Source organism: Talpa europaea, assembly GCF_964194135.1.
Source record: "Talpa europaea genome assembly, chromosome: 7".
In the NCBI taxonomy this organism is placed as follows: Eukaryota; Metazoa; Chordata; class Mammalia; order Eulipotyphla; family Talpidae; genus Talpa; species Talpa europaea.
The window spans coordinates 116,368,923-116,438,631 of record NC_140074.1 but is presented as its reverse complement, the minus strand read 5'-3'; the positions used below and the strand labels follow the sequence as shown (position 1 = coordinate 116,438,631).

The 69,709-nt window shown below is 52.6% G+C and overlaps 3 protein-coding genes across 4 annotated transcripts; 1 reads left to right on the top strand and 2 right to left on the bottom strand.

The window, feature by feature from the left end:
* Positions 1–13,896: 13,896 nt before the first annotated feature.
* On the bottom strand, positions 13,897–19,450 carry GNGT2 (G protein subunit gamma transducin 2). The gene is made up of 3 exons (XM_084239107.1): positions 19,352–19,450; positions 15,522–15,611; positions 13,897–15,126 (listed from the first exon to the last, which is right to left on the bottom strand). Exons 2-3 carry the CDS (start codon positions 15,603–15,605, stop codon positions 15,001–15,003), a joined length of 210 nt encoding a protein of 69 aa, XP_084095233.1. The 5' UTR covers positions 15,606–15,611; positions 19,352–19,450; the 3' UTR covers positions 13,897–15,000.
* Positions 19,451–20,165: 715 nt separating this feature from the next.
* On the top strand, positions 20,166–30,880 carry ABI3 (ABI family member 3; the record flags this gene model as incomplete). Of its 2 annotated transcripts, none has more annotated exons than XM_084239106.1 (8): positions 20,166–20,282; positions 26,167–26,316; positions 27,278–27,454; positions 28,832–28,917; positions 29,056–29,151; positions 29,298–29,470; positions 29,971–30,108; positions 30,436–30,880. In XM_084239106.1, 8 exons carry the CDS (start codon positions 20,166–20,168, stop codon positions 30,597–30,599), a joined length of 1,101 nt encoding a protein of 366 aa, XP_084095232.1. In that variant the 3' UTR covers positions 30,600–30,880. The 2 variants fall into 2 exon arrangements, with proteins under 2 accessions (XP_084095232.1, XP_084095231.1); XM_084239105.1 differs by having other exon boundaries at positions 26,167–26,334.
* Positions 30,881–32,043: 1,163 nt separating this feature from the next.
* On the bottom strand, positions 32,044–34,614 carry PHOSPHO1 (phosphoethanolamine/phosphocholine phosphatase 1; the record flags this gene model as incomplete). Its single annotated transcript, XM_084237721.1, has 2 exons — positions 34,531–34,614; positions 32,044–32,802 (listed from the first exon to the last, which is right to left on the bottom strand). Exons 1-2 carry the CDS (start codon positions 34,573–34,575, stop codon positions 32,044–32,046), a joined length of 804 nt encoding a protein of 267 aa, XP_084093847.1. The 5' UTR covers positions 34,576–34,614.
* Positions 34,615–69,709: the final 35,095 nt, after the last annotated feature.

The window sequence follows — 69,709 nt, the reverse complement described above, 5'->3', positions numbered from 1 at the left end:
TGTTCACTCCCGGGCGCACAGCGCAGGAGCCCCAGGGAGTGCTCGGGTCCCCTTCGCCCGTGGAACAACCGCGTTTTCGGGACTAGGCGACCTCCCCTCCCCGAAAGCCGTCGGGGGTCCTTCCACCCCCTGGCTGTGTGCCGAGTGGGACGCGTTCCTGCTCTGGGGCCGGGAACGAAACGGCCCGAGGGCGCCGCGCCCGCGGGAAGGGGGCCGAGACTAGGTGTGCGTTTGGGGGTCAGTGCACCTGTGGGCGCGTCAGGTGCCCAAGTGCGTCTGTCTCGGCCGTCAGGTATTCAGGACGTCTGTGTCTTCCACTGAGTGAAGGAAGCCCTTCGTCCGGGAACGGTTCTTCGGGCGGGACCAGCCCCTCAGGGAGTCTGCGGGCTGCGAACGGGGCGTTTCTCCTTAGCGGAGACCCCGTGGGGTTCACCCACTGGGCTGATCCTTGGCGAATCTGGGCGGGAAGCGCGTTTGGGGTGCTACCAGGTGCACGCGATTTGCAATAGAGCTGTACCTTTGGATTGGTGTCTGGGTTTTGAGGGCTGTCTGAGCCCCGGGGGTAAGTGACGAGGGAGCCCGCTGACGCATTCGTGATCTCCCCACGGTGATGGGCAAGGTGGTGACACCTTCCCGCCCCTTGGGGGGATGCCATGGAAACAGCGAGGAGCCTGGCTCTGCTCTCCTGCTCCCGTCTGAGCACCCTCCCCCACCCCCACCCCACCCCCCGCCGCCACATTTGAATGGATTTGTATGAGTAATTCCAACCTCAAAAATACCTAGGCTTGAGGGGTGGGAGGACTCGCTCTACCAGATGTTAAAGCTTATTGTCAACTCTAAACTATCGGAATTAAGATGGTCTGGCTCCAGTGCGGGGCTAGACAAACACCTACGGAGCAGAACAGAGAGCCCGCTCGTGCTTGCGCGACTGATTTGTGATAAAGGCAGCACAGCAGAGCAGTAGGGAAAGGGATGTGCGCTCTTCAGAAAATTACTCTGAGACAACTGAGTGTCCCTTTGGAAGAATATGGAATCAGATTCCTCCCAACTTACACTAAACACGATAAATTCCATGCAAATTATAAACCCTAATAATTTTCAAAGGAAACGCGATAAAGCTTTTGGAAGACTGTACGGGAGAATATTCTCAGGATCTCAGGGTAGGGAAAGTCTTGAACAAGCTGCAACAGGTTCTACAAGCTCGATGTATGTGATCACGTTAATATGATACTCTGTTCTTATCAAAAGAAATTAAAAAGGTAAGCCACAGAATAAGAAAAGATATTCTATGTGTAATGTAAAACTGCAAAAAACTTGTATCTAGATGTATAAATAACTCCTAAAAATTAATAATAATAATAAAAAGACAAATATGGGCCTCCCTGGTGGTGCAGGGGTTAAAGACAGCCCTTTGAAGCTTTTGCCAGCCACTACAGCACAGGCCAGGAGCAACCCACATGGCACAGTAGACCTCTCCTGTCTCCTTGCTGCTCCCCTTAGCTGTGTATTTCAGTGGATCTGCCTGTTCTGCTCCCTACTCTGTCTCTGGTGAATCCTCTCACACCCCCGGGGCCTCTGGCCTATACACCCCAATATAAATAAATCTTGAGAAAAAAAAAATCCTGAAAAAAAAAGCTTAAGGAAAAAAAAGACACATAACCTAAAAGGAAAATAGCAAAAGACTTGAACTGGTACTTCACATCCAGAAAAAAGAAAATCCAAATATATATATAAAAATAAAATATAAATAATAAATATATAAATAAATAAAATCCAAATATATATATATATATTTCTCTCTCACACACACACATGAAAAGATACAAAGCATCATCAGTCCCCAGGAAGATGCAAAATAAAAGACCAATGAAGTACCACTGCATAGTCACCAGAACAATGCTGACTGTTACAAAGAATGTGGAATAATGTAAACACCCACATGAATATATATATATATTTTTAATAGAGGCATGCTTTATTTTTATTTGTTTGCTGGTTTGTTTGTTTTGTTTTTGTTTATACATGCACTGGGTACAGTCAGAAGCGCGGGAGGGTGAGAGAATTCACCAGAGCCAGAGCGGGGAGCAGAGCAGGCAGAAGGACCGAAGTACACTGCTGAGGGGAGCAGCGGGCGGCAGGAGAGGTCTGCGCGCCATGTGGGACCCTCCTCTGGTGGCCGGGGAGCAGCCGGGGATCGAACCGGCGCCGCAGAGGTCGCGGGCAGCTTCGCAACCCAGCGCTCAACCGCTGCGCCACCGGGGAGGCCCACCCACATGAATATAAATTGGTGAAAATAGTTTGACTTTAACTACTAAAGTTGCAGATACTCATATGATCTAGCAATTCCCTTTTTGTTCATATACTCACAGAAATGTATGCATGGTACACTTAGAGACATGTGGATGAGGGTTTGGGCAACCTAATAGCCAAAAATCAAAGAAACTCAAATGTCCAATGCTAGAATGGATAAATAATTTGCTGTAAGGCCATCCAATAGACTATTAGACAAGATAAATGAACAACTATATGCAACAAAATGAGTGAATTTTTTTAAGGGGTATTGAGTAAGAGATGCAGACATAAAAAATACATGTTTCTATATAAAGTTCCCAAGCAGGCAAAACTAACTACTACTGGGGCCTCCTGTTGGCGCAGCGTGTTGAACGCGGGGCTGTGAGGCTGTCTGGGGCCTCTGCAGCACGGGTTCGATTCCTGGCCGGCCAGGAAGCTGCCCACATGGTATGGCAGACCTCTCCTGCCTTGCCTACTGCTACCCTCAGCAGTGTCTTCCATCTGTCTGTCCGTCTGCCTGGTCTGCTCCCCACTCTGCCTCTGGTGAGTCCTCTCACCCTCCCATGCCTCTGGCCTGTACCCCAGTTCTTGCATAAATAAAATAAATCTTTAAAAAAAAACCTAACTACTACTATATATTGTTTAGAGCTCTGCACTTAGATGGTAAGCCTATCAAGCACAGCAAAGAAGATAGGGAATATCTCTGGGGAAGAGAGAGGGCCGTGACCAGAAAGGCGCCAGCAGCAGTATTATGCTATTTCTTGTCCTGAGTGGAAGTGTTCACTTGAAGAAAATTTATTAAAATATACATTGTGTTGCATGTACTATCGTGAATGTATGTTATGTTTCTTGATTTAAAAAGCCAAAAATGGGGGCTCCCCGGTGGCGCAGCGGTTGAGCGCTGGGTTGCAAAGCTGCCCGCAGCCTCTGCAGCGCCGGTTCAATCCCCGGCTGCTCCCCAGCCACTGGAGGAGGGTCCCACATGACGCGCAGACCTCTCCTGCCGCCCGCTGCTCCCCTCAGCAGTGTACTTCGGTCCGTCTGCCTGCTCTGCTCCCCGCTCTGGCTCTGGTGAATTCTCTCACCCTCCTGCGCTTCTGACTGTACCCAGTGCTTGTATAAATAAATAAATAAATCTTAAAAAAAAAAAAAAAAAAGGCAAAAATGGGCCTCCCTGGTGGCGCAAGGGGTTAAGATGCAACCTATGAAGCTATCCGCAGCCACTGCAGCACGAGTTCGATCCCCAGCCAGGGAGCTACCCACAAGGTGCAGCAGACCTCTCCTGACTTGCCCGCTGCTCCCCTCAGCAGTGTATTTAAGTAGATCTGCCTGTTCTCTGTCTCTAGTGAATTCTGTCCCCCACCCCCATCTCTGGCCTGTACCCCAGTTCCTGTATGTATAAATAAATAAATCTTTTTTAAAAAAAGCCAAAAAGTACCTCTCCAGAGACATGTGTATGTACTGTCATAGATGAGGAATCTAAGACTCAAAATTTGTCCACAGTGAAAGCATCAGAATAAAGATCCTCTACCAGAGCCAGACCGGTCCTGCATTCGGAACTAAAGTTATGGCAGTTAATATCTCACAACACACACACCTCTCAAATCATTATGTACACTTGAAGCTTACACAATCTTATATGTTGATTATATCTCAATAAATCCAGAAAAAATAAACTAAGTGTTCTGAATGTCATCTGTAATCTGGAGTCTTCCAAGTCAGTGTTGTGAGGATTAGTGTAAAGTAAGCAGAAAGTCTGGATTCTTGATAGACTCAATAATGGCAGCTGTGGGCCTCCCTGGTGGCGCAAGGGGTTAAGTCTCAGGACTATGATGCTATTGGCAGCCACTGCAGCACCAGTTCGATCCCCTGCCAGGAGCTCACCCACATGGCACAGCAGACCTCTCCTGCCTCGCCCGCTGCTCCCCTCAGCAGTGTATTTCAGTAGATTTGCCTGCTTTGCCCCCAACTCTGTCTCTGGTGAATCCTCTCACCCCGCCCTGCACCTCTGGCCTGTACCCCAGTTCTTATATGCATAAATAAATCTTTTTTAAAAATGGCAGCTGTGAGGAATACACCAGAATAACAGAAACTAGGGAAGTTCAGATTCTTGAGAAAAGAACAAATTCTTTTTTGGGGAAAAACCAAAACTTAGGGGATTGCAACAGAGGCTGAGAATGAGAACTCCTGGGTGGAAGTTAGAGGGGAAAATAGGAAGAACTCTCCAACAATTTAAGCTGCTCTTCAGTTATGAGAAATTCTGAATTTCAGGAGCCTGGGGAAAGAAGGCATAGGTCTTAGTCACTGGGGGTTGTAGGAAGATTTCCAAATTGAGATGGAGATTGGGGTCCCCCAAAGTTGCCTGGCCTTCTGCTCTGGGGTTTGATTCTTCAGTGGATCTTGCACCCACCCACTCACGCCTTTCCCACCAGCACCTTTGCTGCCATTTCCCCAGTGGCTGTCCCTGCTTGTTGTACTAAGATGCTCAGGATGGTCCCTGTTTTACATTACAGACCAGGACACCCATACAGCAACTGAAGCAAAGGCTTAGGAAACACTATGTGGTACATGTAAAAGTATACTCTGAGAGCTCTGCCTTTTTTTTAAAAGATTTATTTAGCTTTGCATACAAGAATTGGGGTGTAGGCCAGAGGTGCGTGGGGTGAGAGGTTTCACCAGAGACAGAGTAGGGAACAGAACAGGCAGATTGACTGAAACACACTGCTTGAGGGGAGCAGCGGGCAAGACAGGAGAGGTCTGCCACGCCATGTGGGTCAGCTCCTTGGCTAGGGATCGAACCCATGCTGCAGTGGCTGCAGATAGCTTCATGTGCTGAGACTTAACCCCTACCACCACCGCCACCGAGGAGGCCCTGATATCTCTGTCTTAAAGAGACAGAGCTTTTGTTTAAAGATGTATTTATTTATACAAGCACTGGGGTACAGGCCAGAGGCGCGGGAGGGTGAGAGAATTTACCAGAGACAGAGTGGGGAATAGAACAGGCAGACAGCCGAAGACATTGCCGAGGGGAGCAGTGGGCGAGACAGGAGAGGTCTGCGGCGCCATGTGGGAATCTCCCTGGCTGGCCAGGAATCGAACCCACGCTGCAGAGGCTGCAGACAGCTCCACTGCGTGGTGCTGTGCCACCCGGGAGGCCTGGTTTTTGTTTTTGTTCTTTTTTAAAGTATTCTCTATTAAACGGATTCATACCTCAGGTGTTAAAACACAGGAGCTCATCACCATACCCCGTGTCGTTCCCCTCCTAGCTCCCCCTTCTCTGGGACCCCTTCCAAATTTCCTTCTCTTTCCATCTCCAGGAGCTCAGGGTGTTAGGGGGAAAGGATGTCCTGAGCTAATCCCATACAGGCTTTGTGGACCCCACCCCCACTCCAGACTAAAGCCATCAAGACATTGGGAAAGACAAATCCCATCACCACCAAGGGGAGGGTGGCTGGGACCTGAGGGTGGAGTTGGGCAGCCAGGTTGGATATAAAAACCAAACACGTGGGCCTTGGGGGGCTCACTATCGCTCGCCTCCAGGCTTCACGGCTCCTGGCTTGCGGCAGCTCTCAGAGCACCACTTTGGGATTCCTGATTGGCGGATGGGGTAGGACTCATTTAAAACTTTGTCTCCCACTTTTCTCCCTGAGCTGTACATTTCCTCATTTCCCCTTCCCTTGTAAATAAACCTTTTATGAACCTTTCGCGTGTGCCTGCAGTAGAGCATTGATAAGTCCTTTTAAGCGCGCGGGTGAGGACCCACAGTCAGGCACCCCGTTTTGTATCGGGGTTGCTCTACAACAAGGGGACGCCTCTCTCCACTAGTCTGAGGAATCTCTTCCAAAGTTTTGATGGGGGTGAAGGGTCCCTAGAGGAGGGCATTGCAAGGAAGCCGGGGCTCAGGTACGTGGGCCCTGACCAGAGTCACCAGCAGAGGGCGCCAGGACCCCCGTGGAAGCCAGGTGTGTGCCAGGCCTGGGCCAAGTTCCCATGGTTGTTTGTTTATTAACCGCTTTGTTCACTCATTTGTAGGTGAGTTAATGTGTGTACAGTACTTATCACAACGCCTGGTGCGCGGTAAGTCTATAAAATATAAAACACAGTCATTGAACACCCATTTGTTGAGCACCTCCCAAGTTCTAGATGTGGAAATACACAAACAAAAGACTTGACCCCTGCCCTCAAAGAGCTTGAGGTCCTGATTGATAAATTGAAGACTGAAGTAGAGTGTACTATTAAAAAACAGGGACCCCCTGGTGGCGCAAGGGGTTAAGTCTCAGCACTATGAAGCTATCATCAGTCACTGCAGCATGAGTGAGATCCCCAGGCCGGAAGCTGACCCACATGGCCCAGCAGCAGACCTCTCCTGCCTCACCCGCTGCTCCCCCCAGCAGTGTATTTCAATAGATGTGCCTGTTCTGCTCCCCACTCTGTCTCTGGTGAATCCTCTCACCCCCTGCGTCTCTGGCCTGCACCCCAGTTCTTGTATGTATAAATAAATCTTTAAAAAAAAATTAGAGAGCCTCCCTGGTGGTGCAAGGTGACACAGGTGTCACTGTTCTTGAAAGGTTACATGAGAAATTGGAACACTGGTTTCTTTAGGGAGGAAGCTAGTGGGAGAAAGGGGAGAGGCTGTTCACTGTGTACCTTTTTTTTTTTTTTAAGACTTATTCATTTATGCACACAGGAGCTGGGGTACAGGCCAGAAGTGTGGGGGGTTAGAGGGTTCACAAGAGACAGAGTGGGGAACAGAACATGCAGATTGACCGAAGTACACTGCTGAGGGGAGCAGCAGGTGAGATAGGAGAGATCTGCTGCGGCATGTGGGTTGCTTCCTGGCCAGCTGGGGATCGAACTCCTGCTGCAGGGGCTGCAGAAAGCTTCATAGATTGCACCTCAACCCCTTGCGCCACCAGGGAGGCTCCATATGTACATTTTAAAAAAAATGTAGATTTATTTACTTATGCATCCAAGAACTGGGGTGCAGGCCAGAGGTGTGGGAGTGAGAGGATTCACCAGAGACAGAGTGGGGAGCAGAACAGGCAGATCTACTGAAATACACTGCTGAGGGGAGCAGCGGGTGAGACAGGAGAGGTCTGCTGCACCATGTGGGTCAGTTCCCTGGCCAGGGATTGAACTCATGCTGCAGTGGCAGGCGGTAGCTTGATAATGCTGAGACTTTAACCCCTGCGCCACCAGGGAAGTTCTGTTCACTGTACCTTTTACACTTGAGCTCTGAACCACCTGATTTTGAATGACCTATTCATTCAGTCGCAAAGGAGAGTCAGAAAAAGCTTGTTAGAAGTGATGTTTAAACCTCGTTGTGGCTCTATACAGAGTTACCTCGAATACAAGGGAAAGTATGATGAGGTGTTTCAAGCATAGCATGAAACAGTGGAGGCACTAAAACAACCTCCCCAGTGGGGGAATAGTGGAGTGGGGAGACCTGAGACCCCACAGGTAGGCAGGCTGCCCTGCAATGCTGGAAGGGCTTTGGGGCTAAAACCCAAAGTTTTGACTTGGTCTTGGGGAGAATGGAATGTTAAGAAGGGTTTTAAGGGAGGGGGGTCGCAGAGAACACACTAGCTGCCAAGCAGAGTGGGCTGCAGGGGCCAAGTAGGAGGGGAGTTGCACATGAGGCTGTGGAATCACCGGGTTCGAGGCAACGAGTCTGTAACTAAGGTCATGGCATAGGGAGCAAAGGGCTACACAGAGGAATTTATGAGAGATGTAGGATCTCGAGAAATTAGCCTCTGATTAGATGGGATGAGGAGTTGGGCAGAGGGGAGGCAAGTCCACAATTTTCTGCCTCTCTCTCTTCTTCTGGCCCCCCTGGTTTATTTCCTCATCACCCATTTCTGGGTCCGACAGAACAGGAAAGTCAGAGGACCAAGGGGACACGGAGAAACTACCTCCCTCAGAGAACCACCTCCCCTACCCAGTTTCTAACTCTCAGCACAGGTGGAGGAGGGCAGTGGGCAGGATCCTTTGGGGGCTATTTTGAACCCACCTTCAACCCTACTCCCTGATAAATGTCCTGACTCCTCCACTAGGCCCTGCCTATCTCCTGACAGGAGACCAAACACAAAGTTGTGGGGCCCAGGACAAAATCAAATGTGAGACTTTTGTTCAAAAATTGTTACAGATTTAAAGATGGCGACAGTAGCACCTTCAGCTAAGCACTAGGTCCTTCTAAAAGCAGGGGACCCATGTGATAGCACCTGAGGAATACACCTAAAAGAGTTCTTATCCCCAGGACTCAAGTTCAGGTAGGGAGCTGAGGGGCAGGGAGGGCAAGGAACTCTGACTGACTTCCACAAGGTCATGGTCAGGTCATTGTCCTCTGCCTAAGGCAACAAGATACCAGACTGGCCCCTGTCCAGTCTCACTCCCTCTAGGCTGCATGGGCGGGAGGGGCTGGAAGGCTTTCCAACTGGTGACACCACGGTTCACTCAGTCACCCAAGAAAGAAGCTTGTCATGTTTGATTGTTTCCTCACCATCCTGCTGGGACAGGGTCTCAACCCCAAAAGAGTGGGTCCTCTGCCCTCTAGAAAAAGAACTTATCAGAGAGCACTAGCTGTAGCTGAACCAGAAAAGGCTTTATTAGAGAGATTCATGCATGAGGGAGCCAGTTTGGGGAAGGGACTATAACTGGCTCTCCATAGGGAGTTAGGGGAAGATTTTTTTTTTTTTTGTAGAAGTGGGATACAGGTCAGAGTCGTGGGGGGGGTAAGAAGATTCACCAGAGAGCGCAGGGAGCAGAACAGGCAGATGTACTGAAATACACTGCTGAAGGGAGCAGCGGGTGAGACAGGAGAGGTTTGCTATGCCATGTGGGTAGCTCCTGGCCGGCTGGGGATCAAACTCGCACCACAAAGGCTTTGGACAGCTTCACAGGGCTGCGCTCAACCCCCTGCACCAACAGGGAGGCCCTAGGAGGAGAAGTTTAAAGGGTAAGGGGCCTCCCCTGGTGGTGCAGGCGGTTAAGCACAGCACTGAAAAGCTGTCTGCAGCAGTGCAGGTTCGATCCCGGCCGGCGGGCAGGGAGAGTCCTGCATGGTACAGCAGACCTGTCCTGTCTCGCCCGCTGCTCCCCTCAGCAGTGTATTTCAGTCATCTGACTGTTCTGCTCCCCACTCTGTCTTTGGTGAATCCTCTCACCCTCTGCACCTCTGGCCTGTACCCCAGTTCTTGTATGCATGAATAAATAAATCTTTAAGAAAAAAAAGTAAAGGGTAAGTCCACGAGGCAGGGAGCAGACAGGCGTGGCAGCGTGTTCTGGCCGGGCTACACCCGAGCACGCGCAGCTGGGGTACCTTCCAGCCGTGTCTGTGTGCTCTTGGCCTTCTCCCTCCAGGAGACTGTGAGATGATCATTAGTCGGATCTAACTTTTTGTCTATCATGGCCTCTGGTGGACAGTGTAGGGGGCCAAGTTGCTTGACCAGGGCTCGCCTGTCCATGATTCAGTCCCCTGGGCTGCTCCTCCTACTAGCTTGAAGTTTCTTTGACGGAGGCTGTCTCGCTGCCAACATTCAAGCTCTAAGCCCTAAACATTTTATTTCCTACTTATCTCTTCGGTGTGTCACTTCCTCTGTTCTTACTCCACCCCCGCGCCATTCCTAAGCACACATAGGTGTCAGGCTCACAGGGACTTTTCCCTTTTCTTTGGAAATCAGCGGCCTTGGAAGCAATGACGATGCCTTCATCAAGGGCTTATGGAGGATGAGGATGAAGAGATAGGGGGAGAGCTGTGGCTGGCTCCCTCAGCGCCAGATGTTTCAGAGTGTCATGAACAGGTTTATCAGGGGCCACCCCAGCAGAAGAGACTCTTGAAAGTGTACAGTTGAGGGTACCACTGGGCTGCCTGGAGCTTGCCAGACAAAGTAGCCAGCAGTCAGGAAGGGGGGTACATGAGGGGAGAAGCCTGGGCTTCTCTTTACCCAGGCTAGGGCAGCTCTGCCACTGCCCCAGGGGCCCCCACACAATGCCACAGCTCAAAGCAACCAGTGGAAGCTCTGGTGGCAGGTCACAGGGGACACGGAGCGCTCCCAGTGGAATAGACACTTGCTCAGGAATTGGATTTGTCCCCTGATTGCAGTGTCTCTGCCAGTACTGCCACCCACAGCCTATGGAGTGTCTTCCAGGCTGTGGTGTCCTTGACCACATTGTCCCCAACAAGAAGCTCTTCCCAGCACAAAGAAGTAAGACCTGGGTTTCTCTGGTGGCGCAAGGGGTTAATTCTCAGCACTATGAAGCTATTCAGAGCCAAGGAGGTGACCCACTTGGCCCAGCAGACCTCTCCTGTCTCGCCTGCTGCTCCCCTCACCAGTGTATTTCAGTAGATCCGCCTGTTCTGCTCCCCACTCTGTCTCTGGTGAATCCTCTCACCCCCGCCCCCCCAACACCTCTGGCCTATACCCCAGCACTTGTAGGCATAAATAAATAAATCTTTAAAAAAAAAGAAGTAAAGGGCCTCTCCGGTGGTTCAGTGGTTGAGCGCTGGGTTGCGAAGCTGCCCGCAGCCTCTGCAGCGCCGGTTCGATCCCTGGCCACCGGAGGAGGGCCCACATGGCGCCCGCTGCTCCCCTCAGCAGTGTACTTCGGTCCGTCTGCCTGCTCTGCTCCCTGCTCTGGCTCTGGTGAATTCTCTCACCCTCCCACGCTTCTGACTATACTCAGTGCTTGTATAAATAAATGAATAAATCTTTAAAAAAAAGAGAGAGAAGTAAGACCTGTTAAAAATAGAAAACAAAACAAAACAAAACAAAACAAAAAACAGGCCCCCAAACAAAACAAAAAGACAGAAAAAAAACAGGCACAAGGCTGAGTCATTCATGCTGGGCCCCCACCTAGGCCTACACCTAATCTCATGGCAGCTTCAGTCTCTGCCAGGAGTGTAATCAGTTTCAGATCAGCATGATAAGGCCTCTGAGGGAAGTTGGTTTCCCTGAAATAATCTTTTCTTTCACCAAGTTCCTTATCCCATCCCCTTTCTGCCTGTAAATATCCCCCATTTTGTGTCACCCCTCCGAGTATCTTGAGTCATCAGTTGTTTAATAAAGCAAGTTATTTCTCTAAATTTGTGGATTTTGTTTCGTAACAAACTACTAAGTGCAGTGTGAATCATGGCAGGGAAATGGGACATTAGTGGGAAAGCGAGGGAAAACCAGATGACGTTTGGAGTTAGTCAATCATGTTGCACCAATGTTAATTTCTTACCTTTTATGAGAGCACCATGCTTGTGTAAACCTTAACATTAGGAGAAGCTGGGTGAAGGGTGTGTGGGAACTCTGTCCTTGCAACTCTTCTGTAAATCTGCATTTATTTCTAAACGAAACTACTTAACCAAAAAGAAGAAGAAGAAGAAGAAGAAGAAGAAGAAGAAGAAGAAGAAGAAGAAGAAGAAGAAGTAAGGCAAATTGCCCATGGCCCAGGATTTGCTGATCTTGCATGTGTCCATCTTCTGGGAGCTGGTGGCTGTGTAGTGACGGGCTACCCTGACAAGGCCCCGGTCTGGCGCCGGCTAGGAGACAGAACTTAGCAAAGATGAAGTGCTGTCCATGGATGCTGGCTGATCTCTGAACTGACCCCACCAACCAATGCTTTGCATTCATGCCTATAAACCTCAAGGATCTGTGGGATGGAGGTGGGGCTGCCCGGCTTAGGTGACATCGGTGACCCACTCTCAGAATAAACATCCTCATCCTCCCAGCTTGTTTAGGTCAAGGTTGGAGCATGCACGGAAGGAAGCTACCACCAGGGCACCAACTAATAAATCCTCTGACCTGGGAGCTGAGGTGCCCTCGGTCATTCGAGACTCTGACTGGTAGTAGGAAAACTGACAGAAAAGGGAGTCATCAGTGTTGGGCTAATGACTGACGTTGAGTCTGGGGGGGCAGGCTATGACTGTTCCCAAATCATCTGGATTTCCCTCGCTTTCCCACTAATGTCCTATTTCTCTGCCACGATTCACACTGCACTTACTAGTTTGTTACGAAACAAAATCCACAAATTTAGAGAAATAATTGGCTTTATTAAACAACTGGTAGTGTGTGGGAGGGGCCCAGAGAACACCTGGGGCTCCAGGCCCTGACTAATGGTGAACAGAAAAAGCCATGCTCTGGGCAGAGCTCTGCCAAGGGTTCACCTCCAGGAGTAAAGGTTAGAGTCACTGGGATGGACTGACGAGCCCTGTGGTGAGAGTGTGCCTGAAGGCACAAGGCCGTGCAGGTGGACCACGCAGCCATGGTCATGGACCAAGCTTCGAGAAGGTGGCTCCATCTGTTCTTCCTTTCTGGCTGCTAGAGCCATGTGAATATTTGCCCTTCCCTGTTTTAAAAAACAAGATATTATATTTAAATGTTTTCTTTCTTGTTTCTCCTCCTTCTCTTGATGGCATACATGGAGTGTGGCTAAATTCATTCTAGGCTGCAGAGTGGTGAGGTGGAGTCAGGGTGGAGCTGGGAAAGGTGTCCACTTGCTCCTGAAGGTCAAGGATTCCAGCAGTTGCCAACAGCAGCAGGTGGCCGTGCCCTTGGGCGCTGACCTGCTGGGGAGGGGAGGCTGGGAGTTTGCCGCTCTAGGTGTTCTATAGTCACTCTTAGGCTTGCCTCAGGCTAACCTTATCTTATCTTATCCCCTTATCTTATCTAGTAATCCCCAAGTCAGAAACATCTTCCTGCCTCTCCCTCTTCTCCCATCATTCAATGAGGCAGCAAGACCTGAAAACTTTATTTCGCAAAGAAACCTACTCCCTCCTTGTGCCTAGACTCATCACCACCATCACCACCGCCCTTATCCAGACTTCCTCAGCCCTGCCCTGATCTGAGATCAACCCCTTAATGGCCTCTCTGCTTTCACTCTTTCCCTTTTCCCCTTTCAATTTTATCAAAGCCTCCCCTGCCCCCAAACATTACCAATTCACTCTCAGCGGATAAGGTTGGTTATTAGAAGCAAGAGGCCTAGGATGCCTCCAAGCCCACCTCTCCAGCAGCTCACCCTCAGGGTCTAGGTCTCTGGACATTCCTATAAGGTCAGTCTATTAGTGTTTGCATTTGTACCCTGGTTCTCTCCTCTCCCAAACCCCCACCAGGCCTCTGTTGGTTTTTTTTTTTTTTAAAGATTTATTTATTTATTTATTTATACAAGCACTGGGTACAGTCAGAAGCGCGGGAGGGTGAGAGAATTCACCAGAGTCAGAGCAGAGAGCAGAGCAGGCAGAAGGACAAAGTACACTGCTGAGGGGAGCAGCGGGCGGCAGGAGAGGTCTGTGCGCCATGTGGGACCCTCGCCAGCTGCCAGAGATGGAACCGGCGCTGCAGAGGCTGCCTCCATTTACAACTTACCCCTTTAGCACTCAGCTCTGACTATCACCTCTTTCTAGAGGCCTTTCCTGTCCTCCTTCCCAGGACATAATGCACCCATTCTGCTGGACTAACCATCTTCCTAAGCCCTCCACCCCATCATATTCCACAGAGATTAGGCCCCAGAATCACCCTCCTCCACTGTGCCCTTCGCAGAGTCCAGCCTCCCTTCTGCTCACCACGGCCAGGAACTTCCTGGGCTTACTACTGGCCTACGCGTCCCTACACAGGTGCTTAACTGAGTCCATAGCAAGATCTCATCTCCCTCTCTGGCCTCATGTCTACTCCCCTGCCCCCACTGGGTCACCTTGACATTGTTCGTTGTCCTGGAGGTTGTGTGTTCTTACATCATCCTTGATTTTCTTTTCCCCATAGGGCCACTTACTATTTAACGGTGAACTCCTGCTTCCACGTCTACCTTGACAAGTTCCATTAAAATCAGAGCCCTGTGGGCCTCCCTGGTGGCGCAGTGGTTGAGCGCTGGGTTGCGAAGCTGCCCGTGGCCTCTGCGGCGCCGGTTCAATCCCCGGCTGCTCCCCGGCCACCGGAGGAGGGTCCCACATGGCGCGCAGACCTCTCCTGCCGCCTGCTGCTCCCCTCAGCAGTGTACTTCGGTCCTTCTGCCTGCTCTGCTCCCCGCTCTGGCTCTGGTGAATTCTCTCACCCTCCCGCGCTTCTGACTGTACCCAGTGCATGTATAAACAAAAAACAAAACAAACAAAACCAGCAAACAAATAAATAAAGCATGCCTCTATAAAAAAAAAAAATAAATAAAAAATAAATAAATAAAATCAGAGCCCTGTTAGTCTTGCCCATTTCTATCCTAGTGCCCGGCCCATAACTGACACGCAATAATAAATAAATCATGAGCTCGCTACTTTACTATCTTTTTGTCTTTCAGGACATCTGGGGTGATGGAAATGCTTGGCAGGAGGACTGCAGGATCAGATATGAGATGGGGAATAGGGCCTGCCCCAATTCTGATGGGAATGCTTGTCCCTAGGAAGACGGTGGAGGAGAAAGAGAAGGTTTCCTAGGGATCACCCTCTAGCACCCTCAGGGACTACAGGCTTTTCAGACCCCACCACCTGAGATGCCAACTGCTGAGCCAGGGACATTCTCCTCTGAGTGTTTTCAAGTGGGGTCAGCAGGGACCCAGAGGGTGGAAGAGATAGTGGGGGAGAAGAGCTGGGTGGGATCTGGGAATGAATTCACAGGCAATCAGGTAACTTTACTCATCCTGCAACTTAGAGAAGGTGGAAATCCATTGTTCCTAGGGTGTCCCTGACACTTGGTTCTGGGTAGGGAGTGGGGACAGTCAGGATGAGGGGCTCTGGCTGCATCAGCTTATCATACAACCGCCTTTCTCCTTGAAGGGATTCTTGTCCTCAGAGATCCCTTTGAGAAGAGGGTCGTTTCCTGCTTGGGCCTCCACATAATCCTTCATTTCCTTTCCCGTCTTGGAAATCTGAAAGAAAGTAAAATATGGTTCCAGCCCTTGCTTGCTGGATCTGTGACTTGGTCAGTCCCTAGAAAAGGATGTCTGGGCAGGTTGGGGACGGAGGCCTGGCAGGAGCAAGACTAAAGGGACTGGCAGGTGTGAGAGGGGCGTGAGCTCCTTGACCAGAACCACCAGGCCTGGTAACTTGGCCAGGCCAGCCTGGGGCGAGAGCTCCCTCCCTCTCTCTCCCAGGCATTCCCATGGGCCAAGCCGCAGCCCCTGCCACACCCTGCCTCATCTCAGAGTCACCTGCCGCTCCTTCCACTGCCCCATCCGGTGACCTCCTTCAGACCTGGACCCGGCTCCATGAGGAAGCTGAAGCGGGTGAGCAGAGGGAGCATGGGAGGTAACAGGAGGCTCACCAGAGCTCTTGGATTCTTCACTTCCTTCTTCAGCTGTTCCACCTCCATCTTCAGCAGCTCCTTCTCACTCAGATCTTGGGCCATGATGCACTGGAGAGACACGGTCCCCAGAAGGATCCCACAGCTGTTTGCAGATCCCCTGTGCTCCCCCAGCTCCCTCCTCTGCTCTCCCCACAGCTCAACTTCTACTTCTTCCCTTCCCTGCCATATTCCCCAGCAACCCCTCAAGTCCAGGCTGGTCCCTGCCTCCTCCCCTCCCCCAGTGGGTCTACACTCAGGAGCCAGCACTCCGGGCTGAGGGAGTTTCCATCTTTGTCCTTTGCTAAGGACCAGTCAGAACAAAATCAAGGCACAGAGAACGGAGAGGAAAGGGGTCTGTTTCTGTGAGGAGCATGTGGAAAGGAAAGTTATTACTCCACATAAGGACACGGATAGAAACTTTCTTTTTTGTCTCCAGGTGCTATCAAAGGCGTGCACACAAGTGGTTAAGAGAAGGGAATCTGGAACCTGCCAGAATCTTGCCCTGATCCCAGCTCTGCTGCTTCTGTTAGGGGGAAAGGATGTCCTGAGCTAATCCCATACAGGCTTTGTGGACCCCACCCCCACCCCAGGCCAAAGCCAAAGACACTGGGAACTCCAAATCCCATCCCCACCAAAGGGAAGGTGGCTGGGACCTGAGGGTGGAGTTGGGCAGCCAGGTTGGATATAAAAACCAAACACGTGGGCCTTGGGGGGCTCACTATCGCTCGCCTCCTGGCTTCACGGCTCCTGGCTTGCGGCAGCTCTCAGAGCGCCATTTTGGGATTCCTGATCGGAGGATCGGGTAGGACTCGTTTAAGACTTTGTCTCCCACTTTTCTCCCTGAGCTGTACATTTCCTCATTTGCCCTTCCCTTGTAAATAAACCTTTTATGAACCTTTCGCGTGTGCCTGCAGTAGAGCATTGATAACTCGTTTTAAGCGCGCGGGTGAGGACCCACAGTCAGGCACCCCGTTTTGTATCGGGGTTGCTCTACAACACTTCCTTGCTGTGTGGCCTTAGGCAAGTCACCCAACCTCTCTGAGTCTTACTATCCCCTTCTACCAAGTGGGTATGTTGTAGAGCAACCCCGATACAAAACGGGGTGCCTGACTGTGGGTCCTCACCCGCGCGCTTAAAAGGACTTATCAGTGCTCTACTGCAGGCACACGTGAAAGGTTCATAAAGGTTTATTTGCAAGGGAAGGGCAAATGAGGAAATGTACAGCTCAGGGAGAAAAGTGGGAGATAAAGTTTTAAACGAGTCCTACCGGATCCACCGATCAGGAATCCCAAATGGCGCTCTGAGAGCTGGCTGCAAGCCGGGAGCCGTGAAGCCAGGAGGCGAGCGATAGTGAGCCCCCCAAGGCCCACGTGTTTGGTTTTTATATCCAACCTGGCTGCCCAACTCCACCCTCAGGTCCCAGCCACCCTCCCTTTGGTGGTGATGGGATTTGTCTTTCCCAATGTCTTGATGGCTTTAGTCTGGAGTGGGGGTGGGGTCCACAAAGCCTGTATGGGATTAGCTCAGGACATCCTTTCCCCCTAACAGGTATAATAATAGCACCTGCCTTAAATAAATATACGTATTAGGAAAATAATAGATATAAAATATCTTAATGTGCCGCTCAGCACGTAAAGAACACTACAACATTTGCTGTTAGTGATGCAGATGCCGGGGGCAGCATCACCGACATCATCATCACTTCTCCCCCAGGGTCTTCAGGAAGGTCTGCCTGGGGCCTAACCTCAGTGATTCTAAGACTAGATCCCAGCGCAGCGCAAGCTGAGCCCCTCTCACCTGCACTTCAAGTCACTTGTCCCCGATCCAGACAAGATGGTGTGTGAGCCTCCCAGCTCCTCATCAGCTGAGAGGCTGGATAAAGCAGATGGTCTAGAAGCCCAAATCTCTGACGCCTAAGCCGATCACAGGCTCAGGGACCTAAGTCCATCCACTGGCCTGAGCCCAAGCCCCCATGGCCACCAGAGCAGATGCCCTGCCCCCACACCAGCCCCACCCTTTAGTGACCCCTCTGGCTTAGAGGTTCCTTTTTCCCAGTTCTCACCCTCCAGCCCTGCAGGGCAACTCCTCACCCTCCGCCCCCTTGCCTTTTCTCCCAAGCCCTCCCCTCCCCTACCTCTTTCTGAGGCTGCTCTGGCTGGTGAGGCAAGTTCCAAACCAAGTCTTAACTGACCTCACCCAAGAAGCCCTTGTGTCCCCCATGGACACCCCATGATTTTGTTGTAGAGCAACCCCGATACAAAACGGGGTGCCTGACTGTGGGTCCTCACCCGCGCGCTTAAAAGGACTTATTAATGCTTTACTGCAGGCACACGTGAAAGGTTAATAAAAGGTTTATTTACAAGGGAAGGGGAAATGAGGAAATATACAGCTCTGGGAGAAAAGCGGGAGACAAAGTTTTAAATGAGTCCTACCCGATACGCCGATCTGGAACCCCAAAATGGCGCTCTGAGAGCTGGCCGCCAGCCAGGAGCGGTGAAGCCGGGAGGCGAGCGATCGCGAGCCAGAGAGCCCAAGGCCCACGTGTTTGGTTTTTTATATCCAACCTGGCTGCCCAACTCCACCCTCAGGTCCCAGCCACCCTCCCCTTGGTGGTGATGGGATTTGTCTTCCCCAATGTCCTGATGGTTTTAGTCTGGAGTGGGGGTGGAGTCCACAAAGCCTGTATGGGATTAACTCAGGACATCACTTCCCCCTAACAATTTCACCTTTTAAGTTTCTTCTAGCTCAGTCTTCATTTTTTTTTAAAGTTTTATATATTTATTTTTTAAGTTTTTTTAATTTATTTTTATTTTTTTAGATTTATTTATTTATTTATTTATACAAGCACTGGGTACAGTCAGAAGCACGGGAGGGTGAGAGAATTCACCAGAGCCAGAGCAGAGAGCAGAGCAGGCAGACTGATGAAGTACACTGCTGAGGGGAGCAGCGGGTGGCAGGAGAGGTCTGCGCGCCATGTGGGACCCTCCTCCGGTGGTGGCCGGGTAGAAGCCGGGGATCGAACTGGCTCTGCAGAGGCTGCGGGGCAGCTTCACAACCCAGCCCTCAACCGCTGCGCCACATGGGGAGGCCCTTATATATTTATTTATGCATATAAGAGCAGGGGTGTAGGTCAGAGGTGAGAGGATTCACCAGAGACAGAGTGGGGAACAGAACAGGCAGATTGACCAAAGTACACTGCTGAGGGGAGCAGCAGGTGAGTCAGAAGAGGTCTGCTGCACCATGTGGGTAGCTCCCTGGCCGGGGATCGAACTCAGGCCTCAGTGGTGATAGCACTGAGATCCAAACCCTATGCCACCAGCTCAGTCCTCATTCACTCACTCAAGAAACATGTCCTTGCTGATGATGCTGTGCCAGCTAGCACTTGTCACCTCCAACACCCACGGCTATGCTTGTTTGCCTGCACGCCTCCCTCTGAGCTCTGGCTGTGGCCTCCCTCTTCAGTCCCAGCACAGGACACATCCTGATGATCCTCTTGGTCTTGCCCTAGGAACACTCCAGGGCGACGCTGTTTAACAAACACTGACTCCTCCTCAGCAGACTCCTGACTGATGACAGGGAGCCCTCTCCGGGAGCAGATGCCCCAGGGAGCAGTCCATGGCTTCCTACTTCTGGGAGGACAGACTGAGCAGTGGGAGGCAGGGGATGAAGCCCAGAGTCCATGCCAACTCCCCCTGCTCCAGGATCCACGCCCCACAAACAGCTGTGAGCTCTGGGAATTTGAGATCAAGACAGGACCTGGAGGTCTCCTCCTCCACAGCCCCTGTGAGTGCAGGAAAAGGGGCACTTACCTCCTGAGGCCTGCTCGGTGTCCGCGCTGCCTCTCCACCAGCCAGTTACTCTGGAATTTGAGCCTGGTGCTTCACAAAGCTAAGTCCTTCCTGTTGTCTAAGCTGAGGTCCGTCAGTTCCATCAGCCCTGCCTCTGGCAGGCACCAGCTTGTCATCCCATATAACCCTTTGGAGGCTGGGTAGCCCTTCTGGGGGGGGGGGGCTGGGGTGTAACTTCCCACTGTCCAGACTGACTCCTCTTGCTGCTGTCTGTGCTGTTTTCCATTGTCACTGTCCCTCCACCCTGCAGCCCCCTGGCATGCCCTGTCTCCATATCCTATCCACCCTCCACTCCCCCATCCTTTGGTGACTCATCCCTGCGCTTCCCAAGGAAGCCCCCACCCTCTGCCCTTTCCTCCTCTTCCATGAGTGGAAAATCCATCCCCCCCCCCAACCCCAGCAGGCCTGCCCCCTTCCTCCCCAGCCTCCAGCCCATCCCCCACTGAACAGTTTCCTCTCCAGGCCCAGGGAGCAATCACAGTCACAGGGCAGGACGGTGGCTTCCTCTGCTGGGAGGAATTGGGGGACTGGGCCCCCAAAGAGGCCCCTGGCTACCCCCTTCCTCTGGGCAGGGAACAGAGAGACTCAGGGAGCAGGGACCGACTTCCTCTTGTCCGGGAACAAGCATGCTTTTGCTTTGCAAGCGGGTCTGGGTCTCTCACGCAGAGGAAACCAAAAGCAGTGAGAGGGAGGGAAGGCCCCGCGACCAATCAAGGGCAAGGTGAGGCGCAAAACCAGCCGGCTCCCCGGGGGAGCCAGTCACAGGCTTGGGGCCATGGCGGAGCTGCAGCAGCTGCAGGAGTTTGAGATTCCCACCGGCCGGGAGGCGCTTCGGGAAAACCACAGCGCCCTGCTGCGGGTGGCCGACTACTGTGAGAACAACTATGTGGAGGTAGGCGGAGAGGCCCCAAGCCCTCCGGGACCTCGGGGGCCATCCTGACAGGTGCTTGTCTTGCGCCTGGGCTGACCATGCAGACCTGGCTCATCCCAGGCTCCCCCACAGGACCCCTGACCCCAAGCCACGCAGCCGCTGCAGCTGCTGGGCCCTTCTCTCTCCTGCAGCTGCCGGGCCCTTCTCTCTCCCAGGCGGGGCCTGTGTGCTGTCCTGCCATCCTTTCTGTTACCAGCCTCCCGCCAGGGCCACCCGCCCCTCGCTTCCCAGGCAAGTCCTGAGGCCCAGAGAGGTGTCCTCACACACACAGGCTGCGCTCCCTTTTCAGGCCCTAGGAGAGGCTTCAGAGGAACTTTCCAAACATGTTAGTAAACTTGAGATGGACAAGAAAAAAATGCTATCCCTGATACTTGAGGGAGAGCAGAGAGACGTCCGAGCAAGCTGGGCGAAGGGGCCAGGACTGATGTGGAGTAAGGGGATGGACGCGGTGACCGCCGGGGGCGCAGGGCAAGGAGAGGCCACTCAGAGCAGTTTTCTGCACTGTCTGAGGAGATTTCTAGACGGGGGGAGAGGGGAGAGGGAAACTTAGCAGCTGCTGAGCACGCCTGTCATTTCATCAGTCCTCATTCCCCTTCTGAGGCTAGTAGCGAGGTTCTTGGTTCTGAGCTGAGGAAATGGCAGCTGAGGCAGGCGACCTGGGCAAGGTCACACAGCCTGGAAAGCGTGGGTCAGCGAGGCCACCTGGCTTCTGCCCAAGCTCTCTCCTCTGCCCTGCTCTGCCGCCCGGACAGGCCCACTTACTTTGAGACAGTTGATGCATGCCTCTGCCCTCAGTTTCCTCTGTTCCCTTAAAAACTACAGGCTGACCCTGACACCCTTTGGGAAAAATTTTATTTTTCTAATTTATTCTAATCAAACTATAGGAAGAGGTATAGGAACCTCCCCAAACAGCAAGAGCATTAGGGGGGAAAAAAAAGACAATGAAAGGAGCAAGTGCTCCTGGGAAGATGGCAGATTAAAGAGAGTTAGAGGGCTGCCATGATTACTTTGGGCAGGTGTGTTGCCATATAACCTCCTTTAGAACTTGCCCGGGCCTGTGGCTTGAGCGCCACTCCACCTTCACTGAGCAGACTGAGGTTCTGAAAGGTTAATTCACTCTGCAAGTTCTCCAAACTAGTGGCAGAATCTGGACTTGATCCCACAACTCTTACTCCAGACCCCACTCGCTAAAGCTCTGGTCGGAAGTGCTACCTGGGTATAATTTCTGTCTGTAGATGTTGAGGGACCGGCTTGTTGAGGAGATGGCCGTGAAGCAGCTGGGCTGTGGCAGCACCGCAAGGCAGGCTCCTGGAGAGAAGCAGGCCTTCGACCCCTCAGCAACATCTGCACATCTCAGAGCACTTCCCAGTGGGTTGTCCTCTGCATACACAGCATGCACACAGAGTTTGGGGAAATCTGAGTCCAATTTCTAGCCCTGCTGCCTACCAATGACAGGACCTTGTTGAAGTTCCCCTTCATGGAGGTCACAGGGGTTAAATATGATAATGTATGTAGATTCTTTACGCAGGCAGCATAGGGCCTCCCTGGTGGTGCAAGGGGTTGAGACGCAGCACTATGAATCTATTGCCAGCCTTTGGAGTTCGATCCCTGACCAGGAAGCTGACCCACATGGTGTAGCAGACCTCTCCTGTCTTGCCCGCTGCTGCCCTCAGCAGTGTATCCTCAGTAGATCTGCCTGTTCTGCTCCCTGCTCCGTCTCTGGTGAATCCTGCATACAAGCCATCTCCTCTACAAGTGGGTCTTTCAACATCTCCAGACAGAAATTGTACTCAGGTCGGTAGCATTTCCGACCATAACTTTAGCAGGTGGGATCTGGAGTGAAAGTTAAGGGATCAAATCCAGATTCTGGCACTAGCGTAGAGACCTTGGAAAGTGAATTAACCTTTCAGAACCTCACCCTCCTGCCTCCTGCACCTCTGGCCTACAACCCAGCTCTTGTATGCATAAATAAATAAAATAGGGCCTCCACGGTGGCGCTGCGGTTGAGCGCTGGGTTGCGAAGCTGCCCGAAGCCTCTACAGCGCCGGTTCGATCCCCGGCAGCTCCCCGGCCACTGAAGGAGGGTCCCACAAGGCGCGCAGACCTCTCCTGCCGCCCGCTGCTCCCCTCAGCAGTGTACTTCGGTCCTTCTGCCTGTTCTGCTCCCAGCTCTCACTCTGGTGAATTCTCTCACCCTCCCGCGCTTCTGACTGTACCCAGTGCTTGCATAAATAAATAAATAAATCTTTTTTTTAAAAAAATAAATAAATAAAATAAATCTGTAAAAAAAATAAAGGGCAGGATAATTGGCAGTTATTGCCACTGTGACAGTGATTATTAGCATCACTTTTATTTATTTATTTATTTATTTATTTATTTATTTTTAAAGATTTATTTATACAAGAACTGGGGTACAGTCAGAGGCCGGGAAGGGTGAGAGGATTCACCAAAGACAGAGTGAGGAGCAGAACAGGCAGACTGACTGAAATACACTGCTGAGGGGAGCGGCAGGAGAGGCAGGAGAGGTCTGCCATGCCATGTGGGTTTCTCCCTGGCCGGCTGGCAATCAAACCCGCGCTGCAGAGGCTGCGGACAGATTCACAGTGTGGCGCTCAACCCGCTGCACCACCAGGAAGGCCCAGCATCACTTTTTAAAAGGATGAAAGGTCCATACAGCTAGTGAATGTCCAGGTGAAGCAGTTTTTGCAACCCCCCCTCCCCGCCCCGGCACTGGTTCAGGTCAGCATCCGGGGAATTCTTCTTCCTGCATACAGGATGCTCAGAGCTCTAGGGGAGACCTCAGAAGAACTTCTGAGACCTGCTCTGGGCAGCATATGTCTGTGTAGGGTTTGGAGAACTTCTGAGAACTGCCTAAACAGGGCGTAGGTCCCAAGTGCTCTATCCTTCCTTCATGCCACTCCCTCCACCCCAACCAGGTGTCAGGAAGCCCCTGGGGACTAGGGGAGGGCAGGCTGGGGTCACCTGCAGAGTTCTAGGTCAGGGTCCACTGAACTTCCAGATTTGCATGATGAATGAGCAGTGGTCACGAGAATGGGTCCCAGATCTCAGTCTCTTGGTCCTAGCTTTGGACCAAGACCAAAGCCAGAGGCCAGCAGGGATCCAGGCTCTGGCATCTAGGAGCTGGGTTCAGGCAGACATTTTCCTGTTGGTGCTGGCAATTCCACAAGCCTGTCCAGGAAGGGTCAGCACCAGAGAGACAGTTTAAGAAAGCTGGGTGGAGACCAGAGTAGTCGCTCCTCCAGCCTGGGTCCTCGTTTCCCCACTTAGTAGAGGAAGGCCTTGAACTAGAACAAGAGCTGCTATCCTTTCAGGTTTTAAGGTCCTGGATTGATTCCTTTGCCTTTTTAAGTCTTCTGGTTATATATGTTGATGAGATGTAAATTGCACGCAAATGAGCATGTCTTTCTGTTGGAACAGGAGGGTGTGGAGGAGGCCTGAGAAGAGAGCCATGGCAGAGGCTGCCGGAGGTTCCTGGCCTGCCCTTTGGCTCCAGCCTGGCTCAGGCCACAGGCGAAGCACCCTGCTCTGATAGGTCCTAGGTCTCCTAGGTCTCTGCTCTCTGACAAGCCTTGAGGAGCACTGGATGCCCTTGGCAAAGAGACCCTTGTCAGTCAGTCCACTGGCTTTGCCCAACTTGCCCCAGGCCTCCCCACCCCCTGCTCAGGAGAAAGGCAGAGGCTTGAAGGCCTGTGACGACCTGAGATGAGGAAGCTGCCTGGGGAACCAAACTACCCCAAAAGTTTTGCCCCACCCCCCACAGTCTGATCCGGGACTAAAAAAAACCTCTTCTATCTTCAGCCACTCCCTGCCCACCCCTCCATCACTGACTGGCAGTGTGATCCCAACCTGGCACAGTGCCTGGCATGTAGGAGGAAGATGCCCAGCAAGTGTTTGGGATTGTTTTCAATTCCTTAATTAAGTCACAAAAGCACTTTTTTTTTTTTTTTTAAATATATTGTCTCTGTATTGGGCACTATTCTAAGACACCATCAGAATAAAACAGACCCGCTCTCTGCCCTCACAGTGCTGGCATCTTAGTGAGTATGAGGATAGTGGGGGGGGGGGAATAGATAATAAACAAATAAATTGTTCCTGAAAGTGCTAAGTGCTATGAGGAAAAGAGAAAAGGTAAGTGTGACAGGGTACCTACAGAGGTCCTGAGGAGAGGTGTCTGAGAAGCGGAGACTTAATGACAGGATTCTAGAAAGAAGTCCAGCAAATGCAAAGGTCCTGAGGTAGAGACGCCCCTGGTTTCATCAGGAACAGAAACCTGAAGGCCAGTGTGGCTGGAGGGGAGTCTGTGTGCGGAGGATGAATGTGAAGAGAAAGGCAGGAGCCAGCTTTGTGGGGCATCCACGGGCCATGGTTACAAGTTTGGGTTTCATGCTCAGTCTGTGTATTGGGAAGCTGCTGGAGGACAAGAGTGAGTGAAGTCACACCCCTGTGGGCCTCAGTTTCTTTATTCATGGAATGGAGCAGATCACTGGTTCCCAAATACCAACATGCACTGGACTAGAGCTAAACAAGGAGCACAGGTGTTAACTGAGTTGCTTTTAAAAGTGCAGATTCGGGTCTCCCTGGTGGCGCAAGGTTTAAGACTCAACCTATGGAGCTATCCACAGCCACAACAGCACGAGTTTGATTCCTGGCCAGCCAGGGAGCAACCCACATGGTGCAGCAGACCTCTTCTGTGTCTCCCGCTGCTCCACTCAACAGTGTACTTTGGTCCATCTGCCTGTTCTGTTCCCCACTCTGTCTCTGGTGAATCCTCTCACCCCCAGTGCCTCTGGCCTGTACCCCAGCTCTTGTATGCATAAATAAATAAATCTTTAAAAGAAAAAAAAGTGCAGATTCAGGGCCTCCCTGGTGGCGCAAGGGGTTAAGAAACAACCTATGAAGCTATCTGCAGCCACTGCGGCATGAGTTCGATCCCTGGCCAGGGAGCTGCCCACAAGGTGCAGCAGACCTCTCTTGACTCGCCTGCTGCTCCCCTCAGCAGTGTACTTCAGTCAGTCAGTCTGCCTGTTCTGTTCCCCACTCTGTCTCTGGTGAATCCTCCCACTCACGCCCCGCAATTCTGGCTTGAACCCAGCTCTTGTATGCATAAATAAATAAATCTTAAAATAAAAAGATTCAGGTGATCCTCCCCCACGGATTCTGGTTAGAAGGTCTGGGATAGGGGCCTGAGCTTGGGTGGCTGTTTTTTTTTTTTTTTTAAGAGGCATGTATTTTTATTTATTATTTATTTGTTTGTTTGTTTTGTTTATACATGCACTGGGTACAGTCTGAAGCGCGGGAGGGTGAGAGAATTCACCAGAGCCAGAGCGGGGAGCAGAACAGGCAGAAGGACCGAAGTACACTGCTGAGGGGAGCAGCGGGCGGCAGGAGAGGTCTGCGCGCCATGTGGGACCCTTCTCTGGTGGCCGGGGAGCAGCTGGGGATCAAAACGGCGCTGCAGAGGCCGCAGGCAGCTTCGCAACCCAGCACTCAACCGCTGTGCCACCGGGGAGGCCTGGGTGGCTGGTTTTTAAGTTTGAGAATATCTCCTCCAGCCAGTGTTGCCTCTGCTGTGTTTTCTCCCTACTATTTTCTCTGTCATCTCTATTTTCCTCCCTACCTTTCACCCTCTACCCTCCCACCCCCCACAAGGTCCTCAGGAGAGTAGTAGGGTCAATTCTCAGCTTGACTATTTGAGTTGGGGTGTTTTCCCATTAGACATCTAAGGGTTGCTGCTTTCTCCCAACTCAGTCCCCACCTCCCCTACCCCTCTCCCATTCCACCCTACCCAGCTCACTGACTCAGGCCAGGGCTGTCTGTATTTCAGGCCACAGACAAGCGGAAGGCACTGGAGGAGACCATGGCCTTTACCACCCAGGCCCTGGCCAGCGTGGCCTACCAGGTGAACAACCTGGCCGGGCACACTCTGCGCATGTTGGACCTGCAGGCAGCTGGCTTGCGGCAGGTGGAGGCCCGGGTGAGCACGCTGGGCCAGGTAAGTGGTGTGGGAAGTCTCCTTGCATCAGCCACCAACGCCTCAGGCCACCTGGGCATTTTCTCCCAAAGAAGTGCTTTTCCACCTTCTGCCTGGCTCCAGGGCAGAAGGTTGGCACATCCCCAAATTTGTGAACCCCTTTTTCTCCATGCCGGTTAGTGCAGGGCATTGCTGCCCCCTCGAAACAGGGGTTTCCTGAAGGCAGAGCTCTCTCTTTTTCTGCCCCCCTGTGTCAGTGGCTGCGGGCTACACCGGCAAGAGGCAGAGGGACCCCATGTAAACACAGGCAGTGGCTCGATGATGTCCTGGACCCGGAGGGCTTGATGGCAGGTCCTCTGCAACCCTGGAAGCGAGGCCGCCACGCCGTGCGCCCCTCCTGTCAGCACACACACCCTCCGGCTTCCTTCCTGGATCCTTGGCCGAGGAATTGCCCCTGAGCCTCATGCAGGGAGCCAGTTACGCATTCCGCCGGGCCTGCGCATCACCCACATGTTCAGCGTGGGGTGTGCCTTTTCCTCTACCCTCGCAGGCCAGAGTCCCCACCCTCTCAGTGCTGTAGGTTTTGCCACGGAACCCTCCAAAAGAAAGTCAGTTCACTTATTTGTCCCCCAAAAGGGAGAGCTGATCCGGTCATGACTCCCAGGCATGGCCGTGTTATCCCCTCTGCTCCGGGGCCAGCCCCGTCCTTCGGTCTCTTCCCAGCATCCCCAGGGACGTTGGGTTTTCTCCTTTCCCTTTGTTCCTGCTCAGCTAATAATAACCCTCATTCTCTTCCACCAGGAAGTTGGTCCAAAGTGGTTCCATCCTCCCCTGCTACCCTTTCCAAATGCTGTGAGGCCTTGGGGACAAAACTCCCTCACAGATTCTCTAGCCTCCTCCTCCCTTAAAGGAAAGGGCGCAGTACAGAGGCCGCCCCCACCGTCACCTCAAACCCCGTTTGCAGATAGTGAACATGCATATGGAGAAAGTGGCCCGAAGGGAGATCGGCACCTTGGCCACCGTCCAGCGGCTGCCTGTGGGTCAGAAAGTCATCGCCCCCGAGAGCCTGCCTCCCCTTACGCCCTACTGCAGGAGACCCCTCAACTTCGGCTGCCTGGATGACATTGGCCATGGGATCAAGGTAGAGAGAGGAAACCCTCCTTTTTCTCCACAGCCCACCACGCTCTTCTGTCTCATGGCTCTCTCCTCACCAGGCTCCCAGTTCTCCTGGTCCCAGCAAACAAACCCCTTTCTTTCCTCATTCCCGGAAGTGATCTCCAAGGGGCCCTCCCCAACTCCCCAGGTCTGTCGTCTCCTCCTTCTCTTTAAAAATCCTTCATGGCCCTTTCTTCGTAGCTGACCTTTATCCTATACTCAGATTATCTGCTGAGAGTGACATCTGAGCACACCCCACGGTGCAGGCTGTGGGAAGGGAAAGGGGGGGGGGCAGGTGTCAGGGTGTACATGAGAATGGCTTCCCGGCCACATAAGAACGGCAACTTCCTCTGTCTGGAGGTTTGAGGTCACTGCACTGAGCAGTCACCCCAGAGCAGCTGCTGGGTGGGGAGGGGAAGGGATAAGTCACTCAAAGAGGGCTTGAAGAGAGGGAAGCAGGGCTGACATTTCTTTCTTTCTTTTTTTTTTTTTAAGATTTATTTATTTATGCATACAAGAACTGGGGTACACGCCAGAGGTACAGGGGGTGAAAGAGTTCACAGAGATAGAGTGGGGAACACAGCAGGAGGATCAACTGCAATACACTGCTGAGGGGAGCAGCGGGCGAGACAGGAGAGGTCTGCTGCATCACCTCCCTGGCCCGGAATCGAACTCATGCTGCAGAGGCTGTGGATAGCTTCACAGTGCTGTGCTTAACCCCTTGAGCCACCAGGGAGGCCCCCAACTAAAATTCTTTATGCTTCAGCTCAAGTCCCTAGTGAAGTGGAGCAAACCAAGGGTCTCATCCCCCCTGCGCCAGTCTTGGGGAAGCCCCGGCAGTGACAGAGGTGCTCTCTTGCATGTGGGATTGCACCGTGTCCTTCCAGCACCCTCCTCTAAATGTTCTGCCCCTCTCTGCATGCAGTCAGCCCCACCGGCCTGTGAGAGCCACACGGGGGAGGTTATCAGTGCACGGGGCCTCTCCTTTCCTACCCCTTCCTCAGTCCGCCGGGGGTCGGGGTCTAATTGGGGTCTAACCACCAGCCGGGGTCCCAGCTCCCTGGGCGCCCAGAGGCTGTGGGGGAGGGGCTCCACTCAGCCGCAGAAACTAAGCAGAGGAAGTGGCCGGCAGCCCGCGTCTGGGCCCCGGAGGCTTCCGCGGGGGCCTGCTGCACACGAGGGGCCCGGGGCCCGGCCGGTGCAGCAGCGGGTGCTGTGGTGGTTGGGCTGGACGTGGAAGTGGGAACTTGCTGTGCCCGCGCTCTCCCAGACCTCTCTCGTCCTCCCTCCCCCACGTCCTCTCTAACCTGTGGGGGTTGGGGGTCCCCTATAGCTGTCACCCCCAGGCCTCTGTCCCCCGCAGGATCTGAGCACGCAGCTGTCACGGACCGGCACTCTGTCTCGCAAGAGCATCAAAGCACCTGCCACACCCGCCTCCGCCACGCTGGGGTGAGGCTTCGCTGCCACCCACACCTCCCCGGTGCGCCCCACGCCTGGCGCCGAACTTCCTCGCCAGCCAGCGGCCCCTCCGCCCCACCCCTGCTTGCCAGAGGCTTCCTCCCCCTCACGACCTCCCTGCACCCTCAGGAGAGCGACCCGAATCCCCGAGCCGGTGCAGATCCCGGTGGTGCCCGACGGCAAACTCTCCGCTGCCTCCTCGGTCTCTTCACTGACTTCGGCCGGGTGAGCCCCACGAGAGCAAGTTTGGGGGAGTGGGGTGGGAGGAGCGTTCGAGAGGACTTGGGGCCGCAGGGGCGCGGCCTTTTGGGGGGCCCCTGAGAGGGTACGGCGCCCTCGGACCTGAGCCCTGCTCTCTCGCTGGTCTGCAGCAGCGCTGAAGGCGTCGGTGGGGTCTCGCAGACCAAGGCGGCGGCCGCACCCCCACCCCCCCCTCTCCCCAGTTCCATGGCTCCACCCCCTCCACCCGCCCCACCCGCCCCTGCCGTCTCTGACGTCTTCCTGCCGCCCCCTCCGCCGGAGGACCTGTCCCTGCCCCCGCCCGGTAAGGAGCCCCGGCCTCTCCCTCTGGCTGGACACACTGTGGCTTTCTCACCGCCATCGTCCAAATCCAGCCCACCTCAGCGAACGCTTCCTCCAGCCAAGTGGGGGTAATGGGAGTGGGAAGGTGGGGGAAGTGAGCTGACAGTTTAGGGACAGTTTTACACTAGGCCGCTGTGTGAAGCTTCTTGCCATTTTCTTATTTAAACTTGACCTGGGGCTCTGCACACTCCCATTTACCAGATGAAGCCGCAGAGGTGAGAGGCAAGTGACTCACCCAAGGGCACCCCGCTAATTTTCAGTCTCACTATTCTACACTGTTCAACATCCCCGTGTTTATTGAGCACCTACTATGTGCTGGAGACATGGTGAGAGGCCATGGGTGAGGGCGGGAGGAAAATCCATTCCAAGTGAGTGGGGTGCTGATCATGAACGGGAATGTGTCCTGGGGTGAGGGCAGGGGGTTCCCTGCGCCACTGGCAGCCTTTCTGCTTTCCCTCCCAGACCTGGAGCTGCCCCCACCTCTGGACCTGGCCCCGCTCCCACTCACAGATATGGATGAACTGGGGCTGCTGCCTCCGCCCCCACCAGGCTTCGAGACCGAAGAGCCCAGTTGGGTTCCTGCTTCCTACTTAGAGAAAGGTACCGACTCGGTTCCCTGTCCCCACCCCGTCCTTCTACCACAGAGGTATTCTGGCCTGTTGTCCCCTTCTCACAGCTGTCGGCAACCCTCCTCCCCCATTTGTCTGACTGTTTGCGTAAATGTTCACCCAGGAGTCCACTTAGAATCAAGCTGGCAAGAGAGGCAATTGGCTAATACTGACAACTGAGGTTGGAAGCCCCCCGCCCCACACACGTACACTCCTTGCCTCCTCTTCCTAGAGGTGCCCTAGAATCTGCTGTGAACCCTTGCTTTCCACAGTGGGGCAGGACGCGGAGCTCACAGCACCCTCTCCTCTTGCCCTGCAGTGGTGACACTTTACCCGTACACCCGCCAGAAGGACAACGAGCTCTCCTTCTCTGAGGGGACTGTCATCTGCATCACCCGCCGCTACTCCGATGGCTGGTGCGAGGGCGTCAGCTCCGAGGGGACTGGATTCTTCCCCGGGAACTATGTGGAGCCCAGCTGCTGACAGCCCAAGGCTCTGTGGGCCACGACCCAGGCTCCACCCTGAGTGAGCCTGTTGAGCTCCAGGCCAAAGTCAACTCCAAAGTCAGGGCTGCCACAGGCCTGCTCGCCTCTCTGGGCTCTGAGCTGTGTCTGTGCCTTTCCCCATTGTGGCGGGAAGTCCTGGCGCTAGAGAGGAGATACCCAGAGGCCCGAAGCAGAAAGGAAAGAACTGGAAGCCAAGGAGTTGGGTGGTTTTGTCCATAAAAGACCCCCATCCACGCAGGATGGAGTCTCCAGCTGCAGGTGCCAACTTTGAATAAAACTCTGCTGACCTCATGATTGCCCTGCAGGGCTGAGGAGTCAGGAGGGACTGAAAGCATCCCAGTTTTAAGGTTCCTGACAATCCCTGGGCGCCCTCTGCCTGCCTCAGCAGCAGTGTCGCTCCCAGATCCCCACTAAGTGCCCTCCACACTTGACCCGGATGCCCCTCTTCAGCTACTGAGCGCACCTTGTTCTCCCTGTTGCTGAGTGTTGTTCAGCCTTGGTTCACTCAAGCTGGGCGCTCCTCCAAGAATGGGGATCAGCTCCCTTACTTAAGTGGGGCTGAGAGCAGAGATCACCTCACCCCTTAGACTGCGGCGCAAGAGATATCATTCACTTTTCCCCACTTTGCCTCCTTTATAGCTCTAAAACACCAAAGAGGGAGGAGGGGCTTGGGTTTTGCTGGCTCTGCTTTAAAACATCATGGCTTTCAGTTCCATACGGGAGGGGAGTACGCGCGCAGGGGAGGGGGCAACCGGCGGGGGCGACTTTGGTAAGGTCCCTGGTCACTTGCTGCATAGACGAGGCTGGGGTGCGAGGCGGGCCAGCCCCAAGCCGGACCGTGTGCTCCCTCGTCCCACCACCAGGAGGCGACTATTCCCTCTGGCTCTCGGTCCTCGGGGGGCGCTGGCGGGTGGGCGGCGGGGTCGGTGAAGCAAGATCTAGGCCCGGGGCCATCTTTCTCCACGGGTAGTCGGGTTTGGCCAAGAGGATCTCAGAACCTGGGTCCTCTAAAGAGGAAACTAGGGGCTGCGCGAGAGGGTTCACAGCCCGAGGCAGCCATGAAAGCGGTGGGAGATGTTTGCTCTCCGCTGCCAAGGACCTGCGCCCTCCCAGCTCGGGGCACGAGGCTTTGGAAGCACTGCTGCCGGGCTCGGTGCGCGCGCCACCGGCTTGGGCCTGCATTCAACTGTTGCTGCAGAACCGGGGGAGGCAGCCGAACCGGGTTAACTGCATAGATAGGGTCGGCTCCGAACTCCCTCCCCAGCCCCTAAATGGACGAGCCTGGAAGTCTAGAAATTCGCGGAGGGAGGGACATACAAAAGGGAAGAGGGAGTAATAAAAGTAGGTTCGTCTTTCCCGCTCGCCCCATCCCTCACCCCCTTCCACCCGGTCGCCCGGGCGCTCCCGGCAGGCCGCGGTCCTCAGCACGTCTTCAGCACCTGTTGGAGATGGAGGCGCACGTCGGCGGCGGTTTCCCAGGGCACCACGCTGGCGCGGAAGGAGCTGGGCTCGGTCTTCTGGGCCTCCTGGATAAGGCGGTGCATGGGGTAGCCGCGGCGCGGGAAGGCCACGTCGCCGCCGGCCAGCAGCCCCATGGGGCAGAAGTCGTTGGCGCCATCGCCCACGTAGAAGAGGCGCTCGAAGTGCACGCCGTCGTGGGCCCGCTCGCGCAGGTAGTCGCTCAGCACCTTGTGCTTGCACATGTTGGCGGGGCAGCGCGGGCAGCTGTGCGTGTGGAAGGGCCGCAGCGCGAGCAGCCCCCGCGCGTCGGGCCCCGACGGGTTGCTGAGGATGCGGCGGAACAGGCCGTGGTGGCCGGCGGCGCGCAGCGCGCTCTCCACGCCGAAGGTGTTGGCATCCGAGATGAGAATCACCTCGAAGCAGGAGCCCTGCTTGGCCACAAACTGCAGCAGGTCGCCCATGCCCGGCGTCAGGGGGATGGCCTCGTAGATGGAGCGGAGGTCCCGCGGCCGCACGCCCTGCTCGCCCAGGTACTTGAAGACGCGCTGCATGTACTCGTTGTAGAAGCCCTCGCGGTAGGTGGCGCGCAGGCTGTCGGGCAGGCGCTGGCCCGGGGCAGCGCGCACGATGGAGTCGTCGCTGTTCTCGTCCACGATAGTCTCATCAAAGTCGAAGGTCAGGAGGAAGCGCGGCGCGCCCTGCGCCGCCATCCCGCCGTCCTGGGAGCAGGGGGGAGAGGAGCAGGAGGAGGGAGCAAGCGAGAGGCGGCGCGGCGGGGGCCGGCCGAGGAGAGGCTGGTTAGCGGGCCACGGCCAGAGGCGCTGGCGCGTCCAAGACCTGAGGAGGACCCAAGGCTGGTTAAGCTGTGTGGAGCACCCGCCGCCGCCCCCACCCCCCCCACCCGCCCCCCTGGCACCTCTCGGTTAACTGCGCTGGGTTTATCCTCAGAGGACCGTCCTCCTCCCGAACCCAGAAGGGTTCTTCGCACCTGTTTCTGTTTCTTTCGGAAGTTTAAAAGGGTCAGCTTAAAAGAGGGAAGAGCAGCTTCCAAGGGGTCACCCCTTTGGGGAGACTTCTGGACTAGATGGCTGTGGAGCATTGCAGCGACCCCTGCTTAGATGTGGATACAGGGTGGGTGGCGGGGACTCTCCAGGGCCGTCTGCCCTAACAGCCCGTGGAGGGAGATGCCCATTCACCCCACTAGAGGAACCATGGCTGCGGGACTGTGGTGGGCAATAAGGTGCCAGGCTTTTGGCCACCTGTTGGCATCATCCCAGCCATGTAGATAATGAGTGCCAGGTCCTGAGTCCTGGGGCAGGAGCTAAGATCCAGGCCTGGAGAGTTCAGTGCCTGGAGAGTTTGCACAGAGAACCGGGTTTTGGTTTGTGGAATAACCAGCCAGGTGGACTGACCCGGGCAGACTCTCTGGGAGCTTCTTCCAGACAGATGGCTCTGGAAAGCGGTCCAGGGGTGGAACACAGCTTCTCTGGGGAGTTTTAGGGCCCTGTGCTGACAGCTCATCACTAATCACTTGCCAATTCCCTGGGAGGAAGGTGTCAGATGGGGTTTCTGCCAGAGTCCGAAGCAAGCGGGCAGCAGGAGAAGCAGTGGGGCTTGGGGAGGTAGGAGCCTCCCGCAACAGGCCACGACATACCTGGGAGACAGGTAAGGGAGAGGAGAGAGAGCAGCCGTGGCTGAAACGGCAGAGGAGGGAGCAGGAGTGGAGATGTGGGGTGGGGGAGGAGAGGGCTAGGAGGAAGTCATGCAGGGGGAGCTTGGAGACAGGCTGGACAGGAAGACAGAGTGGGGCCTGGTGGCTCCCGACGTGGTCAGACTTTGGACCAGAGTCACGTTGACGGGGGACACGGAGAGGATGGGGACAACAGGCAAGTGTGAGGGAACAAGAAAGGCAAGCAATTGGAGACAGCAGAAGCCTCAGCAGTCTCTCCCTGCGCCTCTGCCTGCCAGCTGCTCTACAAGCCCGCAGAGTGAGCAGGCCAGGCTCGGCTTCACACCCCCCGCACTGCCTTTCTCCCTCGCAGGCCTCCCGTTCCTCTTTCTGGCTTCTTTCTGACTCCCTCTCTAACAGGTCTGTAGTGCCATGGCCTGGCACGCCTTGTGAAATGGAAGTTCAAGCTCCTGATTCAGAGCTGGGATTTGAATGGAGCTCTCTGCTTCCCTAACAGAGCTGTTCCTTTGACCGCATCCCCAGGGTCACCCTCTGGTCTCACCACCATCTACCTGGGACTCTCAGGGGCCCAGGATCCCTGGAGTTGAAATTGTAAAACTTCAGGTCCCCATGTCCGGGGCAGAAGCTTCCAGGGATTGGTAGAGGCCGGGTAAGGGTGAGGCCAGCCTGAAAGGGGCAGGATGGGGCTCTTCCTACCATGATGGAAAAGTGGGGCTTGAGGTCTCATCCAAAGTGACCCTTACAGGGACCCACTTACCCTAGACAGGCACCGGAGGCCAGCAACTGGAAAACACCCGTTCATTGTCGGCACATCACCCTGGCCACTACTTGCGGGGACTCTGTTGGCATCCAGCCGTCGTCCAGAGTTCCTGACAACCACAGAAGGTCCATTTGAGGGTGTACGGTCAGCTGACTTTATTACCACCGTTAATGTCCACCTGGCCCTATCCCTCTGCTGAGCCCCAGGGGTTCAGTAAAAACAGCCCCTTGAAGGGGCACGGCACTTACAGAAACCAATGTCCTTGTTAGGCGCCCTCTTAACAATGCCCCAGGATGTTTGAGGTTACAGATGACATTACTGGAGACCCAGACAGCTTAACCCATTGGCTCAAAGTTCACCCACTGTAGGTGACAGAGTCAGATCTCAGAACCAGTATGAGACTGGTGCTTTTCTCTCCAGTATGATCAGCGCCCCTTTCACGTGTTGGCACGACAGTTTATTAACCACTTTCACTCATATTCTTTCACTGGTTATCAGTCCCAGGTACTCAGCAGAGCCTGATTCATGAACACCTGGCCACAGCCCTGCCTTCCCTTTGCCCTCAAAAGGCAAGGGGCAGATGACTGGGCTCACTGTCCCACAGTGCAGGGGGACCCTGGGAGCACTACGGGTGATCTGGGACTCACGTCCCAGGTGCTTTCAGAGGCCAGCAGTGCGACAGTAATCGGGTTGAAATTTCCATGGTATTTGCTGTGTGGCTCTGATGATAGAAGCCTTCACCTTGCAGCTACAAAGGACACCACCTACAACTCCCAGTGTTCTCCCTAGACCCCCCACTCACCTCCACCCTGGAGTGGAAGAGACCAGAGGCAGCCCCAGCCGGGATAGACTGGAAAGATATTGAAGAACCTGGAGACTAGATGTGAACAGAGCCAAGGTCTGGCTGGCTGCTGCCCTCTGGTGGTGACTATGGGAGGTACAGCCAGTCCCTCTGACTTTGTCAAGGTGATCCTCTCCACAGACCATCCCAGGACAGCAGGGAGAAGCTAGTGCCCCCCAGACAGGTCATACCAGGAGCAGGGTCCAGGTCTGAGGGAAGGACTTCATTACCTGTTATCTTGATGCGCCCATCTCTCCCTCCTCACATCCTGACCACATAAGCATTAAACATTTTCAGTAGGTTTGGGATAATGGTTCCAGCCTCTTCCCTAATAACTTTTAATTAAGGAATTGTGAGAGCCAGAGCTGAATGGGGTAGCTGAATTGGGTAGTGAAGGGGGAGAGGGTTGGGAGATGAGACAGGGCAAGGAGAAGATGGGAGATAAGGGGAGGGAAACAAGGGGGATGAGGGAATGCAGGTTTGGGGGGTTGGGGTGGAAGGAACTGTCTCCAGGTCCTTTCTGGAGGGAATTCTAGTGTTCCAGGATCCCGACTGATATGTCTGCCCAGGGCCAGGCGAGTTGGAGGAGAAAGGTCAAGGGATGCCACTCCCATTGTAAAAGTAAACATGGGCAAACAAGTGTCGGGTGCCGGGAGAAGCACGGGTCCCCAGCAGCTGCCCACAGACCCGCTTTCATTACTTTGTCCTTGTCTCTTTTTCTTTAAGTTGATGGAGTACTTTACTGATTTTAATCACTTTCAACGCTTCTAATTTCTCAGAGCTCAAGACAGTTTTTTTTTTCCATCTAATAATAGTATTTAGGGAAATTAAACATTTATTGTTTGGTGCCATTGCCCTTATTTCTTTCAGTCCTCAGGGCAGAAAGCGAGGCATCCTGGGCTTCTTCTCTGAGTTACTGAGAAGCCCTTGCTGGGATGTCCCTCACCTCTCAAGCCCCAGTCGTTAGAGGGAGCCCCACCCAGTTGGGATCCCCTTCAAAAAGGTTACTCACCTCTGGTAGCTTTGTCCAGAGTGATCAAATCCTTTTGTGGTTGCCAAACTGAGTCCTCAGAGAAAAGGGGGACAAGCTCCTTGAGCTGCTCCTGCAGTCTAGAGCAGAGAGAAAAGGGTTTCTTGGGGGAGGCAGGGAGTCCGTCCATATTCTAGTCGCATCTGAAAGGGGTGCCTGCCCCCGATTCCACATCAGATCACCGGATTCCTCCCTGCTTTTTACACAAATGTTCTTAGATTATATCTGTGGGAATGGGGTGGGAGGGTCCCCTGGGAAAGGGGGAAGGAAACAGGCCGCTCTATGGCATGGGTCCTAAATATGAAATTCCCCTGTTAATGTACAAGAAGTCCTCAGGACAGTTTGGTGACATTTCCCCACAGGAAATGGGAGAGTGTGGGTGGTGGTGGTGGTTATGATCCCAGAAATAATATTGTAAAAGTCCTCTGCCCAAGACCAGATCCCTGTGTATCAATCACTAGAAATCAGGTTGAGTCACTAAGCTGGAAATCTCTCCCTCCCCCATATAGCTCCCAACTTCCCTAGTCTCTTCCTTGCTCACCAACGCTGGCAGCAAATAGGAAAAACAGGCCCAGATGTCAAGCTAATGTCCTGGGGAGGGGGGGGGTCACACAGCATCAAAATCAGGATTAGAACTCAGGGACCTCAGGTGCCTCTTGGGAAAATTGCAGCCACATCTTTCCATATTGTTCACCTTCCCATATTGCTCGGGGATTCCCCCCACCCCCTTGCTGTCCTGACTGGCTGGCCGTGATGCCTGGTGCCAGGGAGGAAGCTGGGACCAGAAGTCACCTCTGGGCTGGTCCTGCCTAGGTGGGCAAACTGCAAGGGATCCTCACTGGCCAGGGAGGTGGCAGCTGCCGGTGCAGTGGGGGGAGAGATATTTTTAGAGGTGGCTGGAAATCAGGCACTCTGGCACACCCCCAGCTGGCGGGTGCTTCCCAATGCGGGGCGGGGGTTGCGCAGTTAGGGAAGTCGAAGGGACTCGTGGGTGGCGGGGAGCAAGGGGACACGGATTCCTTCACTTTCCCCTAATCGGGGACAGAGGGAAAACCCGGGCACCACGTCCCTGGGGTGGGCGAGAGAAGGGGGACTCATTCCTCCGCTCCAGGGAGGTCCCCGCCGACACCCGCGGGAAGGAGCGCTCTCGAACTCCCCGCAGCCCCCACCCCTCAGTGGGACCCCGGCCCGCCCCTACCTCGGGAGACCCAGGACTCACGTGGGGCGCGGCGGCGGCAGGGTCTGTCCCGACAGAGTTTGGAGTGTGAGGAGTGGGGCGAGGGGCTAGCTGAGGTACTGGGCGCAGGATGGAGCAAGGGGTGCTTACGGGAATGGAGGGGACGCGGTGTCTTATCCACCCCCGGATTTCTGGGCTCCGGCTCACGAGTCCCTCCAGTGCCGAGGGGCGGTGGGTGATGCGCGTCTGAGCCGTCCCCTCCACCTGCCCCCCATCCCCCCGGGCCGCCGCCGCCGCGTCCCCTTTAAATGCCCGGGAGCCGGAGCCCGAGCCGCGGCTGGCGCTGCGGCTGCCGCAGCACCCGGCCCGCCGCAGTCCCCGCACGTCACAAGCGGCCGTCCAATCGCCGAGGCGCCGGCGCACATCAAAGGGGCGGGCCGCCCGCCGGCCACGCCCCCCGCTGGCCCCCGGGGCTCCGGGAGCCCCGCGCGCCGGCGACGGCGGGGTTGGGCCGGGGCACAGGGTTTCGGAGGGCGAGCCGCGGCCCATCCCCGCGGGCGAGCGCGGCGGGGGCGCCCTCTTCGGAGTGACCGCGAGTCTCGGCGTAAGTCCCCGCCCGCGCACCGAGAAGCGCCGGGGCGGTGGGCTCGCTCGGCCGCGGGCTCCTGGGCTCCGATTCCTGCGCCTTGCAGAAGCGCGCCCCGCCTCCGGGCGCGCCCCGCCTTCGGGTCTTCGCCCCTAAACCCGGGGGTTGGCATCGGCTGACCCTGCTCAGGAAGAGCATTTTCTGTTTCCCCCTTGCGCGCAGCTAGGTGCCCTCTGCCCTCTTGGCAGGGTGGTGGCGCCCCGCCCCGCCCCTGGGGACCCTTCCCGGGTTACAGGTTACTGGGGTGGCCAGGAGAGGGGCGCGCCCATTCCCCTACCCTGTGAGCACTGTGATGGGGAATAAAAGCCCACTTTCCCCTCTGCTTCCTAGCAGTTCATCCCTAGCCCCTCACCACCCACCTTCCTCCCCTGCCACGAGCCGGTGGTGAGAGGAGATTTATTTAGAATGGAAAGAGGTGAAACATTTACTTAGATCATACCATGAACACTGTATGGGTCACTGCACTTCTGGCTGAATGTCCATAACACTCAGGAGAGATTATTTAGCCCAGTTCAAACCCAGGGGCTGGGAGAGGGGAGGCAGGGGGTACATAGAGGCCCTCCAGGCTCGAGTCTAACTTTAGTCCTTCATTCCTTGGAGAACCAGCAAATGCAAAGGCCCGAGTGACCTGGGGTTGGAGACCAGAGGGGACGTGAGGGTGGGCAAGGAGTGCTCCTCATGGGGTGCCAGGCGCTCGGGTATGTTGGTCCTGCACCCCCGCTGTAAACCAGCCCTGGGGCTACTGGGCTCCCTAGCTCCTTGCTCCTTGTCCTTGCTTACCACTCTCCAGCACAGCCAGCTCTTTCTCTCTCGGGAGACTCCTTCCTCAGGCACGCACCAGCCCCCTTTGCTGGGCACCCGGTCTTCAGCCTGCACGCCATCTCCTGCCCTGTTACACACCTGCAGACTTTTTTACATGGACCATGTGTGTGCTACCAGAGCACCACGTATTATTTATTTTTTTAAAGATTTATTTATTTATACAAACACTGGGTACAGTCAGAAGCGCAGGAGGGTGAGAGAATTCACCAGAGCCAGAGTGGGGAGCAGAACAGGCAGACTGACGAAATACACTGCTGAGGGGAGCAGCGGGCACGGCAGGAGAGGTCTGCGTGCCCAGCGGCTGGGGATCGAACCCCTCTGCAGAGGCTGCGGGCAGCTTAGCAACCCAGTGCTCAACCTCTGCACCCACCAGGGAGGCCCAACTTTATTATTTTTTTAAAGATTTATTTATTTATACAAGAACTGGGGTCTGCCACACTATGTGGGTTGCTCCCTGGCTGGCTGGGATTGAACCAGCACTGTAAAGGCTGCGGACAGCTTCAGAGCACTGCACTCAACCCACTGCGCCACCAGGGAGCCCCCCACCCCTTCAACTTTCCTCTCTTGTGCCAATGAGTAAGCAGGTTGGATGATCAGTCTTGTCCCTACAGATGGGAACAGAAATGGAATGGGACTCCCATTGGCCACACCCCTTCCCCTGCAGGGTGAGAGGCCTGGCCAGGAGCTGGGGCTGCAGAACTTTCCCTCTGCCTGTGGGGTTCACCTTAGGACTCAGGTCAGTGATCTGGCAGAAAACTGACAGGAGTCATCTGAGGTGACAGGGGCAAAAGTCACTAGTAGTCAACCCTAACAGCCAGCCTCACAGCTAGAGCATTCCAGCTGGTCTTCACCAAAAGGATGTGACTTGCCCCTGGGAGGTTTGTTTTCCATGTTAGAGCAACTGTCCCACTTGCTCTCTGTGCCTGGGGGAGGGGGAGGGCAAGGGGATGGCAGATGGGGAGTTCCTAGTTCAGGCCACAGGCTCCGCTTGAGGAAGGACAGGAAAGATTGCAGGCTGGATGCTGAGTACATAACACCCATAAGAACGCTGGCACATGGGCTTAGTATGCTTTTTTTTTTTTTTTTTTTTTTTTTTTTACCAACAAGAAAGCAGAGGTTGTGTTGTAGAGCAACCCCGATACAAAACGGGGTGCCTGACTGTGGGTCCTCACCCTCGCGCTTAAAAGGACTTATCAATGCTCTACTGCAGGCACACGTGAAAGGTTAATAAAAGGTTTATTTACAAGGGAAGGGGAAATGAGGAAATGTACAGCTCTGGGAGAAAAGCGGGAGACAAAGTTTTAAATGAGTCCTACCCGATCCGCCGATCAGGAATCCCAAAATGGCGCTCTCAGAGTTGGCCGCCAGCCAGGAGCGGTGAAGCCGGGAGGCGAGCGATCGCGAGCCAGAGAGAGCCCAAGGCCCACGTGTTTGGTTTTTTATATCCAACCTGGCTGCCCAACTCCACCCTCAGGTCCCAGCCACCCTCCCTTGGTGGTGATGGGATTTGTCTTTCCCAGAGTCTTGATGGCTTTAGTCTGGAGTGGGGGTGGAGTCCACAAAGCCTGTATGGGATTAACTCAGGACATCACTTCCCCCTAACAATTGGGGGACATTAAGAAAGCCTTGCCCAGGGTTGCTATGTAGGACGAAGTTCTCAGCCCAGATGTTTGGCCCTGTCTGCAGAAGGCAAAGGCCCTTGGTAATCTGAGGTGTGATGAGGGTGGGCTCAGTGGGGAAGGCTGTGCGGTTGCTGTTGCAGCAATTCTGCAAGATCTGTTGTAGGGTCCTCTGGGTCTATGGCTCCGTGCTAGGGACTGGGGCTGGTCGTCACATGGAGCATCACCAGGTGCCAAGCGGTCTCCTCATTCTCACAGCGACCCTATGATATTTGTACCCCCACTTCATGAATGAGAAACGTGAGGCACTGAGTGGTATATAACTTGCCCAAGGTCACAGAGCTAAGGAGGCTGCAGAAACAAGGACTTGAATTCAAGCAGTTGCCCACAGAGCTACATTCCTCACTAGAATATCACATGACCTGCCTTAATCCTTTTTGAATTACCCTTCTACAACCCAGAACAGGCTGCCCCACCCCCACCCCATCCTTGGAAGAATGTGGTAATAACTTAGATCAAGATTCAGATCTTGCAACTGGGACCCGTCTGCGGCTGAGGATGGCCTGCTCCCTCCAGGTCATCACTACAAGACAGTACTATTGTAACAGGGTGGTCCCCAGGAAAGGGGGAGGTTCCCTGCCCCACCCAAGGGAGGGTGGAGCTGAGCAGGAAGAGGAGAAGCTGGAGAAGAGACTGAGGAAGGAAGCAGGATGGAGCCAGGAGACCTGGAGGAGGCGCATGGAGCCTAGAGACACGTGAAGAAACTGCGCTTGTCTTTTGGTCGTGGACTGGGTGACACAGATGTGGGTGAGACCCGTGGGGAGGTGACCATGGCAGCTTTTATCTTGATGTTGATTTTGCTCTTTTCCTTCCGGGCTTGTCCGGTTGTTTGTGACCCTTTTCTGTGGGTCCCCACTGGAAGATGCTTTAGACTTGTAGCAGGCTTTGGGGCCTTGTTCTGGGCCGATCCCATTTGGATGGAGTTTTACCCACGAGGGGATGGGTAACTTTGGGTGCTTCATTTAGAAACTAGACTCTTTGCCTTACCTGTATTGTTTCCTAGTTTTATTAAAGTTCCTTCCCATTAAAGTCTCCTATGTTTTGTGTTGATGCGGCGGATGGCAGAACCCATTTAGAATAGGCAGGTTTGCGGGGTTTGGGCTGCCCCTCTCCCTGTCCTATAACACTTGTTGCTTGTTTGTGTTTTCATTCATTCGACAAACGTCAACCGCATCAGATATGGGGAGTTGTGCTATTGAACAGATAGGCTCTGTCCTCGAGGAGCTTACTGTCCAGATCGGAGACTCAGACAGTGTCAGAGAACAGCTGGCAGATCTGTTCTTCCTGTGGCCACCAAGGCAATTGTCAGCCGGTGATGCAGCTGGGACCCAGGGTAGAGGAGACTCATCCTCGAGGAGTTGGGTTCCCCTGGAGAGGCCTGAGCTGACCCCTTTCCTTCACTTTCCCACCTGATGCCCAGGCTGATTCTGGCTGTCTCCTCTCTTTCCTCTCACTCTCTCTGGTGTAGCCTGAAGTCGCCTCCAAACAGCATCCCCACCCTTGCAGCCTTCCCTCCTTGCCTTCCCAGCCTCAGCCCCTCCTCTATAAGCATTCACCGTGCCCGCCTCAATAAGGAGCAGGGTGGGGAGTAATATGGCAAAGAGCAGGATAAAGCAGTGACAGAACAAAGGAATCCCTTTTCGGCTACCTGGCAGTGGCCCATAACAGGTGAAGTAGAGGAAGTCGGCCCTCAGTGTGCCCTCTGGGCAGGAAGTTCTTGCTGTCTGACTCAAATCCCACTTGCTGGGGTATTTCCTCTCACTTGGCTTCTGAGGCACGCTCTTGTGTACCCTCCTGCATAATGGCTATGATCTATATAGAGACTCAAAATCTGCCACCCCAGTTCCTTTGTCTTTGCAAATTCACATTAAAGAGAACAGGTGAGGGGCATCCCTGGTGGCACAAAGGGTTAAGACTCAGCACTATGAAGCTATTCGTAGCCACCCTGGCCAGGGAGATACCCACATGGCACAGCAGACCTCTCCTGACTCGCCCGCTGCTCCCCTCAGCAGTGTATTTCAGTCAGTCTGCCTTTTTGCTCCTCACTCTCTTTCTGGTGAATCCTCTCACCCCCCATCTCTGGTCTACACCCCAGCTCTTGTGTGCATAAATAAGTAAAATGAATCTTTAATAAATAAATAAAATAGGTGATTTAGTCTCTGGATGTCTCAGGTTCCAGGTTACTTCTCTGCTTCTCGTGTCCTTGTCCACTTCAGCCTGTGTCCTCTAACTACACTAGCCTTTCAAATTTTCAAATGTGCTACCACAGACCCTTTGCACTTGCTGCAGCCCATGCCCAGAGTATTTCCCACCCCATTCATGGCTTCTTTCTGAGTCCAGGACTCAGCTCCTATATCATTTCTAAAAGAAAACTTGTCCTGCCCACCACCTACCCCCCAGATTTCCGGTACTGCACCCTATACTGCTTCTGATGTTTGATTCATTTGCTTCCCATCTGATAACTCCAAAGAGGATGGAAACCTTATTGGGGTTTCACCTATGGGATCTCCAGCACCTAGCACAGGTCCAGACATAGAGCAGCTGCTCAGTAAATATTTGTTGCCAGAATGATTTTAGGATACTTAATCTAGTCTCCTAGTGGTGGGTGTGGCCTTTGGCCTGGAAAGAGGCCAGAGTAAGCTGTCCTGCCTCAGCTGTGATCTAAGCTGGCCACCTGACTGTGGGTATGCTAACAGAGGACAGGGCTGGCAGGCCTTCTGATTTACATTCCTTTAAGAAAACCATCCCACCCAGGAATCCTCCCTATCCCCAGGCAGGTCTGTGCTGAGAGCAACAGGCCTGGAGGGCTGGAGGACGGCTCCATAAGAATATCTAATTTCTTTTGCCTAAATCCATATGCACACATCAGAATAAGAATCTGACCAAAATAAGAAGCCCTCATATTTTTATCTTTGTAGCTTACAAAACACTCTCTCATAAGTCACATTATTTTCCTGATGAAGAAAATGAGGCTGAGAGTGATTAGATGACAAATCCAAAGTCATACAGCAGTAAGGAAAAACTTGAACACAGGTCTTTTGAAATCAACCAGTTTTCCAGAGACAATTAGCAAGGGAGATGTATTACACTATGCAATGAGTCTGGCCTTTTGGCAGTTATTTGACTCTCTTTTTTTTTTTTTTTTTACTCATTCATTCATGCATTCCTTCATTTGTTCAGGGGGCTCCTGTCACTGCCTTCAAGGAGACCCCAGCCAGGTACTAGCATGTTGAATCTGCCATCCCTCTGCAAATTATATGTGCTCATTATATGTGCTTTTGTGTGTTTTTAGATCACTGGTTTTATTAACCAGTCATTTTTGGATGCTTTTTTCTACTGACACAAAAATGGGCATGTAAACTTTCCCAAGATTCCATGGCGGCCCGCCTCACCTTCCTGTAAGAGGATGAGAAGCGCTGATGTCATGCATGTTACTCAGTGCTCAGCAGGTGCCCTTGTCTGGGTGACTCAGGCCCCAACATGTCTCCCTCTGGGCCAAGTGATAAACCTGGTGTCTGGACCATGTGACCCAGGCCACAGCTGATCTGGGGCAGTCTCCCTCAGCCACTGCTCCCCGGAGATCAAACTTACAGAAACACACACCAATACCCCCAGCTCAAAACAGTGCCTGACGCCAGGGAGAGCCTTGGGCTTGCCCTCCAGGACTGGTGACAGCCGTGATGCCACACTTATGAGGGTATGTGTCTCCCTGTCATGCTTTACCCTAGTTTCTTTTAGTTTCCACAGACCTGTGAGTTTAGGACTTGCCCAAGGTCACAGGGATGGGAAGAGGTGGTGCTGGATATAAGAGGGTACTGCAGGGGCAGGGTGGAAGTCCTGGTGTGGGGCAGTGGCCAAAGCTGTTAACTCCCGATCAAAGCCCAGAGTGGACATCAGGTAGAAATCACGCCCATCTTCTCTCTTCCATTCTGCAATGATTTCCTGAGCATCTTCTATGTGCCAGATACATGTTGGGAACTGTGGTCACCAGCCTTCAAGAGACCTTGGTGTTGCCCATGTCATGATGTCCGCACCCCCCATACAGCACCATGGTAGGCCTGTGCAACTAGTGGCATTGGGTGCAAAGGGGCACCTCTTCCAGTATAGGTTATAAAGACTGTGGCTTCTGTCTTGGGTGCTCTCTATCTCCTCCAAACCCTTTTTTTTGGGGGGGTCACTTACTTGAGGGGATGCAGCTGGCATGTTGAGGAGGGCATGTTAAGGACAACCCTATAGGAAGCCCACCCTCCTCCCAGATCCCCCCCAGCCCCTGCCAGCAGCCAGTGCAGACCTGAGGTCTGTCAACAACCACATGACTGACCCTGGACACAGTGTCTCCACCCCATCAGCCTGGAGATGACTGTAACCTGGTGGGGACTTCTGACTCACGGAAATGTGGGAGATAATAAATGCTGCTTCAAGCTGCCACATGTAATCTATTGGGGTAATCTGTTCACACGATGGACAAGTAAACCAGAGATATATCTACCAACAAAATTGACATGGAGAGAGAGACAGAGAGAGAGATAGAGAGAGAGGAATGAACGAAGGAAGGAGCAGAGGGAGGACCCAGTATGTTAAATAGCTGTCAGGGAGGGCTATAGGGAAATATAAAGCAAGGAGGGATGGAGCAAGGAGGTTCAGGGTGAACAGGGAAGGTCCAACTGGGAAGGGACCATTTACACCAAGGCCTGATGGAATGAGAAATCTCAGGGCAGAACATCAGGCAGAAGGAGCAGCAAGTGCAAAGACCCTGAGGTGGGAGCATGTCTGGATCATGTGGTCCAGCCAGAGCAGACATTTTGGATGTTTTGTCACTAGATTGACTATCCTCCCAGGCCTGTCTTGGGTCACCTCCAACCTCCAGGAGCAGGGCAGTAGGGTCCTGAGCTGCCATCGGTCTTTCTTTAAAAGGTCGGGCCTAGACCTTGGCTCTTTGGTTATATTCCGGGGAGCGAGTCTCATGCTCTTTGCAGGCAGAAGCAGCTCCAGTCACCAGCTTTCCCAGCCTCTGAGTGGGGTAGGTGAGCTGGGATAAGTCCAAGAGCAACTGCAGGATGAGAGACCTGATGGAGAGGAAGGATTCAAGTACAATTTGGGGGCCTCCCTGGTGGCACAAGGGGTTAAGACACAACTGTGAAGCTGTCCGCAGCCACTGCAACACGAGTTCCATCCCCAGCCAGGGAGCTACCCACGTGGCGTAGCAGACCTCTCCTGACTCTCCCTCTGCTCCCCTCAGCAGTGTATTTCATCAGTCTGCCTGTTCTGTTCCCTGCTCTGTCTCTGGTGAATTCTCTCACCCCCCACTCTCTGGCCTGTGCCCCAGTTCTTGTATGCATAAATAAAATCTTAAAAAAAAATCAAGTAAAATTTGGGGGCAGAAATAATTTCAGAGGTTCCCCAATAATTTATAGAGACAACAAGTAGAACAATATAACTCCCTCCAGCATTGTTGTGGTACTTGTAGGTTATTCTTTGCAATTCCTCTTTGGAGCAAGCAAAGTACAAAAAGTGTGTCTGTATCATAGCAGAACAGGCCAAGCAATGAGCCTGATCCCTCATCTGGCACGGTACTGCCTTGCCTCCCAGTGACATCTGCTGCTTGTAAGTGATGGTGGCCTCCTCCCTTTCACCCCAAGCGTGCTCCCACAGACCATGGAGCTCCCCACCAGCAGGCCTATGGCCACAGCAACGATATTTTTCCAGATAAGGACGGGAAGACAACACAGCAAACCTGAAGTTATAGTTAGAGGAACAGGGAACAGAAATAGGGGAATAGGAAGGGTACAAAGGAGCAAATACCCTCCCTCTCTCTCTAGCCTCCTCCCCACCCCCCACCAGCCACCTGCTCACCCTGGAATGGCAGAGGACCGATTCATTTATTCATTTAAACATTTCTTTGACCACCTACTGCATGCTAGGACTGACTGGGTGAAAGAGAAACAATGTTCACAGGATCAAGTTCCTACCCTGGGGGTGTGTGTATAGTCGGCTAGGGAGACAGACAGGGACATCGGCAAGGGCCTCCCATTCCAGTCCAAGGAGAAGACCAGTGAGCAGTGTGTAGATGTGGTGATGTCAGAGGAAGAAGGTTCCATGCCATGACTTCCAAGCTGAGACCTGCAGGATATGAAGTTAGATGAAGAGAACCGTGTAGAGAGCTTGTGCAAAGGTCCTGGGGTGAGAGAGGTGGTAGAAAAGCCATAGGGTAGGGTTCTTATGGCCCTTTGAGAACCACTGGAATTTTGGTGCTAGGGATTGCCATGATCACCTTTGCATTTTATTTATTTATTTTTTAAAAAAGATTTATTTATTTATACAAGCACTGGGTACAATCAGGAGTGTGGGAGGGTGAGAGAATTCGCCAGAGCCAGAGCGGGGAACAGAACAGACTGACAAAGTACACTGCTGAGGGGAGCAGCAGGCACGGGCGCGGGTGCGGCAGGAGAGGTCTGTCGCGTGCCTGTGGCAGTGTCCAGGGCCAGGATCGAGCCCAGCGCTCAACCGCTGCGCCACCAGGGGAGGCCCACCTTTGTATTTTAAAAAGGTCACTTTAGTCGCACTGTTACTGATTCCCCATTTCTTTTTTTCATGGTTGAGTATGCCCAGCTGAGGTCTCTGGGGAGACCACAGCCCAGATCAAGCCAGATCCCATGGTGTTGGGGGGATAATGACAGGCTTTCCTCTTTTCTGCACAGCACTATGCCCTGGCACATGTCAGAGTCAGGTTCCGAGGCTTGCTATATTGGGTTCTCATGTGTGCGGGTCTCCTCCTGCCTCTGCCCACATCAGACTAGCTTCCCCCAGAATTGAGGGGTCATTTGTATCTCCAGGGTGGCAGGGCCTCCTCCCCAGAGGCGCGGAGCCCAAGATAACAGGGGAGCCTGGGAGCTGTTTATGAAAAGTCAGCCTAGTGGGGGGTGGGCAGGGCCCCTGGCATTGGTGACTGCAGCCACAGATAGCAGTTGGGGCAGGGAAGGCTGTCTAAATTACAGCTCCCAGAATAGAGGGGGCCCACAGGGAGTGGTGGGGTGTCCTACTAAGGAAGCACTGCAGCCTGCCAGGAATATCCAGGCTCCAGGCCCTGCCACAGGCAGAGGTGGAGTGACCACAGCCTGCAGGCCATGGAGGAGGCCATTCATCCCTGGCCAAAGCAGCCGGGCAGCTGTGTGGGTGGGGCCAGGCGGTAGCAGGGAGGCTTCTGGGGGTTGGGAGAGAACCAGCCCAGAGTGACCTTTTGGAGGAGGTAAGGGTGGTAGGGGGAAGGAAAGACTGGGGTGAAGGACAGAATGACTGCTTGCCTGCCTTCCCCGAGGAGACTCTTTGTCACATATCTCTGGAGATTTCACTTAAGAAGCGTGAGATATTGTAAAAATAACAAGAACGAGAGGCATAATAATAGCAGCAGCATGCCAGGCATGCTCTCAGCAGTAACACACATCTGTTCAGTCACCCTTTCAGCTCCCCATGATATAGGTATGATCACCCCCATTTTATGGATGAGGAAACCAAGGCACACAGAGGCCAAGCACATGCAAGGGGAGAACCCAGGACGCAAGCCCAGGCTCAGTCAGGGAATCCACTTAGACTCCTTCGCTGCTCTGGATCTTGATTTCTTCTTTGTCGCTTGCATCGGAGTCTCTTGCCCTGGGTCACCCTCCAGGAGTGTTCCAGAATCACACACTGGGAAGAGCTTCAGTTGTGAGGCTCTGGATGAAGTGCATGACTTACACACGCTAGCCTCCCAGCCTGTTTCCTTTTCTGTAAAATGGGGGTCCTTGCAGTTACTTCACAGGGTCCTTGTGTAACAGGGTGGTCCCCAGGAAAGGGGGAGGTTCCCTGCCCCACCCAAGGGAGGGTGGAGCTGAGCAGGAAGAGGAGAAGCTGGAGAAGAGACTGAGGCAGGATGGAGCCAGGAGACCTGGAGGAGGCACATGGAGCCTAGAGACACGTGAAGAAACTGCGCTTGTCTTTTGGTCGTGGACTGGGTGACACAGATGTGGGTGAGACCCGTGGGGAGGTGACAATGGCAGCTTTTATCTTGATGTTGATTTTGCTCTTTTCCTTCCAGGCTTGTCTGGTTGTTTCTGGCCCTTTTCTGTGGGTCCCCACTGGAAGATGCTTTAGACTTGTGGCAGGCTGTGGGGCCTTGTTCTAGGCCAATCCCATATGGATGGAGTTTTACCCACGAGGGGACGGGTAACTTTGGGTGCTTCATTTAGAAACTAAACTCTTTGCCTTACCTGTTTTGTTTCCTAGTTGTATTAAAGTTCCTTCCCATTAAAAAGTCTCATGTTTTTTGTTGATGCGGCGGATGGCAGAACCCATTTAAAACAGGCAGGTTTGCGGGGTTTGGGCTACCCCTCTCCCTGTCCTATAACACTTGCAGTAACCTCATAGGGTCCACTTCCTTCCTGCAAGGAAGATTCCTGCCTGTCTTTGCAGGCAGATTATAAATCAGAAAGTGCCACCTTTCAGATGATTATGATGCAGAAGTTGAATATTTATAAAGGCACCAGGGGAGCTCCCCAATGTGCAATGTTCCCAATTGCAGCCTTTAGGGCCTCCCCGGTGGCCAGAGGTTGAGCACTGGATTGTGAAGCTGCCCACAGCCCCTGCAGCGCCAGTTCGGTCTCCGGCTGCTCCCCGGGCACCGGAGGAGGGTCCCACATGGTGCGCAGACCTCTCCTGCCGCCCGCTGCTCCCCTCAGCAGTGTACTTCAGTCTGCCTGCTCTGCTCCTCACTCTGGCTCTGGTGGATTCTCTCACCCTCCCGCGCTTCTGACTGTACCCAGTGCTTGTATAAACAAAAACAAACAAACAAACAAATGATTAAAAAAAAAAACATGCCTCTAAAATAAGGAGTGACCCCCTTGTTTATCCTTATTCAGTTTTCTCCTAAGTGGCGGCTTAAAGCAGGCACAGCTGCTTTCATCTTCTGTGAGGATTTGCCACCTTGCAGCTGTTTCTTCAACTGCTTGTACCAGAGGTGCCCATTTTCAGTCACGGCTGGGGACCTCCGGTTACCCTCCAAGTTCTCAGCACCAGCAGTTTCCTGGACCTGGGTTCTCCCTACAAAGACCCAGGTTCGGCCCTGGTTGACTCTAGTCCCCAGACTGGTTTTCTGAGTCTCTTGCCCTCCCAGATGTGTTACTTAATGTTGTGCAAGATCCTCTGATCTGCCCCAGGGGAACTGACGCAACCCCAGAGGCAGGAACTTGCTGATTCATCGGGGAGCCAAGGGCAGGTTAAGGGCACTGAGCGTCAGATAGGAGGGACAATCCAATCACACATGACTGCCCCCTCTCTCTGGGTCCTGGGCTCAGCATCCGTGGTGGCCGTGCACCAAGCAGGGAGCGGGGAATCACACCTGCTCGGCCCATGTCCTGTGGCAGTCCCTTTAGTGAGCTCAAGGCTCCCCGCCAGTGTGAGCGCCCCTCTCCACACTAGGGAGGACTCTACAGAGAACCATTAAGGGGAGTCACTTGTGCACGCATTCATTCCACAAATGTTTACTGCATTGCTACTGTGTGCTGGTGCTGTTCTGCCACCAGGGACACAGACAACTTTTGCCTCATGGAGCTCACATCTAATGGGAGAAGAACCAACAAACTAATTACTGAATGCCAGAACGTGCTGTGGGCACTGGAGAGCGGCGTGCGCCTGGGGATGGTCAAGCAGGAGGGTATTGAGAGCCGTGCGCCTGGGGATGGTCAAGCAGGAGGGTATTGAGAGCCCAGGGGAGTGATACTCAACCAAGGGCGGCAGGAGAAAGCCTCCTGATAAAGTGTGGGGCTTGGGCAGGGGTCCCGCCCTTGCAGATAGCAGAGAGCCTCTGGCAGAGGGAACAGAGGCGAGGAGGCCAGGGTGTGGGTGGAGAAGGGCGAGCCGGGCCTGCTGGAAGGGTAGAGGTGTTACTGGTGGAGAAGCAGGTTTGAAGAACAGACATTTTGCTGTGTTCTTCCTAACCTCGAAGGCGAGTCCCTGAAGCCAGCTAGTCTGATTCAGCTGGGGTTAAGGGTTCAGGTTCCAATTTGCCACTTTTTCACCTTTGACCACATCTCTGGAAAGGAGTGACGCAGCTTCCCCTGAAGGCAGTGTTGCCTGAAGCTTCTTTCTGCCCAGGGACAGCTTTCCTTCCACCTCTGCAACCCCCGCCCCCACTTCCACTCCCCCGCATCCAGAAACCACTTACCTGTCCGCCCACCTCCCCTTACCCCACACCCAGCACACACCTTCCTAATCCTTACGGCTTAATAGGTTTAACAGAGCAATGGGAGGGCGGGGCCCATTTGACACTTGGCTCCTTGAAAGGACTGCATTGGGCACAAAAAAGTGCTTGACTTGATGGAGATGTGGAGGGTCAAGGGAGGCTGACTTCCTGGGGAAGCATGGGCGCCACGCAACCTTCTCCACACAGCTGGCCTCTGTGGGCTGGAGGGAATGTGGGGGGGGGTATAAGTGGAATTTACCAGGCCCTGGGGGGATCCAGGATACACGCCAGAGTTCAGCTCAAACTTCTCCTTCCCAGCTTGGATTTGGCCGTCCATACACCCGATTCTTGTCTAGGTGTCACCTAAGACAAGACGGGAGAGAGTTGGTGAAAGGAAGCATCTGCAGAGTCACAGGTGGGCAGACGGAGTGCAGCCCCATTGTGGGGGGCAGTGTTAGGTTTTATCATCTTTAGGGAGGGCCTCATCTTTGTGGGTGGATGGTTTGTGCTCCTGACACTCCCTATAGCAGTCTGATTGTTTTTGGGTGTTGCGCCTTATAATCTGGGTGTTAATGCCTAAAGGTCTTGGTTTCTATAACTGGGTTGATGGCTCGCACTAATCCCCTCTACCCCACCTCCTTGTGTGAGTTAGGTTCTTGACCTTGTATCTCCTTTCCAGTTTTTCTACTCTTACCCCCCACCAGAGGCACATGGGGAGATGGGCCAGGGGAGGGAGGAACACATACCTTCCACTGGATTCTCTTTTGTACTTTTGAAGTTGGTATCCCATGCACGTCTATTTGATCCCCATACCTGTGTAAATGTACATTCATTTGCAAAATAAATTGAGAACACAGAATGTTATTCAAGTACATGGTTAAAACCCAACCCCCTCAAATTTGACCACTCTGTTACCACTGGAAATGGAAGCCAAATCACAGGGAAGGCCAGCAAACTCGTTCCTGAGGTCTTTGGGAAGCCACACAGGGTGACTCCAGGAGAAAGACAGGGATGTCACCCAAGTGCTCGCTCCTTCAGGTGTGACATCCAAGTTGGGTGATGGGTAGCAGGTCCACTTGCCTATATTTCCCTTGAGAGAGCTGCCAAAGATGGCAGAGATGTTAAAACAAATGAACCCAACCCAACACACCAGGCCTCTCAGTGCCTGGGCTCCCAAGTCCTGCTGTCCACTGTGAAAACTGCCTCGGGGGGCAGGGTTAATCTGTGTGCTCAGCTGTCCCCAAGACCTCTGGTATCAATTCCTCCGGGGCAAAGACCGTGGCGTGTTCATCCTGTGTGTCCAGTCCCTGGGCGGGGTCTGTTTAGGTACTAGGTACAAACGCCTAAGGAAAGAGCTTCTCATGCCCAGCTGCACCCGCCCTTGCCGGCTAACAGCACAAACTTTCCTTCCATTCCCGCACAAACTTTCCTTCCATCCTTGTTATTGAAAGTAATAATAATTATTATTAATTATTATAACATTAATTATACTATTAATCATATTATATATTATTATATTGTATATGATATATTAAGTATATAATATTATTATTATATTATAATATTAAGTATTATAATATTATTAGTATTGTATTACTATCTCCATTGAGTGAGCAAATGGCCTTGTGCCTGCCATTTCATACTTTCTGGTGTGCACTTGGCCAAGTCACCCACTTCCCTGGTTTGACAACTGTAAAATGGGAGGCGTCATTCCTGATGTATCCATGGACCAGGGAACACCTAGGAATCCAAGTGTTCAAAGCTGCTAGGGGAAGCAGTGGGGGAGGAGCAGACATGGAATCAACCCAGCTTCTGCATGGATATGTTCCTGCTGCCCCACCAAGCCTCAGCAGGCGGCCATCAGCCTCTCCTCTTGGGGCAAAGCAGAGATGCTTCTAGAAGGTTAGGCTTGTTTTTCTCTTTGTACTTTTGGTGGCCCCTGGGACTTTGCTAGGGAGAGGGGACAGGCAGGGGTCCTGTCTACTTATTCAGTAGCCTTTTCTTGAGCACGAGGGTGCACAGAGATGCTGGGAAGGCAGATGTAATGATATAAGGAAGAAAACTGAATTCTTTATGGGCGGCTGTTGTCTGTGGACAAGTATCTAAATTAAATTCCTTGGAATGTTAGTGCTAGAAGCCTTTTTAGAGGTTGATATAGTCCCACTTAGGCAGAGTGTGAAACTGAGGCCCAGATGGGGAAGAGGCTTGAGATCCAGGAGTCACAACACATTAAAGTGGCCTCTAAGTGGATTTATTAACAAGAAATCAGGAGTGCTGCCTGGTCCTTCGCCTGGATCCTAGTGGAGTTGGGCAGGGAAAGGTGCCCTGAGAAGAAAGTTGTGGGGAGCCAGGTGGGGAAAATGTGGAGTCACCTAGAAAGCAAGCCGGGTTGCTCAGAAGAGGATCCAGGTCTTCCTCCCTCCCTCCTTGCTCCGAAATCTTTGAAGCCTGCCATTCCCTCGCCAGAGGCAGCAGCCAGAAAAAGAGGGAGAATGGCCTCTCCAACGTTGGGTGCACTGACCGAGTTCTTTCCCACTCCACGGGACTGGCGGCGGAGGGCCAGGCGTTCCATCGCTTCTGCTACTAGTATCTTCCACGTACTTTGTTATTTTTTTTTTAAAAATTTATTTATTCATGCATACAAGAGCTGGGGCACAGCCCAGAGATGGGGGGCGGGTGAGAGGATTCACCAGAGACAGAGCGGGGAACAGAACAGGCAGACTGACTGATACACACTGCTGAGGGGAGCAGCGGGCATGGCAGGAGAGGTCTGCTGCGCCATGTGGGTGGCGCCCTGGCTGGCCGGGGCTCGAACTCATGCTGCAGAGGCTGCGGACAGCTTCATAGGGCAGCGCCTACCCCCTTGCGCCACCAGACCGCCTAAGAAGATCAAAAGAAAGCAGACCGGGGGCAGCGTTATTTGCGCCTGGCTTTCTCCGAGAACAGATTCTCCCCCTCCCCCGACCTGTCCCCAAGAGGCGTCTGGAAGTCCCACCAAGCCAGCCAGTCTGCGAGTTAAACAATCAGCCGCCCCGACGCGGGGCTCCGCCGAGACAGAATAGCTATTCAGACGGCGGGGGCGGCGCGCGGGGGCCGCGGCGAATCTGGAGAAAGGAGCGTTTCACACGCGTCCCCGCCCAGCCCGCGCTCGTTGCCCTGGGCGCCCCCCCCCCCCGGCGCGCGGCCCTCACGGAGCGGGGCGCGCGGGGCGCGGCGCCCGCCGGGCGTTCCCCGCGCTTCCGTGTTGTGGCCGAGGGAGCGCGGAGCGTGTCACGTCCAGGAAGGACGCGCTCGTCTGCGGCGGGGACTCGGCGTCCGCCGGGCAGCGGCCCCCGCCGGCCCCGGCCGCGCCTCTGCAGGCGCCACGTCCCGGGACGGCGCCCCTCGGGGCGGCCCGGCGCCCGCGACCCGGGAGCCCCGCGCGCGCGCACCGGAGCCGGGAGCCGCGCGGCCCCGCCGCGCCCCTTCCCCGCCAGACCCGGCGCCTCCCGGGGCGCCGGCGTCAGCTCCAAGTGGGAGGACGCATTGTCTCCCGCTGGCCTCGTTATCAGCCCCGACACTCGTTCAGCTGAGTGCTGGCAACTTGGGGGACGAAAGTCAACCGGGAGGGGGGCTCGCACCGCTTCAGGGGGTCCCAGCTCGGCTGCCTCGGGGCGCATGGGGCCTGAGGGTGTCTCCCCCGTCCTGGGGGAGCACTTCCCCTCCTAGAGCTAGAGCTTTCCTCCAACTGTGGGGTGACAGTCTGTGGCCTAGGGTGGTGCAGAGGTGGGGGGCTTAACCCCGTGCATTTTACTGATGAGGAAACCGAGACCAGAAGAGGGGCTTGCGTTGTGCAAAGGCAAGGCAGGGCCCACGGTCAGTGTGGGCCGTTGGGGACTGCAGTCCATGTTGTCGCCCTATGCAGAGCCCTTCTGCCAACGTTCTCCTACCCTGCCTCAAATTAAATCAAATCCACCCTGTGCTAAGGACAGTCAGGCTATTTGCCAAGAGTAGCTTGACTAAATTACTGGCGAGCAAGAGAAACGGAAGCCTTCTAATAAAAGCTGTCTCCCCGGCCTGTAGTGCTGGGAGCCTTCACCCACTGGCTCCACAAATCACCTGCACAACCTTGCTGACATTTGCAACCTGGTGGCGCCAGACCTCTCAGGAGGCCCCCCTCCCTTCTCCTGCCTGTCTCCTCTTCCTCCCCTCCCCCAACAATTGGCATTTTCTTCTCTGGCACCTGGAAGTGCCATAAGTGCCCGGAGACCTGGTTTGACCCCTTGCTGCCTGTGTTTTTTCTCTACCTTTAAAAAACACTCAGAGCTGGCAAAGTGGGGATGGGAGGAGGGTTTAATTTTCCTACTGTCCTAGGCCTCTAGACAGGGTTCTTCCACTCTACCCACAGGCAGTTCTCAAACGTGTCCCACAGTTATATTTAGACATGCCTTCATTCCCAGCCTTTACCCAGGGCTAAGTTAGCCGTGATCCAAACACCGTGGCGCTATTTCAAACCACACCAAGGAGGACTCTGCTTAAAAGCTCCACATCAAAAGTGACTTTTCCTAGCTCTCCGCCCTGCCCTCAGACATTCAGGGAGTCTTGCAGACCTTAGCCTGGTGTAGACTTTCTTTGGTCAGCATAACCCAGATGGGGACCTGAGAACACCAGACGAGCATCTGGATCCTCAATACGCGTGTTACGGAGCAAATCTCTAGGCTCTGTACATAGTCTTTGCCTCCATCCCCATTCCTGTGGAGAGTCACTCTGTCCTCTCACCTACTGGACAAGTTCCAGGACACGCTGAAAGCAGACCTCCAGTTGATTGACGTACGCCCACGCGTGGGAGGAGCGCCTATCTGACTCAACCCTCTTCACACCTGTGACTGCAGGGTTGGGACAGTTGGATCAAGCCCTCTTGGCTTGAAAGTTTAGGAATCCATGGGCCTCCCTGCTGGCACAAGGGGTTAAGTCTCAGCACTAGGAAGCTATTTGCAGTCACTGTGGCAAGAGTTCAATCCCCAGCCAGGGAGCTATCCACATGGCACAGCAGACCTCTCCTGACTCACTGGCTGCTCCCCTCAGCAGTGTGTTTCAGTAAATCCACCTGTTCTGCTTCCCACTGGTGAATCCTCTCCCCAGTACCTCTTACCTACACCCCAGCTGTTGTATGCATACATAAATAAATCTTTTTAAAAAGAAAGTTTAGGAATCCTGCATCATTCACCTCTCTGTACCTCTCAGCCTCAGCCTGGAAGTGAGACCAGGATCATCACAGACTCTTCAATAAGGAAGAGACTCTCTTACCTCTGGGAGCCTCTCCATTACTAGGTACTTGCCTATCAAGTGCCTGCCGTGTGCTATAGCTAGACAGCGAGATATTCAAGACAAGTCTCCTCACACCAGAGCTCACAGGAGGACCAGAGACCCATCTGCCACGGTTGTGAGCAAGGTGATAAGGTGACAGGCAGGAGGGGCGAGGGGGACCAGCTCTGCCTGGGGAAGAATCAGACATAGCTGCATCTGGAAGGGCGGGTGGTGGGCCTAGTAATATGGGCCGAGTTAGGAAAGGAAGCCCATTTGGCAGACAGGTGGTCCTTCCACACTCGGTCACTCCAGCAGTGAAGAAATTATTTCCCAGACTTCCCAGCTCCTGCCATGGGGCAGGCAGGGGGTGCTCAGAGAGGCAACAGTCTCAGCATAAGCCCAACCCAGAATAGAATGTTGCTGAGCCAAAGCTGCCATTATACAGTGACTATCCAGCAAGAATGAAGCCAGAGCCTATTGCTCTTTTTGGCTCAGTCTTTATATTGCTTCTGTGCCTTTAAAATATGACTGGGGGCCTCCCCGGTGGCGCAGCGGTTGAGCGCTGGGTTGTGAAGCTGCCCGCAGCCTCTGCGGCGCCGGTTCGATCCCCGGCTGCTTCCCGGCCACCGGAGGAGGGTCCCACATGGTGCACAGACCTCTCCTGCCGCCCGCTGCTCCCCTCAGCAGTGTACTTCGGTCCTTCTGCCTGCTCTGCTCCCCGCTCTGGCTCTGGTGAATTCTCTCACCCTCCCGTGCTTCTGACTGTACCCAGTGCATGCATAAACAAAACAAACAAACAAGTAAATAAATAAATAAACATGCCTCTATAAAAAAAAATAAAATGAAATATGACTGAACTAGAATATTTATTTTACAAAGATTTGTTTATTTATGCATATAAGAGCGGGGGTGTAGGCCACAGGTGTTGGAGGTGGGGGTGGGGTGAGAAGAGTCCCAGAGACAGAGTGGGGAGCAGAATAGGCAGATCTACTAAAATACTCTGCTGAGGGGATCAGCGGGCGAGACAGGAGAGGTCTGCGCCATGTGGATCAGCTCCCTGGCGGAGGATTAAACTCCTGCAATGGTTGCGGATGGCTGAGACTTAACCCCTTGCGCCACCAGGGAGGCCCAGAGAATATTTATAATATTTGGAAAGACCGGAAAATGGGGGCCATACCAACGCCACTGAAAGAAAGGAAGGAGGTCCTGGGACTGACCTCCTGAAGGGTGGGGCTTCGTGTGAATTTGCAGTGTGGCATTGGGGGTCAGTTGGCTTTGGGGGTCAGTTTCCTCCTCACCAATAAAATGAGAGGTGAGACTCCAAGGAATGCCAAACAGAGTTTTGACTCTTGAACCGAAAGCCCACCTGCCTGATGTACCTCCTGGCATCTACCGGCCCTGCCCCGCTCGCCCCTGCACCTCCCCATATCTGTCACATGCAAAGCAGGCTGGAGGGAAGCAGAGGGCAGTCTCCAATGACTGCTCAGGGGGACTGGACAGGGCCTGCTCACCCACTGTCTTCACATTCCACAGTCCACTTCTGGGGCCACCCTCAGGATTCACTAGAGTGTGCCCCTAAGTCTGGAGGAGGTCCCTGACTCTCCACCCTGGTCTCCTGAGCTGAAGGCCCCCACTTTCTCCTTGGCCCTCCCTAGAGTTTAAAAACTTGGATCATAAAGAGGTGGAAAAACCCAAATCCTTTGAAAAGGGCCCTGTTCTTTCCACAAGACAGTGGGTGTGGGTCTTAACAGACCCAGGCCAGACATGCCGCCTCGTCCCCAAACGCATAGTTCTATTCATTCTCCTTGTGGCTGCCACGCGGGCAGAAAGATGTGGTTCTCTGAGGGAGAGGAAGGTAAATAAGAATCTTAATTTGTAACTGTCTAATATTTGAAGTTCTAATTTTGTAGCTTTCCAGGGCGAACACTGTTCTGTGGTCTGAGATTGTGTGGGGTGTTATTTGCTAGCCAGAGTCACCTGCACTCACCTCGGCCGGCCACATACTGGGTCTTTGAAAGTTCTGGTCCAGCCCTCCCTGGCCCACTTTTCCAGTGAGCTCCCTGGGTCTCCACCTCCCACCACGCTAGCCTATAGTCCAGAACAACCTCTCATGGGGCCCAGGACAGATGAAGAAAAACCCCAGTGGTGAGGTCTGATAAAGCAGCTCAGAGGATTCCTAACTGGATTCTTATAGAGCCACGACCAGGAAGTCCTCCGCACGCTGAATACAACTGTTCGCATTTCTCAACTCCATGTTCCTGGCTCCGAGGGAGCACCCCTCATTACCCTAACGGGTCAGTCGGGGTCAGTCGAGCAGCCCTCTTTCAGCGCTTGACCTGATCACTTGGCACAAGTGGGGTGGCAGGGGCGGGGGGCGAGCTGTGCCTTTGTACTCACCCCCACCCCAACCCCTATCCATTTATGCTTCAAGGGGGGACTTTTCAGCGGGCATCCTCCTGGGATTAACCTGTGCCCAGCTACTCAGGCCAGCCATACTCTGCTCCTATTCCTGTCATCCAATGAGAGCCTCACAAAATGATTTACCACCACCTCTGGTCATTTACACTAGGCATTGATGGGCGGCACAGACACTAGCCTGGAGAGGTCGGCCCTGAGTACTTTTCCTCTTCCCTGGTCTTGTCTTTAACGTCAAGTCTATATTCACAGATACTGTATGGCAGCTGCTTAGGACAGGAGAGTTGTAGCCTGGAGTTGGGTTCCCTGGAAATTGGTCCTTTTTATTTATTTATTATTTTTTTTAAAGATTTATTTATTTATTTATACAAGCACTGGGTACAGTCAGAAGCGCGGGAGGGTGAGAGAATTCACCAGAGCCAGAGCGGGGAGCAGAGCAGGCAGAAGGACCGAAGTACACTGCTGAGGGGAGCAGCGGGCGGCAGGAGAGGTCTGCACGCCATGTGGGACCCTCCTCAGGTGGCCGGGGAGCAGCCGGGTATTGAACCGGCGCTGCAAGGCTGCGGGCAGCTTTGCAACCCCGCGCTCAACCGCTGCGCCACCAGGGAGGCCCAATTGGTCCTTTTTAAAATGAACCTTCAGCCAGTAATGCTGGCCCAAGTGTGTATAGGTCAGGGCCCTACCAGAGAGGCTGAGCCAGCAGGAGATACAGCTTTATTTATGCATCTGTGTGCCTACATGTTGGTCCAGAGATTTGTTGCAAGGCCTGGCTTACACAATTGTGAGGGTTACCGAGACAAGTCCAAAATTCACAGCAGGGGCGGGGGGGGGGGCGGGGAGGGCAGGGCTGGCAGGCTGACACTCAGATGGGAGCGGATGCTGCAGTTCCCAGCGGAATTTCTTGCTCAGGGAAACCTAAGTGTTGATCTTAAGGCCTTTCGACTGATAGGAGGACCTTGGTTTAATGAGATCTGTGAAGAATATTTTCAATATAGATGGAATTGTGTCCTCTTCCCAAATTCATATATTGAAGTCCTAGCCCCCTATACATGTGACCTTATTTGCAAGTAGGGTTGTCGCAGAGGTAATTGGTTAACATGAAGTTGACCTGGAATAAGTGCACCCTTAGTCCAACAGGAATGGTGTCCTTATAAAAGGGGGGACGTTGGACACTGACATGCCCATAGGGAGTGGACCATGTGAAAATGCAGGCAGGGATGGGCTATGCTCCCACAAACCAAGGAACGCCAAAGATCGCCAGCAAAACACCAGAAGCTCGGCGAGAGGCCTGGGACAGACGCTTAGGCTTCAGAAGGAACCAAGCTTGCTGACACTTGACCTTGGCTTGTAGCCACCAGAATCATGAGACAATTAATTTGTGTGGATTAAACCGCTCATTTGTGGTACTTATGTGACCGCAGCCCTAGCAAACAAACAACTCTGAATCTCTTGTGACCAACCTTTGGGTCTTTCTGAGGTTCTAGCTAAAGGCTGTACAGCCACAGACCTGGATTTTTCTCTAGGTCAGTTTTTGGCAGCCACTTCTGAATTTTAGTATCTTTTGCAATCCAGATAGGCTGACAAATGGCCCAAATCGTCAAGTCCTGGTTACTTTTTGTTGAATAGTTTTTCCTTAAATTTCTTTCTTTCCTCTTGTCTCTTACTATAAACAGCAAAAAGAAGCCAGACTTTGCCTCGAAAATCTACTCTGCAAAATATCTAGGGTCATTGCTTGTAAATTCTGTTTCTCACGTAGTTCAGACACCACCTGCTCAGTTCTCTGCTGCCTTAATACAAAAACTGTCCCCCCTCCAGTTTCCAGCATCTGAGTCCTCACCACCTCCTGAGCCCTCACTGTTAAAGTCTTAAAAGTCCAGGCCTCTGGGGCCTCCCTGGTGGAGCAAGGGGTTAAGCACCACACTATGAAGCAATCTGCAGCCTCTGCAGCATGAGTTTGATTCCCTGCGGGACAGGGAGCAATCTACATGGCGCAGCAGACCTCTCCTGTCTTGCCCGCTGCTCCCCTCTGCATTGTACTTCAGTCAGTCTGCCTGTTCTGTTCCCCACTCTGTCTCTGGTGAATCCTCTCACGCCCCCGCATCTCTGGCCTGTACCCCAGCTCTTGTATGCATAAATAAATCTTAAAAAAAAAAAAAAGTCCAGGCCTCTCCTGAAGGTCTGTTCATGGAGACTGAAGTTTTCTCTGGGGCGGTTTAGGATCTCTCTGTTGTTTTCCTCATGTTCCTCTGGCGAGCAGCATCTTTTAGGTACTTATTTCTACTAAAGGTCTGTTCAAGGCAACCGAGGCTTTTTCTATCATGCTTCTCAAAATTCTTCCGGCCTCCTTCCACTGCCCCATTCCAAAACCATCCCCACATTTTGAGGTAATTCTAATGGGACCCTCCTTCGAGACATGCACATGTTTTACTTTTCTATGGTTGCACTGCATGTATCACAAATGTAGTGGGTTTTTACCACACAAGGCCCCCCTGACTTCCACACTTGCCCCCCGTTGGTGATGAAACGCCCTCGGCCTCTCACTATCCTTCCCTGATACACCAAAAGCACCCACCCAGAGCCTTCAGAGCCCAGTCTTTAGGATTAGCACTTCCCCCAGCCCCTCAGAAGCCTGTGACATTTTACCCCTCCCCCCCAAATGCATTGCCTTCTGTGGGTTCACCACTAGTGAAAGCTTAACCACTGCACCCCTTCAGTAGGACAGGAGTATCAGTTCCACTCAACACTGGCATGGGGTCTTCATTACCAGTTGCCCAGAGAGGTTGCAAAACCCAGTTTAGAGTCTGCTACCCTGAGCCACTGTACTAGGTCAGGTCAGAATAGTCGTGATGCATTTTTGCAATAAAAACATAGAAAAAATACATCATGACTTTTCTGACAACCCAATAAATTGACTTTCAAATGAAAACCTGGAGTGTCTTCCAGACATGGGGCTAGAAAGAGATCAAGTTGGGCACAGGGTTGAACTGTGACACACTCACAACCAAAGCCTCAGCTGATCTCACAGGGAGCTCAGGAAAGGCTGATGGCTCAAGACTGTCCTCCCTGAGGCAGCAGCTCCTGGTCTCTAGGCCTCTGCTGTCTTTGGACAGAAGCGGCCCTCAGAGGGGAGGAGGCTTGGCCTTGGGGGAAGTGGCTCCCTCCAGCTGAGAGCAGTCCCTGGGGAGGGACTGGGCTGAGAGCTTTGGCACCCACACTGGAGCAGCTGGGAGGATGAGCGCCTGCGCCCTGAGGGGCAATCTGGCTGGCAAAGCCCTGTGTCCTCTACACTGATCACTTTTTCTAAGTCTAATAGCTCATATTTGTACTTTGCACTCGTCTATTATGGCACAACAATTTATCCCTAAACTTAGTAGCTGAAGACTACACTTACTACCCTGTAGTTTCTGTTGCTCATGAATCTGAGTTTGGCTTAGACAGGTGTCTCTGGTTCACGGTTTCTCGGGAAGTCGCCCTCAACCTTGGGCCACCGTCACCTGAGACCCTGCTGTGCTGGAAAGCCCACTCACTTCCTAGCTCATTCATGTAGCTGTTGGTGGGCCTTGGGAGACCCACAAGTTCATGCACGTGGCTGCTGGCAGGCTTTGCTCCTGGTTATGTCCTCCAAAGTCCGCCCTAATGTTTTCATGACAAGGCTGCTGGTAACCAGAGAGCAAGACTGTACCCAAGAAAGAGTCTTTTGGTAACAATCTTGGAGGTGACACGTGTCACTTCTGCTATATTCTATTCCTTAGAAGCAAGTCTCTGAGTTGGGCCCAAATAAAGCAGAGAGGATTACATAGGAGTGTGCATACCAGAAGTGGGGGGCAGGGGGAGTCTTTGGAGACCATCTGAGGGCTGCCTGTCACAAGTACTACCTGCCAAACACCGAGCCTCACTTCCCCTGCATTGCTTTATTTAATCCTCACAATCACCTTAAGAGAATTGCTATTTTTAAAAAAGATTTATTTATTTATGCATACAAGAACTGGGGTGTAGGCAAGAGGTGCAGGGGGGTGAGAGGATTCACAAGAGACAGCGTGGGGAGCAGAACAGGCAGATCTACTGAAATACACTGCTGAGGGGAGCAGCGGGCAAGGAAGGAGAGATCTGCTGTGCCCTGTGGTTAGCTCCCTGGCTGGGGATCAAACTCTGTGGCTGGAGATAGCTTGATAGTGCTGAGACTTTAACCCTGCGGCGCCTCTAGGGAGGCCCTGGGGAGTTGCTATTAATATCCCTTTTTGCAGATGTGAAAACTGGCTTAGAATGGTTAAATAACTTGCTCATAGCCACACAAATGATGATGTGGGAAAGAAAAGATAGGGCCAGGTTTGTCTGTGAACAAGCCTGTGTGCGTCTTCTCTTTTGCTCTCCCTCAATGACATCGTGGGAAGGAACAGAGTTGTTGCAGAACATGGAAGGCAAAGAGTTTGGTTCCATTGTAGGGGCTGTGGCTGAGGTCTTCTGGTCAGCAGGCTCTAAAACCAGGCACTTCTTAACTCAAAGACTTAGGAATAAGGTTGGAACTCAGAAGGACAGGTTGGGTGGTAGAATCTGAAATGCTTGTGTTGGTGGTGAAACCAGGTGTGGACATGTGGTCCCCTTTCTTTCCAGTTTAGAGTTGTTAAGGATGGACTGGATATAGAGGTAGCAGGGACCTAGAAGAAAGAGCTAAAACTGTTACTCAGTTGTGGCCCAGAATGTTAAGCTTCTTGTATAAGGCACTGTGCAAAGTCATAAACACCTAGTGATCACTAGACCAATCTGAAGATGCTTCCAAGTTAGTAGCTGATGTGTAACCAACGACCCCAAATCTTGGTGGCTAATAATAATGGTTTAGTCCCAGTGATGCTGTGGGGTGTGGGGCATGTTCTCCTAGTCTCAGTGGGACTCGGTGCATGCACTTAGCTGGAGGCCAGCTACATTGGAGGGTGTGAGATGTCCTCACACAGCTCTGGTGCCGGTGCAGGGACAGCTGAGGCCTCTCTCCATGCAGCCAATCTCATCATTCGGGGGCCTAGTCTAAGCTTCTTCACTTGGCACATTTCAAGAGAGTAATGACAGAAGCTGTAAGACATCTTGGAGGCATCAGCTCCAGAAGCTGACACATCATTTTTGCCACATTCACAAGATCAGTCCAGATCCAAGGGAGGAGAAAATGGCCACACCTTTTACTGAGAAGAACAACAAAGACCCACACAAAAGTGCGGGACACAAGTTGTGTGACCCCCCTCCCCCGCCCCAATCATTATCATAATTACCAGGAAGTCTTGAAGAGGGAGTTTAAATTTCAAGGTCTTCTAATTACCTTGGTGCTGGCACTGGGTGATGGGTCCCAGGAGAAAGGACCGCAGCACCTGCCATTTGAGTGGTCTCTGTTGGAGCAAATTATGGCTCCTCTGTGCAGGGAGCACAACTCAGAGCTTAAGCCCAGTCAGAAATAGAAACATGTGAGACTGGAGATGTTGGGAGATCTAGTAAAACCACCTGGCTCTGTAAGAAATAGCATGCAGGCTACTGTTGGGATAAAATAATGCAAGTCTAAACTGCTTCAGAATCGGATTCTCCAAACAGTGGGCAGGATTCACTAGTGGGTCTTAAAATTAATTTAGCAGTTAGCAATCAGTAGCTGTGAAAAAAATAGAAAATAAGTGTAGCACAAAGATATTTTCCTTGAATTTTAAATTCTCTTCTGTAGATGTGCCTGTGTGCATGCCCATGTGTACACAGCATAGCCGTGTACCAGGGAGATGCCTTTCTTAGCTAGACACGGCGAGGAGCTGCACTGTCCCCATGAAGAAAGAAGTGACAGCATCTGTGTCTAGTCAGAGATACTAGATGCCTGAGAGTAAGAGTGGTAATTCCATGATTTGAGCAGTTTTGTTCCAGTATAAGGGCTCTTACACAAAGGGAAACTTGAACAGTGAGATTTCCTTGCTGGGGGCTCACCTTCCTCGCTGGCTTCCCTGGGTGGAACACAGCGGGCTGGGTCATGAGCTGGGGAGGCTGTGACAGAGGCAGTCTGTCTTCCAGCTCCAGGGAAGCTCGGAGGGCAAGGCTCAGCGGGGACCAGACCTCCTGACATGTGTTTGTTGTCCCGTCTCCGCCACTGGGACTGACGCGCAAGTGGGGACTCTGACTTGGTCACCGCCGGACCCCAGTGGACAGGTCAGTGCCCAGCACTATCAGGCACTTGGTAACATCTGGGAAGAAACAAGTGGCAGATGAATGAACGGGGGCAGGGGAGGAGGAACCTCATCCCAACTGCCTTATTTTACAGTCTCTGCTTTCACCAACTGTATTTTGTGAACTGTTCCCCTCTGGGCTAATTTTTCTTCAAGCAGGTTCAAAACGCAGCCCATTTTTCGACCCAGGCAGTGAAGAGGACCAGTTACTCTAACCTAGCTGATGGTCTTGAAAACACGTTGTCCTTCATAAAGTGGCCAGCAGGGCCATGCGCTGGGCAGCTCCTTACCTGGGCCAAGGACAGCTGACAACAGCAGATCAGGAGTGTCCATTTCACAGAAAAAAGGCAGCCCAGTGAGTAAAGGAGGTGCCAAAATGTTGTCAGCGGAGAACAAGGGAGACATGAAGTGAAGAAAGACACACAGCGGATATGGCTACTTTTGTTGTTTGTTTACTTTGAACATTATCAGCATTAAGTGGGTTACCGTACACATCCAAGGTCCAGCGTCTCAGAAACACCATGAAGCGGCACATCTTGTACCAGAGTCTCATGAGAATAAAATAGACAATGCTACATCGAGTGGTTAAAAATACACAAAAAGTAGTTTTAACAGTCTATAAATTTTTATACTTAAAATCATGATTGAGTTGAAATAAAAAAGTGCATTTCAATTGCTAAAAAAATAATAATGGTATAGTTAACAAGGGAAAGATCAGTACGTTGGGGGATCTGACAGGATGTGAGATAAAAGGTGACTCAGGGGAGCGTGGCTACTTTGGAGATTCAGGAGGGAAGCTCAGGTTCGCCTCGCTGCCAGTCCCCGGGGCCCAGCGGCTCTCCTCTCCCCCGTGCCTCTCCCATGGAAGAGACCCTGTCCTACCTCCCTGTTACCTCCCCTACTGATTAGACTCCTTTAAACTTCTGTACAGCAGGAGAGGTACCTGTCCCACATGATGCTAATTCCACCTTCCACTGCGGCTTCCCAGAGGAAGGGGGAACACTGCCCCCCTCTGGACTTGGCGCAAGTACCCCAGCAACGTGGCCTGAATCCTTATGACCTAGCAGGCAGAACAGGGACCAAGCAGCTTCTGTTTTGTCAAACTCCTTTGGACAAATGTTCAACATTCAATAACGAGCTTTGTAAACCTAACGCTAAACAATTCCTGGCAAGCAAATTGGATTTTCTTTTCTTTAGGAAATGAGGAAAAGTGCAAGTGATTTCAGTACTATTGGGGGAAAACAAAAATAAAAACAAACAAGTCACACCTGGCCACTTGCTACCTAAACCGATCACAGCTTCAGTTTCACTTCTTGTCAAGTGTTGGAGTTACAAGCAGACACCTGCACTGCTCAGGTCAGACCTGGCTGGGGAGAGAAGCCAGGCAGACATCAGCTAAGATGGCCTTTCCAGGTGTGAATCCCTCTGGGCTCTACAGAGTGAAGGTGAAGGTCCGGAGTTTCCCCTAATTGGTTACTGACCTGCTTATTGTGAAGAGGGCGCAGCAGTGAGCACAAACAACAGGCATAGTGAGAGAGCTGACGAGGGTTCGAGCCCTCAACAAGTAACTGACAGAGGGGGAACCCAAAGTCCATTCTAACCTGGAGGAGTGGTGGCTGCAGGGGCTGCCCATGGGCAGGGGTGTCCAACCTGCTCCCTGCTGTGACAGACATCCATCTGTCTGTCAGAGACGGCATGAAGCACTTCCCCACTCCCACTTCCCCTGCGGCTCTTCTCCTTCACAGAGATGTGCTGGTTCTGCTCAGACAGTGGATGGGAAGGAAAGAAATGAGGTGGGTCACCTTCCTGCTCTGTATTTAACACACAATAAATCTCCCTGCAGAGGGTCCTGGCTTTCAATTTCAGGCACCATGACTTAAAGGTTGATTAATACAGATGCCTGACCCACAAATCACTGTGCTTGCATCACGAAGGCTGAGTAACTACTGTACTGAATAATAAGGAAAAATGTCTTAAAAACTAAGTTCTGTAAATAAGCACAGAGCCAAGAGAGGATATTCTTTAAAAGACTTAAAAGGGGGATCTCTTCTTTAGTAGGTTAGAAGCTAAAGTACTTTGTTGCTCCCTTGTGGACAAAGCCAGTACTGCCGATGGCACAGAATTCATGTCAAGAATGAACACAATGCCTATTCAAGCTGATGGAAGATTGAGACGAATTCATCCAATTTTCAGGGGCTGCATATATATGCTTGCGGACACAACTTTAGAAATAAACACCAAAACTGTGTCACACAGTTTCTTACTCTTTACAAAACCTAATGAGTTGAATAATCAAGCATAGAAAAGATACTTCTAGCAGAGTTAGAGATTCTAGAAGAATAAAGTATTTCCTCCCAACTTTCAAAGCAATCAGATACAGCCTTGAGCCCTGTCTAGGGAAAAGTGGGTGGCTCCTTCCTAATCTTTCACCTGTTAAGAGGCAAGTCGGGAGGAAGCTGTGTTTGTTCTGAGGAGCTGTATAGTCAGAAACAACTTGATTCTTTGGCACAGCCAGTAGAGACAGGCTCTTTGGTTGATCAAAACCACCAAAGCAAGTATCATCTTTTCTTCTGAAATTAAGCAAATTTCAGCTTCTTCCCCTTTTTGTCCTATCCCTATTTCCTGATGTCCTCAAATCACGTTCAAGTCATTTGTAACATCCCTGATCTCACCAGAGAAGCTCAAGTAGTGTGAAAGGAACCTGGGACTAGGAAGCAGAGGGGATGCTTTTTGGGAGCAGGGCTCCCCTTGATTCCAGCCAAGCATTTCCTGTCACAGAAGACATAAAGTAAGACAACTCTGTCTCAGGGATGTGGCCCCTTCAGGTGTGAACCCACTGTGGCTCTCCACTGTCACACTGCCTGGGACTGAAGAAAAAGCCACACATTTCAAAGTGGTTACTTTGGGTAAACTTCTAAGTCAATAATGGGGAGTACCACGACCAATTAAAAAGAAGAGCATTTAAAACAACAAACTCTTGTTCCTGATTTCTGGAGAAATCTGCCTTTTTTGCATTTGGTAAACTGGTCTTCTTCCCACTCCAAATTGCCAATGAAGGCTTCAAATATCTGGGATTTATTCATTATCAAACATAATCAGTTCTCACCATTTTGAACTGTCCCACCAATAACATACAATCACCAGACGAAAAGGACTAAGAATTTATTAACAGCTGCCTTCTTAGACTCCCACTTCATGTGGTTATTAGTTAGTCTTGAAAACCTGAGTATTAGTATTATTAATTTTAAGGAAAGAGGCATTTTCAGTTAGAAAGAAAAGATTTTGACTAAGGCCAAAATACTCAATAGCTTTCGTTCACTTAAAAAAAAAAGGCAATCCAATTTCCTCATTTTAAAGACTTCTGTTTGCAGGTTTGGAGGAGAACCGGAAGGGAACAGGAGACCTGCACAAGACATGTTTCCAGCTTGGCTGTGAGAGATGAGCCAACTGCTAGTTTGAAGGAGAAGGAACTCCTAGCACAAGAACACACTGCAACCCCCTTATTACATCCTTCATATATTATGTAGCAATCATATTTTTTAAATTAGATGAGAACAGGTAGAAAAGGAGTTAACTAGGAGTTTTCGAGGTACAGGAGGATGAGAGAGGCAGATCAAAAATCAACAAAGGACTTCTGATAAACTCTGAGGGCAATTTTAAATTAATTTGACTAAAATAAAATCAGGGGTACAGCCTTGCAAAATGTTTCTGGAAGAGAGAGGGCACGGCCACAGCAGCATTCGGGATCCCTTCATCAGAAAGGGGAGGCAGTCAGGAAGACTATAGAGGACAAAGGTGTTCAAAAGACTCGATGACCTTTAATTTTAAAGGAACATTTAATTTTGGGGGAAAGAAAAGAACATGAAAAATAAGATAAAGATAAACGCTTTCATCATTATAGCTATAATATGTGAAGAAATAAGATATAAATAAAAGTTGAAAATGTAATCTAAAAATGACATGGGAGAACAAAACAGAAGTACGTTAGGAATTCTCATCCAAGGTTTTAGTTTGTAGAGCCAAAGGGTTAATTCCAATACTCATGGAGAATGAAACAATCAGAGGTAGGATTTAGGCCAGGAAAAGAATGTTCCAGGATGCTGGCTTTTTGAAGGCACTCAAGAAGAGAGTGAAAGAGACTGAAGCTGCAGTGAGATGAGGATTAGAGAGAGGTGTGTATCACTTATCTGTCATAAGGAAGTAAAAACAACTCCAGGAACCTTGTGACAATACATATATTATTGAGTAATACACAGAGTTAACAAGGTAGAAATCCACTTTATAAGTAGTTTCTTACAACAATATAGCTTCTACTTAGGGAGTAAGAAAAAGAAGTTTGTTTTCCAGATATGCAACTCTGCAAAATAGTTTTGACTTAAATGAAGACTGAAAAAAGTACATTATCTGATTCTTTAAACAAATTTACTGAAGCTAAAGCTTCAAAGTTGGGATAACCAAAGAGTGTGATTTTCCTTTGAATCTTGCAAAACCTATCCTCTAAGACAAAAAGATCTCATCATAAAGTCTATAAAAAGTCTAGAGAGTATAAAAGTATAGAACTATGAAAGTGGATATATTGATGGCAACTTTTATGGCTTCCATAGAAAGTGTAGAGAGGATCTCTGGTTTGCTTTATCGAGGTAGTGTCCAGGGCTGGAAGGTCATCACACTCTATTATTAAATGCTACAGGTGACAGCAGGTCAGCTCAGGTGTTGTTATTGCATAATAAGGCCACTATCTCTAATGGCCAATGACCTTTCATTCCTGAAAAAAAATGATCATTTGGGAAATTTCCTATGTTGGCTTAGGCAAAAGGAAAATTAAAGCCCAGTTATTTACTTGTTCAGTTTTATAGTCTGAAGAATTCCAAGTGAGCCTATTTCT

What these genes read in the sequence shown, in the direction of transcription:
- GNGT2 (XM_084239107.1), bottom strand. Translation starts at nt 15,605, where the DNA reads ATGGCCCAAGATCTGAGTGAGAAGGAGCTGCTGAAGATGGAGGTGGAA. An exon ending in TGAAGAATCCAAGAGCTCTG is followed by an intron (nt 15,127 to 15,521) that starts GTGAGCCTCCTG and finishes ACTTTCTTTCAG; the next exon opens with ATTTCCAAGACGGGAAAGGA.